Source organism: Sturnira hondurensis, unplaced genomic scaffold (genome assembly GCF_014824575.4).
Source record: "Sturnira hondurensis isolate 20B ecotype Veracruz unplaced genomic scaffold, ASM1482457v3 Scaffold0009125, whole genome shotgun sequence".
NCBI lineage: Eukaryota > Metazoa > Chordata > Mammalia > Chiroptera > Phyllostomidae > Sturnira > Sturnira hondurensis.
Window position 1 is genome coordinate 3,071,588 of NW_028081756.1, and position 72,089 is coordinate 3,143,676.

A 72,089-nucleotide genomic window follows, 5' to 3' on the forward strand; every position below is an offset into this window, starting at 1 on the left:
AAAGTTATAACAGGATACAAAGAAAGACATTTCATATGATAGCCAAGGTATGGAAGCAACTTAAATATCCACCAATTCACAATTAGAAAAAAAAGCTGTGAGAACTTGGAAGATGGTGGCGAAATAGGTGGGAGCAGACCACTTCTCCCTGAGCACAGGTGGAACACCTAGCTGATCTTCTGAGGAATACAGTGAATAGACAACAATATCCCAGCATATATGAAGACTGGAGGCTAAAACTGTAGAGGACATTGAAAGTTAGATGATAAGGAGATTGCTTTGGGACATTAAGGTCCCTGGGACTAGCGCAGGGACCAGGGCAGCTGCAGCCCCAGGCCCAGCACCACCAAGTGTGCCACAGGATTCTTGGGAGAGACCCAGGTCAACAGGCTCCCTCCCCTGCCAAACAGGGAAGTTTGAGCAGCACTTGGATGGACCTGGATGCTTGAAGTTGCTGGAAAATATGTATGAAGTGGCAAACACACAGGGGCAGTGTATGCCCCCCTGAGACTATGGACAATAGCTCGGAGGAGTTAGGCTAAAACAAACCATGACCCAGATAGTCTCCCATTTGTTTGGAGAGTTGGGCTGTGTGAGAGGCCAGGCACTGGTTTGGAGTGGCAGGGTTGAATAGGAGGAATTTTTTCAAAAAGAAAAAAAAGAGGCACTTGGTGGCTGTTGAAGGAATTCTCCCTCAACAGCCCCCTTCCTGCCCCTGCCCCCCACCAACGCCATGTGCCCAAAGCCTCTGCTGCCAAGACGGAGGCTGCACCCCTACCCTAACCCTGGCCACAGGGGCATAGGGCACCCAACCTCGCCCCTGACCCTAGTGGTGCACCACTAACCCAGCAGCCCCATACCCCCGTGGATACCCCCAAAACAGCAGAGGCCGGTGCCTGCCTGTCACTGCTGCCCTGCAACTGCACTCCTGCTGCACAAGCAGGGACTGAGTGCTTATGACTGCAGCTCCAGGACAGAGCATACCCAACCCCACAACCCAGAGGCACTGCACACCCAATCCCACCAGGCCTGCTGCACCAGCAGAGGAGATGCATGCCTGGGGTTTGGCACCCCCACCCAATGGGGCAACAGGCTCTAAGAGGAAGGTGGAGATACCCCCTGCAGAGGAGAGCAGCAGGGCTCAATGAGTCAGCAGTCCCCAAAGAGACTTAATTCAGTGGGGGAGCCAAAATACCCTGAAGAGACCTAGAGAGTCCCTAGCATCTAGGACAGCAAATAGAGAGGTGGTATGTGAGTTGCTCCTAATTGGTACACCTAAAAGGCAGCACAACTGGGTGCAGAAGGGCCCTAGGGGCCAGGAAGTGAACTGAGGAACTGGGCTAGAGGCTGGGCAACTGTGAAGAGTGTGGCTCACACCTGGCCCCCATCCCCAAAAAACCACAGGAAGGAAAAAGAGCGAAACCAATCTCCCATCAACCTGCTGCAGCCAAGAAGATGAGCAGAACTGGCTTGGCCAGTTTAAAGCCAAGAGGGGGCTTTTTTTTCTCCTCCCTTCCTCCCTCCCTTCCTCCCTCCCTTCTTTCCCTTCTTTCTTCCTTCCCCCCTTCCCCCTTCCCCCTTCCTTCCTTCCTTCCTTCCTTCCTTCCTCCCTCCCTTCCTCCCTCCCTTCTTTCCCTTCTTTCTTCCTTCCCCCCTTCCCCCCTTCCCCCTTCCTTCCTTCCTTCCTTCCTTCCTTCCTTCCTTCCTTCCTTCCTTCCTTCTTTCCTTTTTAATTTTCACAAGTGAGACAATAATACCTGGAGCTGTAAAAGGACCAGAGTTAGACCCATAGAGGGGTCATCCCAACAACTGAGACAATGACACAAATTTCACTTTGCTATTCCAGAGAACTTGCAAGTTATTGTATATTTGTATTATTATTTTTTATTATTTTTACATTTTTTATTTTATTAGTATTTTTTATTTCTCTTCTTGCTGTTTAGTCTTTTTTGCATGATTTCTTAAACTGCATTGTTTGACTGGTTTCCCTTGTCCTCTCTTTCATAGTGTACTTTTAATTTTCCTTCTTTCACTCCACTTGTGTTCCAAAGCACACTATTCTAGGTCAAGTACTTCTTATTGTTGTTATTCAGATAACATCGATTCTGTCATATGATTTTTGCTCCATTACTATTGTAAATAACTGCAATTCCATACAATTGTAAATACTACACAGCACCCCTCCCAAATCTAAGCCCACTTCACTGTTACTGGAACTTTATTATTGTTGTGGTTAACTCTATTCTCTCACATCCTACACATATTTTGTATCTTTTACTCTCACTTTACCTCATAATCTCACCTCCCACAAACTCACTACTTTCTAAATCCAACTTACAACCCTCCCTGCCCCCCAATTAACGAGAGTCTTATCTTTTTTCCACCCTTTCTAAAAAGTGGCTAGTTGGGTAAAATATCAGTTAACACTATACATATCCAAAGAATCTCCTACCCCTTCTCTACAGATTGGTACTTTAAATACCATAGAATACACTCCCGCTGACTTAATAAATTTTGCCTTCCCCCTCCAACTGATCACACACACACACACACACACACACACACAAAACAGTAGGTGGGAGCTGTGAACACAAAGATACCTGCTGGAAGAGGAAACCCACCAACAAAGGAACTACCAACAGATAACAACTGAAGAAGATGAAGGAGGGAGTGGAAGCCACACTACCCTCCACCATGAACAATCTGGAAATACAACTAAATGGTGGAGAAATTACTCAGAACAAACAACTGAACAAGAGTTAGAGAGAAGACAAAACCTCATACAGACAGAAGAACCAACTTCAACACAAAATGTCCACACGTGTGCAATAGAATACAAGACACAGTGGACGGAGTGACCCTCAGTTAACCAGCTGGAGGGAGGGGCCCACCAAACAAAGACCCAACAATGATCAAAACCCAAAGACATACACAGTGTCAACATAAACGACAACCCAAGCCTAGTGAGCTCAGAAGATCAAGGAAACTACACAACTGAATCTCACAGGTATTCTACCCTAGAAGTTCACACCATAAACCAAAAGAGTAAGAACAGATCAATTTAAGAAGCAGAGGATAACAAAAAGAGTCTCACAAACAATAAGAAGAAAAAGAAGCAATCCACAAATGAAAGGAGGAAGCCTCAGAAAGAATGCTAAATGAAATAGAGGCAAGTCAGCTATCAGATATTGAATTCAAGGCAATGGTTACCAGGAAGCTCAATGAACTCACAGAGAATTACCAAAAACTACAGGGAAACTATAAGAAACTCATTGCGAACTAATCAACATGAAAAAGGAAATAGAAACAGTCAACAAAGACCAAGAGGAAATGAAGGATACAATATCTGAATGGCAAGACACAATAGAAGGAATCAAAAGCAGGCTTGGTGAAGCAGAGGATCAAATCAGCAAGCTGGAGGACATGATAGGAAAAAAAATACAGAAAGAGCAAAAAAAGAAAAAGAGACTCAAAAAATGAAGACATGGTAAAGGAAATGCAAGACAACATGAAATGGGATAACATCCATATAATATGGATACCAGAAAGAGAAGATCATGGGGTAGAAAGCCTGTTTAAAAAGTAATGAAGAAAAACTTCCTTAATTTGATAAGAGAAAAGGTCACAAAAGTCATGGAAACACACATAGTCTCAATCAAGAGAAATCAAAAGAGGCCCACTTCAAGACACATCATAATTAAAATGCCAAAATTCCAAGACAAAGAGAGAATCTTCAGTGTAGCAAGGAATAAACAGGAAGTAACATACAAGGGAGCCCCCCAATAAGACTAGCAGCTGACTTCTCAATGGAAATGTTCCAAGTCAGAACAGGTTGGCAAGCAATACTACAAATAATGAAAGAAAAAAAAAGACCTGCAACCAAGATTACTCTACCCAGCAAGTCTCTCAATTACAATTGAAAGCCAAATAAGGAGTTCCCCAACAAAAGAAGCCTCAAAGAATATACTTCCCCCAAACCAGCTCTACTGATGATAAAGGGCCTGCTTTAAGTACAAGAAGAAAAACAATGAGAGAAAGGGGAACACAGGTTTAAAAAAATGACGATAGCCCTGGCTGGTATAGCTCAGTGGATTGCATGTGGGCCTGTGAACCAAAGGATCACAATTCAATTCCCAGTCAGGGCACATGCGTGGGTTGCAGGCCAGTTCCCAGCAGGGGATGCACGAGAGGCAACCATACATTGATATTTCTCTCCCTCTCTCCTTCCCTTCCCTTCTAAAGATAAATAAATAACAATAAAAAATATTTTAAAAAACTATTACTAAAAAAAACAATGAAAAAGTAGCTATCATTAATAACCTTAAATGTTAATAAATTAAATACTTCAATCAAAAAACATAGAATAGCTGAATGGAGAAGAAATCATGACGAACACATATGCTGCCTACAGAGACTCACCTCAGGACAAAAAGACCTACACAGACTGAGAGTGAAGGGTGGGAAACAAAAATTCCAAGCAAACAGACAGGGAAAAAAAAAAGCCGGGGTAGCAATAGTCATATCAGACAAAATAGACTTCAATAAATGATCCATAAAAACAGACTCAGAGGTCACTTCATAATACTCAAGGGAAAAATCTATCAGAAGACATAAACATTGCAAATATATATGCCCATCATAGGAATACCTAAATACATTTAAAAAATCTTGGAGAACTTCTAGAAAGATGTTGACAACAACACAATTATAGTAAGGGATTTCAACACCCCACTATCAAAAATGGACAGATCTTTCAAACAAAATAGCAACAATGATATTGTGGTATTGAACAATGCCCTAGATCAAATGCATTTAACTAATATATATAGAAACTTTCATCCCAAAGAAGCAAAATACACATTCTTTTCAAATGCACATGGACCATTTTCAAAAATACACTACATGATAGGACACAAAACAAGCCTCAACAAATTCAAGAAAACTGAAATGTTATCAAGCATTTTCTCTGACCACAAGGGACTGGCACTAGAAGCCAGTCTCAAGGGAAAAACTCAAAGACTCTCAAATTCATGCAGATTGATTAACATGCTATTAAACAATGAATGGGCCAAAAATGAGATTAAGGAAGAAATCAAAAGTTTCTGGAAACAAATGAAAATTAACTCACAATAACCCAAAATTTATGGGACACAGAGAAGGCAGTTCTGCGAAGGAAGTTCATAGTGATACAGGCCTTCCTGAAAAACATAGAAACATTTCAAATGAACAACCTATTCACCTGTAAGAACTGGAGGAACAACAACAAAGACAGCCCACAGCAAAGAGAAGGAAGGAAATAACCAAGATCAGAGAAGAATTAAACAACATAGAGACTAAAAGAACAATTATAAGGATCAATAAGGCCAGGAGCTGGTTCTTTGAAAAGGTAAACAAAATCAACAAGCCTTTAAGCAGACTCATGAAGAAAAAAAGAGAGAACCCAAATAAACAGAATCAAAAATAAGAGAGATTACAACTGATACCACAGAAATACAAAGAATTATAAGAAATTTCTATGAAGAACTATATGCCAAGAAATTTGAAAACCTAGGGGAAATGGACAAATTTCTAGAAAAATATAATCTTCCAAAACTCAATGAAGAAGAAGCAGAAAGTTTGAACAGACCAATAACAGCGGATGAAATTGAAGCAGTAATCTAAAAGTTTCACAAAAGCCCTGAACCAGCCGGTTTCACAGGGGAATTTTCAAAGCATTTAATTAGGGCTAACCCCAGTCTTTTAAGATTATTTCAAAAAATTCAAGAAGATGGAAGACTCCCAACCTGTTTTTATGAAGCCAGAATCATCCTAATTCAAAAACCAGATAAGAACATAACACAGAAAGAAAACTTCAGGCCAATATCACTGATGAACATAGATACTAAAATCCTCAATGAAATATTGGCAAACTGCATTCAGTAATATGTTAAAAACATCATACACCATAAATAAGTAGGATTCATCCCAGGTGTTCAAGGATGTTACAATATTCACAAATCAGTAAGTATAATACATCATATAAACAAAAGCAAAAACAAAAATCACATGATTATAGCAATAGATTCAGGAAAAACATTTGAAAAGATACAGTACCCACTTATGATAAAAACACTCAGCAACGTGGGAATAGAGGGAGCATTCCTTAACGTAATAAAGGCCATATACTATACACCTACAGCTAACATCATACTCAATGGACAAAAACTTAGAGCTTTCCCACTAAGATCAGGAACAAGACAAGGATGTTCACTTTCCCCACTCCTATTCAACATAGCATTGGAAGTCCTAGACACAGCAACCAGACAAGAAAAGGAAATAAAGGGCATCCAAATTGGAAAGGAGACAGCAAAACTCATTGTTTTCAGATGATATGATAGTATACATAGTAAATCCTGCAGACTACACCAAAAAACTACTCAACCTAGTAAGTGAGTTTGGCAAAACACTGGGTGGGATACAAAGTCAATATTCAGAAATCAAAGGCATTTTTGTACTGCAACAATGAAATATCAGAAACAGAAATCAGGAAAAATCCCATTCAATACAGGAAGAAGAAAAATAAAGTACCTAGGAATAAACCTAACCAAGGAGGTAAAAGACCTGTACTCAGAAAAACACACAACACTAAAGAAAGAAATTAAGGAAGACAGAAACACATGGAAGTATGTACCATGTTCATTGATTGGAAGAATTAACATAATCAAAATGTCCACACTACCCGAAGCAAGGTATAGATTCAATGCAATCCCTATTAAAATACCAATGACATAATTCACAGATATAGAACAAATATTTTAAAAATTTATATGGAATCATAAGTGACCCTGAATAGCTGCAGCAATTTTGAGAAGGAAGAAGAAAGTAGGAAGGATCACAATACTGGATGTCAAATGTACTACAGTGTATCAAAACAGCCTGGTAGTGGCATGAAAACAGACACATAGATCAATGGAACAGACTAGAGAGCCCAGAAATAAACCCATGGCTCTATGGTCAATTAATATTGACAAAGAGGACAGCAGCATAAAATGGAGTAAAAATAGCCTCTTCAACAAATGGTGTTGGGAGATCTGGGCAGCTACATGCAAGAAAATGAAACATGATCACCAACTTTCACAAGAATAAACTCAAGGTGGATAAAATACTTAAATATAAGTCGTGACACCATAAAAGTCCTTCAGGAGAACATAGGCAGGGAAGTCTCAGGCATTCCACGCACCAACATCTTCACTGATACATACTAAAGCAAAGGACATAAAGGAAAGAATAAACCAAAGGGATTTCATTGAATTAAAAAGCTTCTATGTGGATAAAGAAAAGAGCATTAAAATTAAAAGACAACCAACTATATGGGAAAATGTATCTACCAATGATACCTTAAACAAGGGTTTGATCTCCAAAATACATACGGAACTCACATGACTCCACTCCAGGAAGATAAGCAATCCAATTTTAAAATGGGGAAAAGACTTGAACAGACAATCCTCCAAGGAGGGCATACAGAGGGCCCAGAAAAATATGAAGATGGTCACCATAACTAGCTATCGGAGACATGAAAATTAAAACCACAATGACTTACCACGTCACACCTGTGAGAATGGCCATCATAAACAAATCAACAAACAAGTGTTGGAGAGGATATGGAGAAAAGGGAACCCTAGTGCATTGTTGGTGTGAATGCAGACTGATGCAGCCACTGTGGAAAACAGTATGGAATTTTTTCCATTTTTTAAAAATGGATCTGCCTTTTGATCCAGCAATTCCATTGCTAGGATTATATCCTAAGAACCCTGAAACACCAATGCAAAAGAACCTATGCACCCCAATGTTCATAGCAGCACAATTTACAATAGCCAAGTTCTGGAAGCAACCTAAGTACCCCTCAGTAAATGAGTGGATCAAAAACTGGTATATTTACACAACAGAATACTATGCAGCAGAATGAAAGAAGGAGCTCCTACCCTTTGCAAGAGCATAGATAGAACTGGAGAACATGATGCTAGATGAAATAAGCCAGGTGGTGAGGGACAAATACCATATGATCTCACCTTTAAGTGGAACATAATCAACAAAACAAAGAAGCAAGCAAAATATAGCCATAGACATTGAAATTAAGAACAATCTGACAGTAACCTGAGGGGAGTTGGGAGGTGATAATGGGGAGAATTGTTTTCAGGAACTACTATAAAAGACACATTGAGAAAATCAAAAGAGTTGGTAGCAACAGAGGTAGGTGGGTTTGGCTGGGGTGGTGGTGTGGTTCCAGGAAAGTACAGATAACTGTAATTGTACAACAATGAAATAATAATTTTAAAAAATAAGTATTTATTAAATCCTGTAAAAAAAAAACCTGTGTACATATATATTACAATGGAATATTACTTGGCCATGAAAAGGATGGATCTTACCATTTGCAACAACATGGATGAACATAAAGTGTATGCTAAGTGAAATAACTCAGATAGAGAACTACAAATACTATATGATTTCACTCATGCACAATCTAAAAAATGAAATAAGTGAATAAACCATATAGAAACAAACTTATAGAGAGAACCAACTGATGGTTGCCAAATGGAAGAGTGGTTGAAAGGATGGGTTAAAAATGTAAAGGGATTAAGAATTACAATTTGGCACTTATAAAAGTCACAGGGAAAACTTATAAAAGTACAGCACAGGGAATAGAGTCAATATTGTAATAACACTGCGGTAGGTTGGTAATAAACTTATATTGGGGGCTCGCTTTATCAGTTATAGAAATGTCTAACCACCAAAAACTAATGTAATATTTAATATCAATTATAACTAAAAAATAAAATATAATAAATATTTTTTAAATTATTTAGCTTTTTTCCAACTTGGGCCATGCATAATGGCTGATGCTAAGAAGAGTGATGAGAGGAAGGGCTATTGTGCCATCAATGAGGTAGTGACTGGAGAATACACCATCAACATTCACAAGCACATCCATGGAGTGTGTATTCAAAAAGTGTGACCTTCTGGCGTTCAAAGAGGTCCAGAAATTTGCCATGAAGGAAATGGAAACTCCAGACGCACCTGTTGACTCCAAGGTCAACAAAGCTATCTGGGCCAAAGAAGTAAGTAATGGTCCATACCATATCTGGGTGTGGTTGTCCAGAAAATGTAATGAAGATAAGGATTCACGAAACAAGTTCTATACATTTGTCACCTATGTACCAGTCACCACTTTTAAAAGTTTACAGTTAAAGTGGATGAGAACTAACTGCTAACTGTCAAAGTTATAGAACTACCTAAAAAATAGTTTAAGGGTGGATGCAAATCTGAAAAATGATAGCCAAGAAAATAAATAATTAAAACATGAATTTGAGCCAAGATGGAGGTGTAGGTAGACACATTGCACTTCCTCGCACAACCCAAATAAAGACAACAAAGATTTAGAAACAAACAAACAAAAAAAAAACAACCAGTACTCACAGAAAATTGAACTGTATGGAAGTGCAACACCCAAGGAGTTAAAGTAGACATATTCATCCAGACCAGTAGGAGGAACAAAATGGGGCAGCCAGACAGAGAGGGGTTGTGACAAAAAAAGCGGTGGCTGGCAGACCCTGGGCACACAAGGCAGCAGTAGGCAGACCCAGTGAGGTGGTGGATTGTGGAAGGGCATCAGTGTGCAAGGTGGCTGACAAACCAGTTGGTCCCACATTCGCACTCAGGTAAACCAGGTGAACCTGGGGAGCAAGACATACCTCACAATCCAGGGTTCCAGCATGGAGATATAAAGCCTCAAAACACCCATGGGGGTTGGCATGCTAGGAGAAACTCCAAGCCTCACAGAAGACTTTGTTGGAAAGACCCACAGGGTCCTAGAACATGCACAAATCCACCCACAAGGGATTCAGCACCAGAAGGGCCCAGTTTGCTTGGGAGAAGTGGCTGAAATCGAGCAGAGAGCAGAGCAAGTGGCACTTGGACCCCTGCCCCACTTACACTGTCACAATGCAGCAACTGGGTTGACCTGCCTGGGTCAGCACCTGAGACTCTGCCCCTCACTATGTAAGAGTCACGTGAAGATAAAAAAAATATGGTACAAACAAAAGATCAGACCAAAGCTCCAGAAAAAAATACTAAGTGACAAAGAGATAGCCAGCCTATCAGATGCACAGTTCAAAAGCACTAGTGATCAGCATGCTCACAGAATTGGTTGAATTTGGTCACAAATTCGATGAAAAAAAAATGAAGACTACACTAAGTGAAATAAAGGAAAATGTACAAGGATCCAATAGTGATGAAAAGGAAACTGGGATTCAAATCAATGGAGTGGACCAGAAGGAAGAAAGAAACAACCAAACAGAAAAGAATGAAGAAACAAGAATTTTAAAAAATGAGGAGAGGTTCAGGAACCTCCAGGACATCTTTAAACATGTTTACCTCTGAACCATAAAGGTGCCAGGAGGAGGAGATAAAGAGCAAGAAATGGAAAACGTATTTGAAAAAATACTAAAGGAGAACTTCCCCAATCTGGCAAAGGAAATAGACTTCCAGGAAGTCCAGGAAGCTCAAAGAGTCCCAAAGAAAGTGGACTCAAGGAGGAACACACCAAGGTACATCATCATTAAGATACCCAAGATTAAAATGAAGGAGAAAATCCTAGAAACAGCAAGAGATAAAGAGACAGTAATCTACAAAGAAGTTCCCATAAGACTGTCAGCTGATTTCTCAAAAGAGACCTTATAGGTGAGAAGGGGCTGGAAAGAAGTATTCCAAGTCATGAAATCCAAAGACCTACATACTAGATTGGTCTATCCAACAAAGCTTTCATTTAGAATGGAAGGGCAAATAATGTGCTTCTCAGATAAGGTCAAGTGAAAGGAGTTCACTATCACCCAGTTCTTATTATCTGAAATGTTAAAGAGACTTATCTAAGAAAAAGAAGATAAAAAACAATGCATAGTAAAATGACAGCAAACTCACAATTATTAACAACCACACCTAAAACAAAAACAAAAACAAACTAAACAAACAACTAGAACAGGAACAGAATCACAGAAATGGAGATCACATGAGGGTTAGCAACAGGGGAGTGATGGGTGGAGAGAGGGGGGAAAGGTACAGAGAATAAGTAGCATAGATGGTAGGTAGAAAATAGACAGGGGGAGGGCAAGAATAGTATGGGAAATGTAGAAGCTTAAGAACCTATAAGTATGACACATGGACATGAACTAAAATGGGGGAATGTGGGTGGGAGAGGGTGTGCAGGGTGGAGGGGAGTAAAGGGGGGGAATGGGACAACTGTAATAACATAACCAATAAAAATATTTTAAAAAACATAAATTCACTCTATAGAAAATTAAGTTTATAAAGCAGTCTGACAAAAAATTATAAGTTGCTCAAAAAATGTTTAAAATAGCATTTGTTAAAAATGAAAATTTTAGGCCCTGGCCGGTGTAGCTCAGTGGTTGAGTGCGGGCCTGCGAACCACATGATCGCCATTCGATTCCCAGTCAGGGCACATGCCTGGGTTGCAGGCCAGTTCCCAGCAGGGGACTCACGAGAGGCAGCCATACATTGATATTTCTATCCCTCTCTCCTTCCCTTCCCCTCTAAAGATAAATAAATAAATAAAATCTTTAAAAAATGAAAATTTTAAATAAGCAGAAATGAAGAATATGTACTAAAGTGAAATATCACATGGATATAAACAATTTAGAAACCTTGGAAAAGTACAGTCACTGAAATTTTTTAAACTCACTACAGCCACTTTGGAAGGTAGTTTGTAAGTTTTTTACAAAATTAAATATAATTTTGCCATATGATTCAGAAGTCATGCTCCTTGGTATATACCAAAAGGAGCTGAAAATTTACATTCACACAAAACCTGCACATGAATGTTTATTGCAACTTAATTCATATTTGGTAAAACTTAGAAGCAACTAAGATATCCTTCAGGGGCGAATGGGTATGTAAATGTTGGCATATTGAGACAATGGATTATTATTCAGTACTAAAAAGAAATGAGCTATCAAGCCATGAAAATACGTGAGGAACTGTAAATGCATATTACTAAGTGAAAGAAGTCTATTTGAAAATACTATATACTGCCCTGGCTGGCGTAGCTCAGTGGATTGAGCGCGGGCCTGCGAACCAGACGATTGCGGTTCGATTCCCAGTCAGGGCACATGCCTGGGTTGCAAACCAGTTCCTTGCAGGCCAACTACCAGCAGGGGATGCACAAAAGGCAACCATACATTGATGTTTCTCTCCCTCTCTCCTTCCACTCTAAAAATAAATAAATAAATAAAATCTTAAAAACAAAACAAAACAAAAAACAAAAAAACATGTTTAAAGAAAAAAGAAAATACTATATACTGTGTAACTCCAAAAATGAAATTTCACTACATGAAATCTGGAAAAGGTAAAACTACAGAGACAGCAAAAAAAAAAAATCAGTGATAGCTAGGGGTTATGGCAGAGGATGGTGGAGAGGGAAAAACAGGCAGAGCATGAAGAATTTTTAGAGAACTAAAAATATTCTGTATGCTACCATAATGATGGATCATGTCATTATACATTTGTCCAAACCCACAGAATGTGCTATACCAAAAGTGAACTGTGATGTAAACTATGGACTTTGGGTGATTATGTGCATCATATTGATTGCATTTATCAATTAGGAGAAATGTAGGTTTATCAATTGGAACAAATGTACTACTCTGGTGGGGGATGCTGATAAAGAGGCTATGCATGTGTGGGGGAAGGGGGAGTATGGGAAATCTCTATACTTTCTCTACAGTTTTGCTGTGAACTTAAACTGCTCTTTAAAAAAATACTTAATTTAAAACAAACTTCACTGGACAGAATAAATTTTAGATAGAAACTAGTTGAGAACATTAACACATTGGAAGATAATACTGACGAATTCACCTATTACATAGGACACAGATATAAATAATATATAATTAAAAGATATAGTTGAAAAAGCAGTTATAAGAACTGAAGGCTACTTTGAGATGTTCTAACAATTATCTAATAGTAGTTACAGAGCAGAGAATGAAGAAAATAGCAGAGAGTACATATTTAAAGATACATATAATACCTGAGATATTTCCAGAATTAAAGAAGAGGTTCTCAGAGGGCACTTAGAGTACCAGTCAACATAAACAGAGACAAATCTATACCTAAATAAATTGTAACAAAACTGTAGAACATCAAGGGCAAAAAGCTTGCAGAGAGAAAACAAAAATTGCTAATAGAACAATTAGACTGATGGTAGACTGTCCATCAGCAACAATGAGAGCCAAAGACAATGGAGTAATATCATCTAAAAGGCTAAGAATAATTAACTCAATTTAGAATTTTATGCTAAATTATAATTTATAAATGGTAATAAGAGTATCATACATATAAAGACTAATGATTTAGTATCTATAGACTTTCACTAAAGTATTAAAGGTCTGTTTTAAGGGTACAAGGATTTGTTTCACTCAGGTGTGGTTGAGACACAAAAACATGGAAATAAATGTCAAGAAAGTTTTTATACTCTAGATCCCTAGAAATGGGAGGCATGGAATGCCAAATGAGGGGCCAGATAGGGAAGTACCAAAGTCAGTCAGAAGACATAGAAAGTGGTGAAAACATGTGCAAGAGACTTTATCATGGTTTCTTCAGGAAGGAATGGGTAAGACAGATGAGCAGGCTTGGGACTACCTAGTTTGAATAATACTGGTGGGCTCTGAGGCAGAGGAGTTGTCCTTAGTTTTCTGGTACTTGGCCCTTGGGTGATTGGGAAAGATGGATAGTGGTCTAGAGCAGAATTCTCCAATGAAGGATACAGTGTAGGTATGGGTTCTAAAATGGTTGGTTTGCATATTCAAGTCGTGTTCTAGGGAGAGTCACTTAGTCCCTCTAGAAACTGGCTAGCTCTGGGGGAGGCAGTCCTTCCAGGGTAAGCAAGAATCCAGATGTCAAAACATGAGAAAACACAGAAAGTAAGACTTCCAGCCAAGATGGAGTCCTAGGTAGACACACCATGCCTCCTTGCACGGTGAAGAAAGGACAACAAATTTAGAAACAAAAACAACCAGAACTGACAGAAAATCAAACTGTATGGAGGTCTGACAACCAAGGAGTTAAAGAAGAAACATTCATCCAGACCAGTAGGAGGGATGAAATGGGCAGCCAGGTGAAAAGGACTTGCACCAAGGCAGTAGCTGGAGGACCTGGGAAGGCAAGTTGGCAGCTTGCAGAGTGGGCAGTCCCACATTCACATGCAGATAAGCCAGCAGGAACAACTTGGGTGCAGCCCAGGGTTACAGTACAGGAAAATAGAGACTCAAAGCCTCTGACTGAAAAATCCTATGGGGGTTAAGATGGCAGCAAGAGAAACTCCAAGTATCACAGGAGAGTTTGGTGAGGAACCCACAGAGTCCTCCTAGAATGTACACAAACCCACCCACCCAGGAATCAGCACCAGAAGGGCCCAATTTGATTGTGGATAGGTGGGGTATCGACTGAAAGATGGCAGAGAGTGGAGCATAGCACTGTTTCCTCTTGGACCCCTCCCCCACACACAGCATAACAATACAGCAATGTGGTTTGCCCTGCCCTGGTGAACACCTAAGGCTTCACCCCTAACTACATGACTGGCTCACCAGGACAAAAAAAAAAAAAATGACCCAAATGAAGGAACAGATCAAAGCTCCAAAAAAAAATGCAACTAAGCAATGAAGAAATAGCCAACCTATCAGATGCACAGTTCAAAACCCTGGTAATCAAGATGCTCACAGAAATGGCTGAGTATAGTCACAAAATAGAGGAAAAGTGAAGGCTATGCAAAGTGAAATAAAGGAAAATATACAGTGAACCAACATTGTTGGGAAGGAAACCAGGACTCAAATCAACAGTTTGGAGCAGAAGGAAGAAAGAAACATTCAACCAGAACAGAATGAAGAAACCAGAATTCAAAAAAAAAATGAGGAGAGGCTTAAGAACCTCCAGGACATCTTTAAATACTCCAATATTCAAATTATAGGGGTGCCAGAGGAGAAGAGTAAGAGTAAGAAATTGAAACTTATTTTAAAACATAATAAAGGAGAACTTCCCCAATCTGGCAAAGGAAATACACTTCCAGGGAGTCCCAAAGAAGTTGGACCCAAGAAGGAACACACCAAGGTACATCATAATTACATTACCTAAGATTAAAAATAAGAAGAGAATCTGAAAAGCAGCAAGGAAAAGGACACAGTTACCTACAAAGGAGTACCCATAAGACTGTCAGCTGACTTCTCAAAAGAAACCTTGCAGGCAAGAGGGGCTGGAAAGAAGTATTCCAAGTCATGAAAGGCAAGAACCTACATCCGTGATTACTCTATCCAGCAAAGCTATCATGTATAATAGAAGGGCAGATAAAGTACTTTCCAGACAAGGTCAAGTTAAAGGAGTTGATCATCACAAAGCCCTTATTATATGAAGTGTTAAAGGGACTTATCTAAGAAAGAGAAGATAAAAAATATGAACAGTAAAATAACATCAAATTCACAGCTATTAACAACCAAATCTAAACAAAAACAAACTAAGCAAACAACTAGAACAGGAACAGCACAGAAATGGAGATCATATGGAGGGTTATCAGTGGAAGGAAGAGAAGGGGAGAGAGGGGGAAAAGGTACAGAGAGTAAGTAGCATAAATGGTAGGTAGAAAATAGACAGGGGGAAGTTAAGAATAGTATAAGAAATATAGAAGCAAAAGAACTTATATGTATGACCCATGGACATGAACTCAAGAGGGGAATGTGGGTGGAAGGAGGTGTGCAGGGCAGAGGAAAATAAAGAGGGGGAAATGGGACAACTGTAGTAGCATAATCAATAAAATATATTTTTTAAAAATTAAAAATATATAGAAAGTAAAAACTATGATTAATGCAAGGTTGTACTTGGCCCAGAGTAAAATGAACCCGGAGAAAGGTTGTAGGGTAGAAAATACAGCACTGAATAAAAGGATGGATCCAACATCAAATTTAACTCATAAAAATGATAATATAGTTTGTAAAAATAATGGAATTTCTGTGTTTAATAATACTATTTTAATTTTATTTTTTTAAAGATTTTATTTACTTATCTTTTTAGAGGGGAAAGGAAGGAGAGAAGGAGAGAAATATCAATGTATGGTTGCTTCTCATGAGTCCCCTGCTGCGAACTGGCCTGTAACCCAGGCATGTGCTCTGACTGGGAATCGAACTGCCATAGTCTGGTTCGCAGGCTTGTGCTCAATCCACTGAGCTACACCAGCCAGGGCTAATAATATTATTTTTAGATAAAAAGACCAAAACGGTAGTTATTCAATGGACAATAAATTTTTTTAAAGTTCCTTTGTTGATGAGGTAAGAAATACTAAATAACTCAAGTTTCTTTTGTTTATATAAAAGCATATCCTGAAGAATGCATAGTAAAATGAATAAAAATATCTATGACTTCCAAATAAGAGAAAGATAAATTAGATTTAAAAAATTTTTAATATTTGTTCAACAAAAGATAGGATAAAAAGACAGAAAGGTAAGCTACAATTTGGAAAAGGATATTTATAATAGTCAAGATTGGATTCCATAATTTATAAGCTCCTAAAACTTAACAGCAAAACAACAGCGTTTCATTTGCACTGGTTAAGTTTTATTGTTTTAAAAATATATAAAACATTATTGTAAGACATTAGGATTTAATCAAGGTAAGTGGCTGATGGACACACTGATGTCTGTACTCATATTCTTTATTTTTCTGTGTATTTTAAATATTTCATAATTTTTAAGAATGACAAACAACCATAAACATTATAGCAGGATCAAATACATATCCATTTGATCTCCAAGTCTTTACTTTAACCACCATAGAAGAAAGCAAGAAAGCTGAGACCAGAAGGTGGGGTTAGTGAAAGAAGGGAGCTACATTACAGGACTCTGCCAAGCAGCAGAGATCTTTGCCTCCCTGAGAGTCCTTTTCTTCTGCTGTCCTGAAGAACTGAAGATTCTACATGGGTGGCAGATGTAGTTCTCCAGCTGGCCTTGCTCTGAAGAATCCAGTCTCTTTTAGTGTGGTTTCCCACTGAGCCTTCCCATTGGGTGTTTAGTAACAGGGAACCTTTGGCTGCTCCATATGGTTCACAGAGGGTGCAGCGACACTGCTATCATTTTTGCTGTAGGCTCCCCATTTCCATTGACTCTTAAGGACTACTCACTCCCAGCATTTCAGGACCTTTGGGATAGGGATTTCAATATAAGACAATCCAGTTTAGCAGTTAACTGGAGAAAGACAGGTAAACTTGAGTACCCTTCAGACCATGGGATGTTTCATCTGCCACACCCCACACATTTTCCAGAGAAGCTTTAAAGACACAAACTTTATATAAGTTGTTCCTTAAATAATAACTTCAGAGTCCCAGGTAAGGCAGAAACTCCAATTTAAAGCCAAAAAGCATGTCAATACAATCAGTTTTCAAACAATAGTTGCCCAACTTTCATTGATTACAAAGAATTTACCTCTTGGAGAGATCTCAAGGGTATTCTGCTGAATGAAAACAGCCAATCTTGAAAGGTGCCATACTGTGTGATTCCATTTATATAACTTTCTTTAAATGACAGAATTACAGAAATGTAAAAGAGGTTAACAGTTGCCAGGGATTGCTAGGAGACTAATGGTGGTGGAGGGAGTGGAAGTTGTACTATGAATTAATAGCATGAAAGATCTTTGTGATGGTAGAATACCTCTGTATCTTGAATGCAGTGGTAGTTACAGAAGTCTACACCTGTGATAAAATAGCATAAAACTATACACACACATTATACCAAGGTCAATTTCCTGGATTTAATATTGTAATAAAGTTATGTACAATGTAATCAATGCAGAAACTGGGTGAAATGTACACAAGATCTCTACTATCTCTGCAAATCTGCAAGTAATTTTAAAAGAAACTTACTTGTATATAAATGGTTAAATCTTAAAGATTTAAATGTTAAAGTCAGCAATCTATGAACCATAGGCCAAATTAGGCTTACCAACTATTTCTGTAGAAGAATCTATGTGCACAGGTAGGCATATCTCTAGGATAGGAAGTAAGAAATGGAGACATTTAACTTTTTAATAGATACTGCAAATTGTTCTGGGGAACAGCTCCTGGTAATGTGAAAAATTTATATCAGATTAACTGTTCTGCAGATATTTACAAATGCTGGACAAAATGTAAAAATAATACCGGAGATCAACTAAAAGCAGGCAGAAATTGATGGGTATGACTCTTATAAGAACAGAAATATATAAGTGAGAGATACATTCAAACAGCTTTTCCTCTGAGGGCACTCCCTTAGAGGACAATGGAGAATAGAGCCCAAGTAGACAGTATTTTATAGAGCTGAGGAGTCAGAAGGGTAAAAAGCAGAGATTTTAACAACTGCCAGGTATTGGGGAATTGGGAGTTTAAATTCTACAACTTAGAGAAATGTGGTAAAACCACCCTGGCTTGTATAGCTCAACAGGGTGAGCATCTGTCTGCAAACTGGAAGGCCACAGGTTTGCCTCCTAGTCAGGACACATGCCTGGATTGCGAGCCAGGTCCCCAGTAGGGGTGCATGAGAGGCAACACATTAAGTTATCTCTCCCTCTCTTTCTCCGTTTTTCTCCAACATTTGTTATTTTCTTTTTTTTTTATTTTTTTATAGTAGTCATTCTAATAAGTGTTAGATAGGATGTTACTTCCAATAAAATTTTATGCTACAATATTCAACAACTTGGCATAATGGACACATTCTTCAAAAGACTCTATTACTTTCCTGGGGCTGCTGTAACAAAGTACTGAATACTACAAACAAGGTAGCTTAATCAATAGAAATTTCTTTTTCTCACAATTCTGAAAGCCAGAATTCGAGATGAAGGCATCAACAGGGTTGGTTTCACAAGGCCTCTCTTCTTAGCCTGTAGACAAACATATTCTCCTTGCATCTTTATATGGTCATTCCTTCGTGCATGTCCATATCCTAATCTCCCTTTTAATGTGGACATTAGTCATACAGGACCCATCCTAATGTCCTCATTTTGACTTAGTTACCTGTTTAAAAGCCCTACCTCTGAACTCAGTCACATTATGTACAACTGAGGGTTAACCCTGAATGAGTAGCTCAGTTGGTTGGTGCACTGTGCCATACACCACAGAGTTGTGGGTTTGATCCCCATTCAGGGAACATTTATATTTAAGCCAGGGAGTGTACATGAGGCAACCAATCAATGTTTCTTTCTCACATTGATGTCTCTCTCTCTCTCTCTCTTTCTCCCTCTCCCTCTCTCTAAAATTAATAAACATACCCTCAGGTGAGGACTAAAAATAAAAGTTTGCTCTGCCTTTCCCACTTTCTAAAAAAAAGAACTGAGACTGAGACAAAAGGACTTCAACATTAGAATGTAGGGGGACAGTATTCAGTCCATAACAAATACAAACTACCAAAGCTCACCCAAGAGAAAGTAATATGACTAGCCCTAAATTTATTACAGAAATTGAATTTACAGTTTAAAATCTTTTGATTAAGAAAACTCCAAACCCAGGCATCTTCACTGGTTAACTCTATCAAACATTTTTTAAAGATTTTGTTTATTTTATTTTATTTTTAGAGAGAAGGGAAGGGAAGGGAAAGAGAAAGAGAGGGAGAGAAACATCAATGTGTGGTTGCCCCTCACGTGCCCCCTACTGGGGATCTGGCCTGAAACCCAGGTATGTGCCCTGACTGGGAATCGAACTGGTGACCCTTTGGTTCCCAGCCCACGCTCAATCCACTGAGCCACACCAGCCAGGGCTAAGTCTATCAAACATTTAAAGAATTAATATTCTTTGAGACAGCATGGATGGAACTGGAGAGCATTACGCTAAGTGAAATAAGCCAAGCAGTGAAAGAGAAACACCATATAATCTCACGTATAAGTGGAAGCTAACCAACAAAACAAACAAGCACGCAAAATATCACCAGACATGGGAATAAAGAGCAAACTGACAATAACCAGAGGTGGGGGAAGAGATAATAGGAGAAGGGCCATCAAAAAATATGTATAAAGGACACACAGACAAAGCCAAAGGTGGTAGGTTCGAGGGTGGGAGGTGGGGATGGGTGGGGTGGAGGGCATGGTGGGGTGGAAATGGAGACAACTGTACTTGAACAACAATAAACAAATAAATAAATGAAATAAAAATGATACTACATATTTTTCCATGTATAATGTGCATATTTTTGCCAAAAATTTTTAGAGTAAAATAAGGATGTGCATTATACGTGGCTAGTACTTGAAATACTATGTATCTGTTCTTGTATTTTATAATTATTTGTTACATAAAATTTATTGTTATTTAATATGTTCAAAAATAAATGCTAAAAATCCTTTATAATACAAAAAACAAGTATCTAAATAAAAAAGTAAAAGTTGAATTAAAACAGAAAAAAAGAAGAATTAATACCACATCTACTCAAACTCTCCAGAAAATAAAAGATGAAGAAATACTTCTCAACTGATATCAAAACCTGACAAAGACATTATAAGAAAAAAAACTACAGAACAATATCCCTCACACACAAATACAAAAATCTGAACCAAAATTTTAACAAATCAAGTCCATCAATATATAAATTGATAACACATCATGACCAAGTGGGTTTATCCCAGGAATGCAAAGTTGGCTTAGTATTCAAAAGTCAAGCAATATAATCTACCATATTAATAAACTAACAAAGAAAACTACATGATCATATTAACAGATGGAGCAAATATTGTGAAAATCCTATCAAAACACTCTTAAAAACTCTCAGAAAATAGGAATAAAAAAATATTTGCTCAACTTGATAAATAACACCCAAGAAAAAACTTTGGTTAACACCATGTTTAATGATGAAAGACTAAATTCCTTCTCCCTAAGAACAAAAACAAGACAACTTGCTTCAACTTCTATTCAACATATTATAGGAGGTTCTAGCCAGTATGATAATGCAAGAATAAATAAAATGTATAAATAGCATAAAAGAAGGTATAAAAACTATTTGGAGATATGAGTATTTTGTAAAAAATTCAAGGGGATCTACTCTTTAACAGTCATTAGAACTAGTAAACCTGGTCATAGGATGTAAAAATAAATCACATTCTGCCCTGGTCAAGTGGCTCAGTTAGTTGAACCATCAACCCACACACCAAAAGGCTGCGGATTTGATCCCCAGTCAGAACCCATTACTAGGTTGTGGTTTTGATTCCCAGTAAAGGAAAATATGGGGAGCAACTAATTGATGTATCTGTCTTACATCGAGTTGGCCTCTCTCTCTAAAATGTTAAAAAATATATATACTCGGGTGAGGATTAAATATAAATAAGTAAATAACATTCCAATATATCTAATAAAATAGAAATTAAAAATTTTAAAATAAATCAGACAAGAAAAATAAATAAAAGGCATCCAAATCAGAAAGGAGGAAGTAACACTGTCCTTGTTTGCAGATGATATGATAGCGTACATAGAAAATCCTATAGACTCCACCAAAAAACTAGTCAACCTAAAAATGAATTTGGCAAAATAGCAAGACACAAAGTAAATATTCAGAAATCAAAGGCATTTTTGTATACCAACAATGAAATATCAGAATCAGAAATCAGGACAGAAATCCCATTTGATATAGCAACAAGAAAAATAAAGTACCTAGAAATAAACCCAACCAAGTAGGTAAAAGAACTGTACTCAGAAAACTACACAATACTGAAGAAAGAAATTAAGGAAGACACAAACAAATGGAAGCATGTACCATGCTCATGGATTGGAAGAATTAACATCATCAAAATGTCCATACTACCCAACGCAATTTCTAGATACAATGCAATCCTTATTAAAGTACCAATGATATAATTCACAAATATAGAAAAAATATTTCAAAAATTTATATGGAACCATAAATGACCCCAAATAGCTGCAGCAATTTTGAGAAAGAACAACAAAGTAGGAGGGATCACAATACCTGATATCAAACTGTATTACAAGGCCACTGTAATCAAAACAGCCTGGTACTGACATAAAAAGGGATACAGAGACCAATGGAACAGAATAGAAAGCTCAAAAATAAACCCAAGTCTCTTTAGTCAATTAATATTTGACAAGGGGGGAAGAAGCATAAAATGGAGTAAAAATAGCCTCTTCAACAAATGGTGTTGGAAGATCTGGACAGCTACATGCAAAAAAATGAAATTTGACCACCAACTTACACCATGCACAAAAATAAACTCGAGGTGGATAAAAGACTTAAATATAAGTCATGACACCATAAAAGTCCTAGAGGAAAACACTGGGAGGAAAATCTCATACATTCCACACAGCAACATCTTCACTGATATGTCCCCTAAAGCCAGCGGCATAAAGGAATGAATAAACAAATGGACTTCATTAAATTAAAAAGCTTCTGTGTGGCTAAAGAAAACAGCATTAAAATGAAAAGACAACCAACTATATGGGAAAACATATCTGCCAATGATACCTCAAACAAGGGTTTGATCTCCAAAATACATACAGAACTCACATGATTCCACTCCAGGAAGACAACAATCCAATTAAAAAATGGGCAAAAGACTTGAACAGAAACTTCTCCAAGGAGGACATACAGAAGGCCCAGAAGAATATGAAAAGATGCTCACCATCACTAGCTGTCAGAGACATGCAAATTAAAACCACAATGAGAGACCACCTCACACCCGTGAGAATGGCCATCATAAACAAATCAACAAACAAGTGTTGGAGAGGATGTGGAGAAAAGGGAACCCTAGCTCACTGTTGGTGGGATTACAGACTGGTACAAGCACTATGGAAAACAATATGGAATTTTCCCAGAAAACTAAAAATGGATCTGTCTTTTGATCTAGCAATTCCACTGCTAGAATTAAATCCTAAGAACCCTGAAACACCAATTCAAAAGAACCTATGCACTCCAATGTTCATAGCAGCACAATTTACAATAGCCAAGTTCTGGAAGCAACCTAAGTACCCCTCAGTAAATGAGTGGATCAAAAAACTATGGTACATTTACACAATAGAATTCTATACAGATGAGAGAAAGAAGGAGCCCCTACCCTTTGCAACAGTATGGATGGAACTGGAGGGCATTATGCTAAGTGAAATAAGCCAGATGGTGAGGGACAATTACCACATGATCTCACCTTTAAGTGGAATATAATCAACAAACAAGCAAGGAGAATATAACTAGAGACATTAAAATTAAGAACAATCTAACAATAGCCAAAGGGGAGTGAGGAAGGGTCAGTGGGGAGAAGGGTTTTCAGGAACTACTATAAAGGACACATGACAAAACCAAGGGGGAGGGTGAAGCAAGGGAGGGAGGTGGGTTTGGCCGGGCTTGGGGGTAGTGGGGAGAAAATGCAGACAACTGTAACTGAACAACAATAAAGTAATTTTAAAAAATAAATAAAATAGATTCCCTGACCTGCAGGGAAGGTAGAAGGGCTAAAGATTCAGCTAATCAATCACACCTATGTAATAAAGGCCTCCATAAGAATCTAAAAGGATGGATTTCAGATGATGGATTATGGAAATCAGAATGCATCCAAGTGCCATCCAATAGGGCCCCAAACTCCTTGGGGAAGATGCTCCTTTGCAGAGGACTTCACCCTATGCACTTCTTCATCTGGCTATTGATTCATATCCTCTAATATCCCATAAAACAAACCAGGAACCTATAATAACCTACACCACTCAATGGGGAAAGAAGAGTCTTTTCAATAAATCTCAAAAGAGACTGAGGAGTAGTCAGTGAGAACAGAGGACAGGGAGACAGTGTTATTAAGAAAACCAAGGTGAAGACTGGGGAAGATGGCGGTGGAGTAGGACAAAGAGGATTCTGCTTTCCCCCACGCATGGGAGAAAAACCTGGCAGGTCTTCAAAGGAACCCAGCAAAAGCCAACAGTGCCCCAGCATATTGGAAAATAGGAGACCAGAAATTGAGGTGGACACTGAAAGACCAGATGGTGAGGATATGGCTGCAGGTCAATAAGGTCCGAGGGACCAGCGCAGAGGCTGCAGGCCACGGCTGCCACCTCCACCAGGCCGGGTGCCAGGGGCCTGGGCCAGGTCTGTTGTGGACTCTGGAAGCCCAGGGCTGGCAGCAAGGTCCTTGTGAGAGAGCTGGGTCATCAGCTCCCTCCCTACCTGCCCAGGAACAGTTTGAAAAATACCAGGAGAGACCTGTTTCCTTGAAGTGTCAGAGAGAGGAATAGGCACAAGGAAGCAAACAAGGGGGCCTTGATCACCCCTGGAGTCTGTGGTCGCCAGCTTTGGAGAATTGAGAGTCGCCCTTGTGTTCCCCTGTAGCACTGGGAAAGGTTTTCGCCCAAGCCTGAGGGAACAGGGAAGCCTGGTCAGGCACAGGCCCGCACCCCATCCCCCAGCGCTGACTTCCAGGGGTGGGGGTGGGGGTGGGGGGGATGGAGGACATACTTTAAAAAAGGACCTGAATTCCCTCAGTGGGACACTGAGGAGAGGTGCCAGTCTGGATCTTGGGAGAGTGCTTGTGAGACAGGCTGAGTACACCGAGAAGGGAGAAAGACCACATCAATTGAGCCTCAGTCTGCTGCAGCCAGTGAGACCAGAAAAACCAGTTACACCAGCTGGAAACCAACAAGAGGTGTTTTGTTTTTTTTTAAGTAATCTTTTATTTTTTTAACTTTATTATTCTTTTATGTTTCTAGTCCATCGCCTTAACCACTTGGCCACAACTACAGACTATTCTTTTATGTTTCAATACTTTTCTCCTCTTTCCTTCTTTCTTGTTTTATTCCTTCTTCCTTTCTTTCCAAACTTACCACTTTTTCCTTTCTGCTGCTAACTTGTTTTTGTTTTTTTCTTCCCCTCACAAGTGAGACAAAAAACTTGGAACTTCAAAAAGACCAGAGTTGGACCCAAAAAGGGAGCATTCCAAAACTAAAAACAGAGGGACAAATTTCACTTTGCTATAGCAGAAAAACTAAAAGTTACTGCATATTTGTATTTTTTTCATTATTTTTTCATTATTCTTACATCTTTTATTTTAACAGTATCTTTCTTTTCCTCCTCTTTCTCTACAGTCTTCTTTGCCTTGGCTGGATATATTGTATCATTTGACAGGTTTTCCCTGTCCCCTCATTCATAGTCTATTGCTAATTTACTGTCCTTTACTTCACCTGAGCTCCAGCAACACACTACTGAAGGTCCAATACTCCCTATTCTTGGCATCTCATAGATTCTGTCATATGATTGTTGCTCTAATATTATTGTAAATAATAGCTATACCATACTATTGTAAATACTACACAAAACCCCTCCCAGATCTTAGCCCACTTCATTGTTTCCTAAACTATAATACTGTAGTGGTTAACTCTATTCTCTTTCACACTACACCTATTTATCATCCTTTATTCTCACCTTACCTCAGAATCTGACCTCCCACAACCTCACTGCTTTCTTGATCCAACTCACAAGCTTTCCCTCCCCAAGAAGAGCCTTATCTTCTTTCCTTTCTAAAAAGTGGCTAGTTGGGTTGAACATTACAGTTGTCACTATACATAGTCAGGGGATAACCTATCTCTTCTCTACTGGCTGCTACTGTAAATATCATAAAATACTCTCCTGCTGTCATAAACCAGTTTGCCTTCCCCTTCAACTGATCACACACATACACACACACACACACAAAGAGTAGGTGGAAGCGGTGAACACCAGGATACCCACTGGAAGAGGAAACCCAACAACAAAGGAATCACCAACAGATAACAGAATAAGGTAAAGGAGAAAGTGGAAACCACACAAACCTCAATCCAAGACCTATCTGTATTTTCTATCTGGAAATACAACTAAACAGTGGAGAAACTACCTAGTGCAAACAACTGAACAAGAGCAAAAGAGAATCCTCAAAACCCTGTACACACAGAAGAACTAGCTTCAACACAACTCACCCTCACCAGCACAACAAATTAAAAAGGGTGGTGGACAGAGGGGCCATCAGTTCACCAGCTGGTGGGAAGGACCCACAAAAGAAAGAACCCCAAACAACCAAAACCCAAAGACAAACTCAGAGCCAACATAAAGGACAGCCCAAGACCAGTGAGCTGGGAAATCAAGTGGACTACACCACTGAATACCACAGGTATTATACCACTGAACTTCACACCATAAACCCAGGAAGCCAGAACAAATCAAGTTAAGAAGCTGAAGCTAACAAGAAGAGTCCCACAAACAATGGAAAGACAAAGAAACAATCCCCAAATGAAAGGAAAGGAGGAAGCCTCAGAAAGAATGCTAGATGAAACAGGCAAGTCAGCTATCAGATATTGAATTCAAAGCACTGGTTATCAGGAATGAGCTCACAATGAGCTACCAAAAACTACAGGGGAGCTACAGTGAACTCACTGAAAACTATATCAACATGAAAAAGAAAATAGAAATTATCTACAAGGGCCAAAAGGAAATGTAGGAGACAATTTCTGAACTGAAGAACACAGTACAAGGAATCAAAAGCAGGATCAATGAAGCAGAAGATCAGATCAGCGAATTGGAGGACAAAGTGGAAAAAAACAGCCAGAAAGAGCAAGAAAAGGAGAAGAGGCTCAGAAAGAATGAAGAGGTATTAAGAGAAATGCAAGACAACATGAAACATATTAATATCCAGATAACAGAGATATCAAAAGGAGAAGAAAAAGAGCAAGGGATTGAAAATCTATTTGAAAAAATAATGGTGGAAAACTTCCATAATTTGATGAGAGAAAAAGTCACATGAATCCAGAAAACACAGAGTCCCAATCAAGAGGAACCCAAAGAGACCCACTTCAAGACATATCATTATTAAAATGGCAAAATTCCAAGACAAAGAGAGAATCCTAAAGGCAGTAAGGGAGAAAAAAGGAAGTAACATACAAGGGAGCCCCAATAAGGTTAGCTGCTGACTTCTCAGTGAAAACCATCCACGCAAGAAGAGAATGGTAAGAAATATTCCAAGTAATGAGAACCTACAACCAAGACTACTTTACCCGGCAAGGCTCCTATCAAGATAGAAGACCAAATAAAGAGCTTCCAAGACAAAAGAGATCTAAAAGAATATGCTTCCACCAAACCAGCTCTGCAAAACATGCTAAAAGGACTGCTTTAAGAAAAGGAAGGAAAAGAGATAAAGAGGAACACAGGTACAAAAATGGCAATGAATAAGTACCTATCAATAATAACCTTAAACGTAAATGGATTAAATGCTCCAATCAAAAGACATAGAATAGCGGAATGGATAAGAAAGCATGACCCAGACATATGCTGACTACAAGAGACTCGCCTCAGGACAAAAGACCTACACAGACAAACAGTGAAGGACTGGAAACAAATTTTCCAAGCAAACGGCCAGGGGAAAATGCCGAGATAGCAATACTCATATCAGACAAAATATACTTCAAAAAAGGGCCATACAAAGAGACCCAGAAGGTCACTTCATAATACTCAAGGGAAGAATCCATCAAGAAGACATTAACATTGTAAATATATATGGGCCCAACATAGGAGCACCCAAATACATAAAGAAAATCTTAGAGGACTTCAAGAAAGATATTGACAGCAACACAATTATAGTACGGGATTTTAACAGCCCACTGTGAAAAATGGACAGATCTTCCAAACAAAATATCAACAAAGATATTATGCCATTGATGAAATAAATGCCCAAGATGAAACAAACTTAACTGATATATATAGAGCCCTTCATCCCAAAGAAGCTGAATACACATTCTTTTTAATGTGCATGTAACATTTTCAAAGATAGACCACATGATAGGACACAAAGCAAGCCTCAACAAATTTAAGAAAATTGAAATCATACCAAGCATTTTCTCTGACCACAAGACACTGATATTAGAAACCAGCCCCAAGGGAAAAGACCCAAAACACTCAAAATCATGGAGATTGAATAGCATGTATTAAACAATAAATGGGTCAAGTATGAAATTAGGGAAGAAATCAAAAAGTTTCTGGAAACAAATGAAAATGAACTCACAACAACCCAAAACTTATGTGACACAGCAAAGGCAGTCCTAAGAGGAAAGTTCATAGTAATACAGACCTATCTAAAAAAGATAGAAACATTTCAAACAAACAACCAAACCCTATGCCTAAAACTTGAAGAACAACAACAAAGACAGCCCAGAACAAGTAGAAGGAAGGAAATAACCAAGATCAGAGAAGAATTAAATGACATAGAGACTAAAAGCACAATTCTAAGGATCAATGAATCCAGGAGCTGTTTTTTTTAAAAGATAAACAAAATAGACAAGCCTTTAAGCAGGCTCATCAAGAAAAGAAGAGAGAGGACTCAACTAAACACAACCAGAAATGAAAGAGGAGAGATTACAACTGACACCACAGAAATACAAATGATTCTAAGAAATTACTATGAAAAACTGTATGCCAAGAAACTTGAAAACTTAGGTGAAATGGACAAATTTCTAGAAAAATAGGATCTTCCAAAACTCAATGAATGAGAAGCAGAAAGCCCGAATAGACCAATAACAGCTAATGAAACTGAAGCAGTAATCAAAAAACTCCCGTCACACAAAAGCCTTGGACCAGATGGTTTCACAGGAGAACTCTACAAAGCATTTAACAAAGAGCTAACCCCTATTCGTCACAGACTATTCCAAAAAATCCAAAATTCTGGAAGGCTCCCAAACTCCTTTTTTGAAGCCAGCATCATCCTAATCCTAAAACCAGATAAAGACACAACAAAAAAAGAAAACTTCAGGCCAATATTGCTCATCAACATAAACACTAAAATCCTCAACAAAATATTGGCAAACCACACCCAACAATACATTAAAAAGATCATACACCATGATCAAGTGGGATTCATCCCAGGGTCGCAAGAATGGTTCAATATTCACAAATGAGTCAATGTAATACATCACATAAACAAAAGCAAAGACAAAAATCACATGGTCACATCAATAGATGTGGAAAAAGCTTTTGATGAGGTACAGCACCCATTCATGAAAAAAAAACACTCAGCAAAGTGGGAATAGAGGGAGTATTCCTCAACATAATAAAGGCCATATATGAGAGACCTACAGCCAACATCATACTCAATGGGCAAAAACTAAAATCTTTTCCACTAAGATCAGAAACAAGACAAGGTTGTCCACTTTCACCACTTCTATTCAACATAGTATTGGAAGTTCTAGCCACAGCAATCAGACAAGAAAAGGAAATAAAAGGCATCCAAATTGAAAAGGAGGAAAAAACTGTCACTGTTTGCAGATGACATGATAGTGTACATAGAAAATCTTATAAACTCTACCCAAAAAGTGCTCAACCTAATAAATGAATTTGACAAAGAAGCAGGATACAAAGTCAATATCCAGAAGTCAAAGGCATTTTTGTACACCAACAATGAAACAGCAGAAGCAGAAATCAAGGGAAAAAACCATTCAATACAGCAAAAAAAGGGAAAAAAACCTAGGAATAAACCTAATCAAGGAGGTAAAAGGCCTGTATACAGAAAACTACACAACACTGATGAAAGAAATCAAGGAAGACACAAACAAATGGAAACATATACCATGTTTATGGATAGGAAGAATTAACATCATCAAAATGTCCATACTACCCAAAACAATTTACAGATTTAATGGAATACTTATTAAAGTACCAATGACATACTTCACAGACATAGAACAAACACTTCAAAAATTTATATGGATCCATAAACAACCCTGAATAGCAGCTGCAATTTTGAGAAAGAAGAACAAAGTAGAAGGAATCACAATACCTGATACCAAACTGTATTGCAAGGCCACTCTAATCAAAACAGCCTGGTACTAGCAAAAAGAAAAAAAAAGCAGGTATATAGACCAATGGAATAGAACAGAGAGCCCAGAAATAAACCCAAGTCTCTAAAGTCTCTACACTCAATTACTATTGACAAGGTAGGCAGCAATATAAAATGGACTAAAAATAGCTTCTTCAACAAATGGTGTTGGGAGAACTGGACAGCTATGTGCAAAAAAATGAAACTTGAGCACCAACTTACATCATATACATAAATAAATTCAAGGTGGATAAAAGACTTAAATATAAGCCATGACACCATTAAAGTCCTAGAGGAGAACATTGGCAAGAAAATTTCAGATATTTCACACAGCAACATTTTTACTGATATGTCCCCTAGAGCAAGGGACATAAAGGAAAGAATAAACAAATGGGATCTCAACAAAATTAAAAGCTTTTGCATGGCTAAAGAAAATAGTATTAAAATAAAATAGAACCAAGTGTGTGAGAAAACATATTTGCCAATGATACCTCAGATAAGGGTTTAATCTCCAAAATATACAAAGAACTCACTCAACTCCACTCAAAGAAGACAAGCAACCCAATTAAAAATTGGGCAAAGGACTTGAACAGACATTTCTCCAAGGAGGACATACAGAAGGTCCAGAGACACATGAAAAGATGCTCAGTATCACTAGCTATCAGAGAGATGCAAATTAAAACCACAATGAGATACCACCTTACACTGGTCAGAATGGCCATCATAAACAAATTGACAAACAAATGTTGGAGAGGTGATGGAGAAAAGGGGACTCTGCCTTAGCTGGCGTAGCTCAGTGGATTGAGCATGAGCCTGTGAAGCAAAGGGTCGCTGGTTCGATTCCCAGTCAGGGCACATGCCTCAGTTGCAGGCCAGGTCCCCAATAGAGGACACATGAGAGGCAACCACACATTGATGTTTTTTTCCCACTCTTTCTCCTTCCCTTCCCCTCTCTCTAAAAATAAATAAATAAAATATTTTTAAAAAGGAAAGAAAAGGGGACCCTAATCCATTGTTGGGGGGATTGCAGACTGGTACAACCACTATAAAAAACAGTATGGAATTTTCTCAGAAAACTAAAAATGGACCTGCCTTTTGACCCAGCAATTCCACTGCTATGATCATATCCTAAGAACCTTGAGATACCAGTGCAAAAGAACCTATGCACCCCAATGTTCATAGCAGCACAATTTACAATAGCCAAGAGTTGGAAGCAACCTAGATGCCCATCAGTAAATTAATGGATCCAAAAACTATGGTACATTTACACAATGGCATTCTATGCAGCAGAAAGAAGGAGCTCCTACCGTTTGCCACAGCATGGATGGAACTGGAAAGAATTATGCTGAGTGAAATAAGCCAGGCATTGAAAGACAAATATCATATGATCTCACCTTTAACAGGAACCTAAACAACAAAACAAACAAGCAAGCAAAATATAACCAAAGACACTGAAATAGAGAACAGGTGTACAGTGACGGGGGGGAGGGGAGGGAATTTCAGGAGAAAAGGGGAACGATTTACAGGAATTAGTATAAAGGTCACATGGACAACAAGTAAGGGGGGAGGGAAATGGGAGGGAGGTGGGGAGCACAGGGGGGTGGGCTGGGATGGGATTAAAAGACAGAAAACTGTACTTGAACAGCAACTAAATTTAAATAAATAAATAAATAAATAATTTAAAATATCATTTATAATGGCTAAAAAAGTACAGATCAATTTAAGTAATTATGTTATAATTATACTCCAAAAAACTATAAAACATTGTGCAGTGCAATTTAAAAGATATGTCAATAAAGATATAGAACATATTCATGGATTGAAAAGTATTTCTCTTGACATTGATAATATAGATTCAACACAATCCCAATAAAATCCCTTTATTGTGGTTTTATAATAAATTTTGAAATTGGGTTGTGTACATCCTTTAAATTATTCCTTTTCAAAGTTGTTTTGGCTATCTAAATATTTACCTATAAATCTTAGAATCAAGTTGTCAATTTCTACAAAACAGTTCAATATAATTTGGACAGGGATTGTGTAGACTATAGATCAATCTGTGGAGAACTGATTCTTAACATTAAGCCTTCTAATCTATGACTCTCCATTTTTTAGACTTATTTATTACAGTAATATTTTATACTTTAAGTGTATAGGTCTTATATATCTGTTCATATTTTTGATGCTATATAATTTACTATGCATACAAAAGGTGCCAAGTTAATTCAATGAATTAAGGACACTGTTTTTAACAAATGGAATGGAATCAATCTGGTATCATATAGAGAATACTAGGTTTTCACCCTCACCTCATTCCACACACAAAATAACTAAAAATGTACTTAACAGTCATAACCTCAAGAGTTAGAACTATAAACTTATACAGGAGAAAGTCTTTGTGACATCAGGTTAAGCTTGTCACAATACTTTTACTTAGGATACAAAAAATGCAAACTTATAAAAATAAAATCTTTTAATCTTGAACAATAAAAAGTAAAAAAAATTAAAAGTTTTAATTGCAAAATAAATACAAATAATTAAATTCTTAATTTTTAAAAAATCCTTTAATTTTAGAAAAAATTAAAATACAAGCAACAAACAATATTTATAAGACATATACCTGATAAAAGATTTGTATCCAGATTATACAAGGAGCTCTTACAACTCAGTGACAGTTCATTTTTAATTAAACTTCTGTATTTGACTTAATGGTATATTTACATGCAATTGTAAGAAATATATCTTTGTAGCCTTTATCCAGTTTTCCCAATGAAAACATCTTGCAAAACTATAGTACAATGTCACAATCAGAATATTGACATGATATAGTCAAAACACAAAACATTTCCATCACTATAAGAATCCCTCATCTTCTCTCCTCTTGGGACTCCTGTTAAGATGCATGACAGGAACTGCAGGAACTATATGCACTCCAAGTAAGTCTCTTTTAAAAAATTTTTAAATGCTTCTTTGTTCTTTGTTCTATTTTCTTAGGAGAATCCCTAAGCCTTGTGTCCAAAATTATTATTTTATATTTCAGCTATGTCCATTCTGCTATTCAGCCCATTTTTGAGGATTTATTTTGGCAATATTTTGTTATTTTCTAAATGTGATTTTAACTTTGTTATTGTTTCATAGTAGTAGTTTCCTCCTTGCCCTCTTAAAGTTTTTAGTTTCAAGTCTTTGTTGCATGAGCTCCATTTTACTTCCAGTGTTAGCTCTTAGATTATGAGTTTGCAGCTCTCTTTTCGTGCAATTGGTTTTCCTCGGTTTAGTGACTTTGGCCTCCCCCAGCGTGTCTACAGCCGTCCTCCATAAGAGTGAGGAAAAGGCAGTGTGTGCTACAGACAGGATGTACCCACCACTCAACTGCAGAGCATGAGGGTGCCCGTGCAGCCCAGGCACCTGTGTTCCACTCACTGCTGCAGCCCAATATAGGGAGAGCCCAGAAGTCTAGATCTCTACAAGGCCAGGGATACATGATACAGGAAACGTTTATTTCCCAAGGGAAGCAGTGTGATCTAGGGACAGAGGCCACCTCCAGTTGGCAAGTGACCCTAGACAAATAACTTCGTGTGAACCTCGATTTCCTCATCTAAAAAGTGGGTATATTTCAAGCATGCAAAGGCACAGTGAATGTTAAATAGTATTTAGTAATACATGCAATACCCTCAGCAGTAGACCCAGACACAATGGACACACTATAAAGGCAACTGTAATTATTTTTCTTTTATGTCACGGAGAATGTTCCTGTAGTATGACTCAAAGCGAACTCTAAAAAGCTGTATGTAAGACTGATGGAACTTGTTTTCTCCAACTTTAGGCTGATTTTTTTCTTTAGGTTGCCCCACCTCAACCCCAGGGCCAGTATTTCTGGCCTGCTCCATGGAAAGCTCACATCTCCCACCCTGGCTGGTGTAGCTCAGTGGATTGAGCTCGGGCCTGCAAACCAAAGGATCATGGTTCGATTCCCAGTCAGGGCACATGGCTGGGTTGCAGGCCAGTCCCCAGCAGGGGACCCACAAGAGTTGGCAACCATACATTGATATTTCTCTCCTTCTCTCCTTCCCTTCCCCTCTAAAGATAAAAAAATAAAATATTTTTTTAAAAAGCTCACATCTCCCATATTCTCCTGTAAGACTTCTTTCTTCAGACACTACCCCCTCCAGGGCGCCTTCCCATACTCCCACACAACCCTCTGCACTTACCTCCAACACAACTCTAACTCAGTGAATGAAACTATTTATGTGTCTCCCCAGCTGGACAACTGAATTGGAAGAGACAGAGCACGGACTGATGCCTCTTTCTCCCCAGGCCCCAGCATCTAACAGAGTTAGTGCTCGGAGAAGGTGATAAATGAACAAATGATTTGCAGAAAACAAAACATCCCCCCTGTGCCATAGCTTCCCCAACATCTTTGCAAGGAAGCAAAACCAACAAAAGGCTGAAGAGTGGAGATACCAACAGATTTGCAAACACTGCCTGGTGCTCAAAGGAAAACATGTTCAATGGAGGCAGATATTTTATCCCTTACATGTTTAGTTTTTTCTTCTTCCCATTTCACACCCTCTCTAAACCATCTGCCTTTTCCCCCAACAGGAAATGAAAACAGAAAATCTCTTACGCATTTTTTATTTCTCTGTTATTTGGTTTTCTAGTTTGGTGCACATGAGCTGTGGCTATATTTCACACTCATTATGACATACCCCATAAACCAGAGCATACATAAATCACCTGGCAGGGTTTTGTTTCACCTAGTTGTTATTGCTGACATCTCTATTTCTAAGAGCATAAAAGGTAACATTCCTTGAATCTACAGATGAACAAGGACAGGGTGAGTAGCAGCCAGATCTGCAAGGAGAGAGAGACCAAAGACACAGGCTCCTGGATAGCTGTCTGCAGAAACATAGATGGGAAAAGCCACACGAGAATTCCAGAAAGATCAGGACAGGTAGGAAAACACTCCAGAACTACATCTCATCTATCTCCTCCTCTGGCTTTTTCAGTCCTAACAGATTCTGAAATAAACACAAAAGCCCAAAGTGACATAACACCAAAGCCAGTGGTGCCTACTCTAGGGCCTCAATTGCTAAGTGAGGCCCTAGATGGCTAAGAGGACAGATGAGTATGTTTTACCCTGGGGCCTTTGACAGATGTCTCTGGTGCACAAGCACTGCCCCTCCTCTCACCAGCCCTCTATAGCCCCAGCTAACTCCATGGAAGACCCAGGCAAGCCCTGCCCAGCTCTAAAATGTCTTGCCCTGAAAGGCCTGGAGATTGAAGGCAGTGTCCAGAAACTTCTTCAGAGACACCAAGTGCATGTTCCTGTTTCCTGTTGCTGGTGCAGCCGCTGGGTCACGGCCAACATACCTAGGGGAGGAAAGACAAGATAAGGGGAGGGCTGGGCCTGGCCTAGCCACACCCTGCACCAAGTCTAATGCATATTATTGCCCTGCTGTAGAAAAGTGCCTGAGGCACCATGAGGCAAGGTAACTGGCCTAAGATCAGAGGTAGGAGATTTGAGACATGCAGGGGGTTCCCTAGTTCTGGCTACAGAACAAAAGCAAAGGTTGTTTCTCTATAAAATGGTACTCAGAGGGGTCCCTGATGAGGGAGCTGTCACAGATCGAGTAGATACTATGGTTTCCAATGTGGCTCAGAAAAGGGCAGTGGCCAGTTCCAGATTACACCACAAACTGGGCAGGCAAAGCCAGGACAGGGCCTCAAGCCCTCAGCGCCCCTCAGGCCCCACAAAGGGGAAGAAAAGTGGAAGTGGCTGAATCCCCCAGAAACCAGCCTTGTACCATATGGGCCGTGCCCAGTTCACAATGGTCATGAAGCGTGGACTGATGTAGTCATAGTAGCCCATGTTCTTGTGCTCCTCCTGGCACCACACCAGCTCTGCACCTGGGTACTTCTCCACCTCTCGCTTGATCAGGTCAAAGGGGAACGGAGAGATCTGGGGCAGAGAGGGTGAAAGGGCAGCACAGCCTGTGAGGGAAGGTAGGAATGCAGCTTCTTCACAGGCCCCGGATTTGACCCTGCCAGGCATAATGCCCAGAGCCAGGGGCTGGCTATTTAACCTTGTCCATCACTCTGAGCAGGCATACCTGCTCCAGGCGCGTAATGGCCACTTGCTCCTCCAGGCCCTGGCTGCTCCGCTCCTTCACCAGGTCATAGTACACTTTTCCTGTGCAGAAGATGAGCCGCCGCACCTGCTCAGGAGCCTGAGCTGAGGCTCCATCCTCAGGAATCACCCTCTGGAAGCTGGTCCCTGGAGGACCAACAGGGTATGGTAGAGGCACCCACTCTAGAGGAGCTGGAGTAGCTTGGGAACCAGGCCCACATCCCTGGCACCTGTGGGCTCTCCCTGGCCACTAAGACTAGTCCCAGGTTTAGATATGAGGCTGCAATGGATACCTCTTGAGCCAAACAATGGAAAAGGGGACAGATGAAAACTGAGATGTCATGGGGAAAGAAGTGGAGACAGGGGCTGGAGCCAAGGGCAGAGCACTGGGAACATCGATGTTCAAGGTGATAGGGGCTATGATGGGAAGGAACATCCCCTGGCAGCGACAGAGAGGGTGATGTCATGTCTATATCTGAGAGCTCATTATCTGGACCAGAGCTGCCTTGGCCATGTGCTGTGTGCATTCTACCCACCTAGTCACCAAGCTTCAAAGTGAGTGGCTGTCTCCAGAGACCACTGCACGTTTCCCTTCCCTTAGTCCCACAATAAAACCTCCATCTCTTAAGTCCTGTCCATTTTTCCTTCCTGAGCTTACATCATATGCCAGGCACTAGGCCAACATGCTACAAAAACCTCTGAGAAAGCTACTATAGTGTCCCTGCATTTCAGGTGAGGACAGTGAGCAGAGAGGGTAACAGGTTGCCAGGCCCCACCAGAGAAAAGCCAGCGCCAGGTATCCAGCCCCAGTGCCAGAGCTCTGAACTGCTGGCTCAGCCACCTACCCACACCAGAAGGACACCCAAACACACACAGGTAATAAAACACCTGTCTACATTGCTGAGTCCTTCCTGGCCAGACCTGCCTCTCCTCTTATTACCCAGGACCATTTTCTAAGACAGCCCTATTCTGTCAAGCCTCAGGGCCCCATTCCTGCCACTCCCTGTTCCTTAGCTAGCTCACATCTCGGTTCCAATACCTAGAGCTTAAGGTGCTTTATTTGACTGAGCACTAGGGAAATGAGGCTGAGAGCCCCTAGGGGGAGGCACTCTGGCCCCAGGGACAGTAAAGTCTGTTTGGCTCATGAGCGGGAAAAAAAAATGTGTGAACGAATACATGATATTCAGTTTCCTACAAATGAAGCAGACCTCCCCCAGGCCTCCCACCTCTATGCTCCCCTCGCACAGCCAGACCATCTCCGCCTGGTAGCCCTGTCTGTGCTCAACCCAAGTGACCCAACCAGGCCCCATCCGGCTGACTGCCTTACCAACCTCCCCATCCAACCACTGGTGGGGACCAAGTGGGAGCTGCTACAGAGCCCATAGAGCCACAGGCAGAGGTGCGAATGGAAGAGTTCTGGGAGAAGAAGCCACGCCATGGGTCACCAGGCCTCACATCCACTGCCTCCCCAACATGCCCAGACACATACCAGAAAACATTTGGTCGAAGCTGGACTTGGCCTCTGGGTGCCTCAGCAGAGATTTGGGTGTGAAGATGATCAGCTGGAAGGAAAACATGTGCCCAGCTGCCAGCTGCCCACTGGACCAGAGCTCTCCGCATTTGGCCCCTGCACTACTATGGTGACAGCTAGGGTGGGAAGCTCACCGGCTTACGGAAGGGCAGCAGGACCTGCCGGCGTAGAACATGGAAGTAGCTGGCTGGTGTGGAGCAATTGACCACGATCCAGTTGCAGTCATGGAGCTGCCTCACCTCAAAGTCCTCAGAGAATGCCTATGAGGACAGGGTGTGGCTGAAGGTGGCCCACCTGTGGCACCCAGGCCCTGGCTTTGCCTAACAAAGCATATGGGTCACTGTCCTAGAAGAGGGCGGGCAGCACTCACAGGATAGGCATCTGAGTCATCATTGCTCATCTGCAGGAATCTCTCAGGCCTCGCTGAAGAGTGCTCTGGTCCCTAAAAGCAAATGCCACATGGTCCAGGTGGGCTGAAGCAAAGTGGGGTATTGCACAGGACAGATACCTGGCCTACAGGGACCCAGGGCTCAGGAAAAAGTGTGATAGCTTCTCAGAGAAGCTGCCTTCACTCTAAAGCCTAGACCATAGGCAAGAACCAGGAATGTGGGAGGAGGGCAGGGAAGGCATCCTCCAGGGGGTTTGACCAGAGCCAGCACATGTGAAGATGTTTGGTGGGAGGAAAAGGCAAAAAGGCTCAGCAGAGAGGCTCCTTCTCCAAACGGTTCTGACCTTCAGCAGCTGCTGTTCACTGAGTACCTGTGTGACTAGGCACAGGTCTAGAACCCCACACACATCATCCTTGAAGCAGTCTTGAAAGCAGCCTGGAGATGTAGATACTTGTTTCCTCACTTTATAGGTAAAGAAGGTGAGGATCAAAGCGATTAAGAAATAGCTCCAAGGTCAGTCAGCCAGAAAGAGCAGACTGAAAGCCAGAACTGCCTCCTCCTTCCACCCTGCTAACCTGCAAACTTGCTCACTGTGCAACAGGGGTGACCTGTCCCACCCCCACCTGACCCTCCCTTACTGGGGACTCACCAAGAACTCAGTGCCACAATCACCAACCCAGCCACCCTAACCCTCCCCGCCCCCCAGCCTGGCTCAGGCTCCACCAGTGAAAAGCCTTTATAGTTCATGACCCTGGACAGGTCACACCCCTTTTCTCCTCAGGTGTGAAATGGGAACAGGACTAACACCTGGTCCTGTTGTGAGGATTCCACATGGTTTTACAGGCATGTAAAGTGCTCAGTACACAAGTCCTGGTTCTAGACAGCTATGTGGTGATGACAGTAGTGAGAAGTCTCCTACTAGGTGACTGGCCGAAGCTGAGGGGGCCCTCAGGAACATCCACTGGAGCTCAGCTCAATCACCCAGTGTGGGGAAAGCCCTGGCCACATGGCTGATCCCACCCTGATCAGAGCTGCCCCTGCAGCTGGAACAGCCCTGTCCACCTGGTAAGGCTGCATGAGCACTGGGGTGGCATCTCACAGTGTTCTGTTTCTCCCCTGCCCTTCCCTGTTGGCCTGCACATCTCCCCTCTTCCCCCAGGTGAGGACCAGAAGATAGGCTTACTGCCAAGATCAAGTTCAAATCCAAGCTACTAGCTGAATGACCTTGGATAAGCCAGTCCACATCTTTGTGTCTCAGTTTCAACTGGAAAATGGAAATAGGACTGACTTCATTAAGTTGTTGTAAGGACTGGAGGAGTTAACACATAGAAAGGGTGCAAACAGGCGCTGGCACGAAATAACCTCTCAGACATCTCTGCTACTTCTGCTAGGAATGAGTAGTATCATCATCATCATCCTCAGCAGCAGCCAACACAGACCTGGGTAGGCCCCACCCTAAGCAAACCCATGTGTTCCAGGGGCCCAGGAAGTACACATGCTCCAACCCTGCATGGGGCCAAGGGTCCACCCACCCTCTTCCAGGCCTGCCAGAGCCCCAGGCCCCAGCCACCAGTCCTCACCATGCCTTCCATGCCATGGGGCAGCAGCAGCACGATGCCGTTGTGTCGAACCCACTTAGCCTGGCCAGTGCTGATGAACTGGTCAATGATGCACTGGGCCGTGTTGTGAAAGTCACCAAACTGAGCCTCCCAGAGGACAAGGGCGTTGGGGCTAGCCATGGCATAGCCCAGCTCAAAGCCTAAACAGAAGAAACTGAGAAAGAGCCTGCCACACACTGTTACCAAGTGCCAGTGAATCTTGTCAAAGCAGCCCTTCCTCATGCACCGTCCCTACCCTACCCGTCCTTCCCAACAGGCCAGGAGGAGCCTGGGGACTCCTTGGGGCCCAAAAGCCAGGATCTCCCTTCCTAGGGACTCACAACATGCCGGAGAAGCCACCCTCAGCCCTAACTGCATGTATGGCCAGATTTTGCCTCATCTAGACCAGGAGCCAAGTTCAAAGATACCCTAGGGAGGCAGCAGGGGCCTTCTACTAAAAGGATCTCCCAAAATATGTACAGGACTGCTGTGAGGAAGGGGCAAGAACAGGTCTCTGGAGGGCCCTGCCTCTAGAAGGAGGCAGGGAGGGAGGGAGAATGCAGGCCAATTAAAGTTCAAGTCAAGGGAGAGAGAATAAAGGGTGCAGAGTCTGGGAAGCCCTGCATCTAGGGAGGGGGCCTTGACACAGAGCTGCTGAGTACAGTGCAGGGGGAGGGTGAGACAATGGTCAGAAAAGTAGCTCAGGCCAGTCCGGGCTCAGGGCCAGTTGGTGGCTGTCCACATCAGACTCTATTTGGTTTTCTGGGCCCACTGTGGCTGATGCCCAGGAACAGGGCTGTGGTATCCAAAGCAGGATGCTCCAACTTGTTTCTCTGAGGGACCACACAGGACAGGGCTTCATCTCTCATGTGGCCTCAGGAAGGGAAAGCCCAAGCATCACCCCTTTGGGCTGTCCTAGGACCCAGGTCCACCCCAGGGGCTTCTGACTCTTTCAGCCTCTCCTAAGCCCTGACCCTGCCTGACCCACTCCAAGTCCCAGGCCCAGTCCGTGGTCAAAATGACAAAGGCAGGACACCTTAGGATGCAAGCCCCTCTTTGGTTTCAAGGCATCCCAGGGCCCACGTGACCTGCCTGCAGGGTCTGACCCACCCAAGACTCCGTATTCCGAGAGGGAGCTGTTGCACACAGTGTATGGGGCCTGATCAGGCCAAAGGTGGTTCATGGGGATGCATGTCCTCCGGTCAACTTCCTGGTCATGGAGAACGTGATGCCGATGGCTGGAGAGAAACAAACCAGGGAGGGATGGGGGCAGGTGGACTAGCACTTGTTCACCCACAGCAGGTGGGCTACGCAGCAGGAAGCAGGAGAAGCCTCAGCACTGCACCAGAAAACCATGACTGAGTTCCTCAGGATGGGGACAAGAAGGCCCTGGAGAGCCAGAGCAAACTGTTCCCTTCTCCAGGCAGCCTCCTTCCCAGCAGTGCCCGAACACCGCACAGATGTGAGAGTCTTGGTGTCTCGCCTCACAAGGGTGGAGCCTGAGACCTTGAGAGTCCACACCACTGGGGTACTGCCCACCCCTGCTCAACCTGCTACCACCTCCACCATCTTGCCTATTCTGCCAGGTTCACAGGAGGTAGGAACTACACAATAAGGGGAACCACCTGGCTGAACCCCACGTTCAATGTGGACTGACATGCAGCTCACAGTGCAAGGGAGGAACCCTTGTGCCCCTAGCTGGAAAGAGGCCAGCAGTGATGAGCAACTGAGACCCAAGGAAAACAGCTTGTCGAATCCTGAATGCCTCAGCAACATGACTAACAGGGCAGTAACCAAATCAGGACCCAAAAACATCTAGAGCCACAAAGAGGAAATATGATGGGGAGAAATTATAAGTGTAAAGTTCTTTACCTGAACTCAACAAAAAAATCAATGAAAACAAGCAAATTGGGGAGGCAGGCTTGAAAGAACTTTACACACACACACACACACACACACACACACACACACACACCCTCAGGTGATCACAGGGCTTGATATCAAGCAACTGCTTCAGCCAAGCAGTCAGTGCTGTGTGCTTGCCCCACGGGGGTCAGAGAGGTGGGGCAGTGTCCCTCTGATAACTTGGCCCAAGGGCATAGGCTGGGGAGTGCTGACTGGGTTACCTGTGATCGCCTCAGCCAGATAAGGGCCCTCCTTGGGCTCCTCAGGAAAGGTCTAGGAAGAGGAAGAAGGGCTAGCTCCAATGCAGAGTGCCTGGGATGACTCTGGGACACTCCAAGCATAGCTGATCCTTCAGCTCCCCCATGGGCTCAATGGTGACAATGTGAATGTGCATGGGGCCTAGGACCCAGAGCTCCCCCCCCCTCACCTGAATGTGCCTCTCTCCACATCCTGCCCACTGAGCCGCACATGGATGCCCTCCTTGAGCAAGGAGCCAAAGGCCATGTACTCTGCCAGCGCCCAGTCTACCATCCGCTTCTTGGTCATGTCTGCACGGCCCCGCAAGATTCGAGAAAGGCCTATGGGAGAGAAGGGCCAGCCTGAGGGACCCAAATTCTTGGCCACCCTACCAAGGACAGCAGTAGGCCCAAAGACCAGAATCAGGTGTGTATGAATTCAGTGTACATCCCTCCACTGAGCAGAGCCCTGACAAGGCACCCCTCCTCCACCACCGCCACTCCAGCCTATACAATGGGCTGGTCTGAGCCCACAATCCCCCCAGGCCTTACTCCTTGTAAGAAGGAGCAGTTACCACATGCATGCACTAAGTTGGGTACATTCCTCACAACTCTATGAAGTGGACTGTCCTACCTGTCTAAATGAGGAGACTGAGCCTCAGTAGAAGGAAATCATTTACTCACAATCACATAGCTATTAAGATGCTTGAATTTGAGCCCAGGCAACTGGGCCATGCTGGGCTCCTATCAACCCTACACCCACACAGACCCCATGATGTGTTCACAGAGCAAGTGCCTCAAGATATCTGGGCCCCCATGCACACTGTGGAATTGCCTCAGGATACCCACAGGCCAGTCAGAAAGGGTGCAGGTGCCCCATTGACACTGTGGGGTCCCTCCAGGGTACCTAAGCAGAGGCCACCACCAAGATTTGCAGCCAGTGACCACTTACTAGCACAGGCTCACCCAGGAACGGCAGGATCACCTCTGTCATCCATTCAGGCTGCTGGCAAGCCAAGCATTCCTGCCACCATATTCTAGGCCCACTACCCTTCCAAGAAGCCCTTGCTTCCTTGCCTTCCTTTTGCCTGAGCAGGGATGCAACGTAAGCCTGGTCCTCAGAGCCCAACTAGCAGGGAGGCATCCACACCAACCTCCTCTGACAGAAGCTACTATCAAGGGCAACTCATAGGGCACAAACAAGGCTCTAAGAGTTCAGCCGACCCACCAATACCCAGTTGGGGATGCAGACCAGGCCTGCCAGACCCCTGATGCCACCTCTCTTGGGGCATAATGTCAGGTCTGGGGAAAGTGGCCCATGCGGGAGCCTGCATGGCAACCTCACCCAAGTGGATTTTAAAGTCCTCCAGGGGCACGGAGCTCGCCACGTTGCCAATATGGGTAAGCACGTCCTCAGGAACGCCCGTAGTTGGGCATGTCATGCTCTTAGGCTCCCCATCCACATCGAAGAAGTCTGAGAAGGCAGAAACTCTGTGCACTTTTGGGTGGTGATGGAGCCTCAGACGTCCTGTCAACCTGCCTCCACAGCCCTCCTCTCCCTTGACCCCATCTGGCACTTGAAGTCAAAGGAGCCTATCCTCAGGACCATGAGAGCTGACAGTCACAGCTCCAGCTCCTACACCTACTTAATGTCCTCCTTTGGGACCTTGGGAGAGCCACTCCCTGAGCCAGGGTCACAGCCATCTAGCTTTACCTCTGGGAGACCCTTTGAGCAACCCCCATCTCCCAGGGAAGCCCTCTGAGCATCCCTCCCCACCCCTAGCTCTCTCCATTTTGGTGTCCGCTGGCCCTGGCTCAGCCCTTTCTTCCCAGACATCAGCTTGTCACAAGTATTTTGAGGGTGACACCAGACCCAACTTTCAGGGATCAGCCTCATACAGCCTCAGGGGTGTCAGAGACAGAACTGTGGCCTCTGGCAGAGCTGCTCCAGTCCTGGGCCCAGTGCACCCAAGACCCAGGGAAACCACTTTCAGCTATACAACGCTCACTTACCAGGCCAGGGGGAGTCCAGCCAGTGCTTTATATGCAGGATCTTTTTATCTTTGGACCTGCCATACGCCTCTTCACAGATCCGGTCATATTTGGCGATTTCTTCCTGAAATAAGGGTGAAGGCATGGATGGAGGCAACAAAACTCTCAGCAGCCAGAGGCTGGGCCAACATGGACTCACAAGTCTGGTCCCCATCACCATGTTGTAGAGCTCTCTGTCTGCTGGCCTACAGGGACCTTGCAGCCAGAGGCCAAAGTCTCAGAGTTCAGGGAGATCCCATTCCGCAAGGGACTTGGAAACTCAGGAAAGACTCTCAGTCCTTGCTCTCAGAGCTCTATCAAGGAAGGAGAACCTACATATTCACATATAACGAAGGGAACAAACCTGGTCTCAGGGCAAACTCCTACAGGAAGCCTTCCCAAACTCCTGCCTGAGGCTAGGCTTCCCCATTGCAGCATTTGCTGCAGCCCATCAAGCTGTATATGTCTTTGTTCTTCTGTCCCCCTTGATAATTGAAGGGCCATACTGACTACTTGTTTAAATCACCAGTACCAGGGCCATACTGACTACGTTTTAAAATCACTGGGCTGGCAACATTGGCAACTACCCGAGGCTCATGGCTCTGTGGAGGCTTATCCCAGGCTTATCCTCATGAACATGAGGCCCACCCCCCCCACACACACACACACCTCGAACTCCTGCAGGGTGACTGTGCCCTCAGCAATGAGCTTGTCTGCATACTTCTTCAGCACTGGCACCTGTCTGTGGATCTGCTTGTACATGAGCGGCTGTGTGAACATGGGCTCATCCATCTCATTGTGGCCACGCCGGCGGTAACAGACCTTCAGGGACATCAGGAGAGGGGCTCAGTCCCTGTCCCCAGACAATGCAGGCATAGTCACTGCACAACTGGGCACATCTGGCAGGACATACTCTCGAGGAATCTGAAAGCCCTTGCCACCACCTCTCACTGAATGTCCCACCCTCAAGCCTTTGCACATTTTGTTCTTGGTAGCACTAAACCTTCTGTCTCCCAGAACTCCCAGCCCCAACTGTCACAAGTGCAGCAGACCTGGGGCACTCAGCACAGCCAGGACAGGCTGCACACCCCCTGCCCTGGCCTCAGCCCGAGACCCACCAGGTCCACAACAACATCTTTATTGAAGGTGTTCCTCCACTGGGCCGCCACACTGCACACGTATATCACAGCCTCAGGGTCATCTGCATTCACGTGGAAGATGGGTGCGTTGACTACACGGGCCACATCAGTGGGGTATGGTGAGGAGCGGGCCATTCGGGGGTCTGTGGTGAAGCCAATCTGCAGAAGCAGGAGGAACTGAAAGTGCCTGGTTATTTAGAGCTTGACTGTGGGTCAAGGAGCTGGGGAGGTCTTTGCCTGAAGGTCCATCAGGTGTGCCCAGGAGGTACATGGGACATGAAGAGATAATGGGTGAGTGGCCCCAAATCAGACTTAGCAGCAGGTCCCATGGGGATATCTGNCCATTCGGGGGTCTGTGGTGAAGCCAATCTGCAGAAGCAGGAGGAACTGAAAGTGCCTGGTTATTTAGAACTTGACTGTGGGTCAAGGAGCTGGGGAGGTCTTTGCCTGAAGGTCCATCAGGTGTGCCCAGGAGGTACATGGGACATGAAGAGATAATGGGTGAGTGGCCCCCAAATCAGACTTAGCAGCAGGTCCCATGGGGATATCTGGGGAAGTGTACCTGCTCTTTTTTCTGCAATCACATTACACAGTCGTAGGGAGGAATGCAGGCCTAGTAAACCCCAGTTACTAACTGTACAATCTTGGGCAAGACACTTAAATTCCCAAAGCCTCAGTTTTCTCACTATTGAAAGATTTCATTAAATTCCTATTTCACAGGGTTATTCTGTGAAGATGTGATGACTTAATGCAAATGAGGCAGTTAACCCAGGGCTCCACAGGCACAAAAGAACTTTTATTAACCACAGGTGCCTGAAATGCAATGGCCTGTGAAAGCTGTGTTCTAAGACTAGCTAATTTTCACAAAGCTAAAGGCAGCATCTAGCCATGTGTCCAGCCACGGTACTAGTTACACCTGTGCTCCTTTGTCCTTATACTTTTCATCATGATGACTGATAGGTAGGTAGACAGACAGACAGATATATATATCTCCCAACTTCACAGACCAGGAAACCGAGGCGGGGGAGGGTAGGCATCCTGCCTGAGGTCACACACAGGGACACAACAGAGCAGTGGGATTAGAAACAGATGGTCTTACTCTTCCCCTCAAAGTGCTACCTGGATTTAGGGATGGGCAACACCAACGAAGCCTGGTATGCAGCCAGGCCCCCTTACCTGGTTGTTGACAACAACATGCACGGTGCCATTGGTGGTGTAAGAGGGTAGGTCACTCAGGTGGAAGGTCTCATAGACCACACCCTGACCAGCGAAGGCAGCATCCCCATGAACCAGGATGGACATGACCTACAGAGCAGAGTGTGAGCCAGGAGGAGCCCCCCTGCCCCAGCCTGTGTACCACAGCCCTGCCCCCTATACTGCAGAGACCCAGGGCCCACCCCTCAGGGCGAGGTGCGCCTACCTTCTTGCCCTGGGCATCCCCACGGTAGAACTGCTCTGCCTTAGTTTTCCCCTGCACCACAGGGTCCACGGCTTCCAGGTGGGAGGGGTTGGCGACAAGTGACAGAGTAATGTTTCTGTTCGTGACCCGGTTTATCCTTTCATGGTACATGCCAAGGTGATATTTGACGTCTCCAGAGCCCTGGGGTTGAGGTGGACCATGATGAACTTGGCCCTCCCACCTCAGACAGGGAGACAGATGACCAGAGAGAGGGACATGCACAGTGTGACTGAAACAGCCCCTGGATTCTGCTCCCAGGAAAGGCTTGTGCTGACCCTGAGGCACACCCTCTTCCAGCCACCTCCCACCCCTGCACAGTGTCTCTCCTTTCCCTCCAGGTTGGCCTGAGAAAGGCTGAGGCCAGACAGGCCACAACTTCATGAGGGCCCCTCTGCATTTCAACTACCATTTTCTTTTCATAAATGACTGAAGAGTGGGAAGGGGGTAAAGCATCAGTCAGAAGTGGCCAGGCAGCCAGCAGCAGTGAAGGATGGCTCCTAAATGGTGTGGAAACCACTGGCCAAGCCTCTGGGCAAACACTAGAGCTGAGCCCCTCCTAACTCCTTATAGCATGTAACAGATGAAGCCATAGTACCAGAGGGAAACATGACATATTTTATAATCCTGGAGTAGGGAAAGCCTTTCTAAACAATGTGAAAACCTCAGAAGCCATAAAGGATAAGACAGCTAAAATCTAATAAATTTGTCATGGAGGAAGCAAATCCATGCACAGTGTTAGGGGAAGAATCAAGCTGAAAAATTATTTACAAGACAAATGCAGGCAAAGGGCTAACTCCCTCAATATATATAAAGCACTTTCACAAATCAGTAAGATATAGTCCAAAACCCCATAGAAAAATGTGCAAAAGCAATTAAGAGGAATTTACAGAAAAAGAAATATGCATGGCTTAAAAACATGAGAAGATACAAAAACTCGTTAACAGAAAGACATATTAAAATGCAATTATCTGTGCCCCAATCATAATGGCAAAAATAATTGGGGCACATATTGGAATGATTCAACACAGTAAGGGAGGACTGGGGCACTCCCACACACAACGGTGGACTCGCTAATGTCTGTGAGTCCTCCAGCACCAGCATCTCTCAGACACTACCTAACAATATGACCACACACGTGTGCAAGGACAGTCATTCCAGCAACCTAATGCCCATGCAGAGGAGATGGCATGAGCCAATGGGACACTAGAAGCTCAAGGAGTTCCCTGTGCTGCTACGAAAGCAACCACTTGTTAAGTGAAAACAACAAGGCATAGGAGCTACTCCCCTGGTCTTTTACAAATGAGGCTGTACTGGACAAACATGTGTGTTTGTATCTGCATGGGAGATTTATATAAGTACACACCTTAACACAACAAACACTGGCCACAGTGGAGCCTCTGGGAGCAGGAAAGGGGCCTCACCAGGGAGACATATTCTCATTGTATAAGCTTTAAAAAAAGCTCATATTTTTTAGTTAAAAAAAAACAGTATATATACTTTCTTTTTAAAATCTTTTTTTAAAGATTTTATTTATTTATCTTTAGAGGGGAAGGGAAGGAGAGAAGGAGAGAAATATCAATGTATGGTTGCCTCTAGTGAGTCCCCTGCTGGGAACTGGCCTGCAACCCAGGCATGTGCCCTGAGTGGGAATCGAACCACGATCGTGTGGTTCACAGGCCCACGCTCAGTCCACTGAGCTACACCAGCCAGGGCAAAAAACCACTATATACTTTCTTAAAGTATTCTTCGACCAGGATTCACCCACATCATCTCTGATTCCTCACAACCATCCTGAGGCAGGTACTGCTACCCCCACTGCACAGAAGAACAAGCTGAGACTCAGAGAGATGACGGTGCCTGAGCTAAACAGACAGGACAGTGAGAAGATTCTGGGCTGGGAGGAAGCAGATGTGGGTTCCAGTCCTGCCCTTAATCACATTAGAACAGTCATATAATGTGATTCACTTTAACAAACCAAGCACCTGTGCTGGCTGCTCGAGCTTTGGGGATGAATGAGATCCCTGTCCTTATTCTGCTAGCAGCCTGGAGTGGAAAACTGATACACATACACACATGCACATGCATGCACAGGCTGGATAAGGCTAGAATAGAGATGGTATGAGGGCAAAGGGGGCACAGTGGAGGGAGTGACAGACTCACTGCCTGGAGGACCATCAGAGCCATCCAAGAGGAGGCAGGCAACACTGTACTAGAGGCAGAAAGCAGAGGAGAAAGGATGGGTGTCGGGACTGAGACCCAGCATGGCAAAGGCATGGGCTGTGAGGCATGTACAACATGTATGCATATCAGGAATGGGGAATGAACAGAAAAATGTTTCCTCTGCTCATCAATGGGCACAGGTAATTGTCCTGATCTCCCAAGGCTTTCCTGGGCAAACAAATGACTAAGGCCATCCGAACTGGTGGATAAGACTTTAGGTAGAAAGGCGTAGCCCCAGACAAAGTGAATGCCTCAGGACTTCCCTGCACCTCTCTGGGCCCATTTCCATAGCTGGATATAGGGAGGCTAGCTCAGCTTATCCAAGGGCTCTTCTAGCTATCAGACATCAGAGCACTTGCTCCAAAAACAGTTTAGCGGACTCATACAAATTTCCCCAGCCTCTTTCCCACTCTTCCATGTGTCTGTCCATCTCAAGGTCTGTCCAAGCCTGAAAACTCCTGGCCCAGTTCCTCACCAGTCCACCTCCCAAATACCCAACTCTCCAGGGGCTCTGAAACCTGGGCTTGGCACCCACCTCATCTGCTGCCTCCAGCTTGGGGTCAAACTGGCAGAAGATCTGCTCCAGGTCCTTTCGGATGACATTAGCCAGCACGTTCAGCCTGCCCCTGGAGCCAGAGGGAGCTGGGCTCTCACCTGGCACAGAGGCCACCTTCCCTGACAGGGCCCAGCACCACTGTGCTCCCTGCCCACCTCAGACCCATCAGAATCATCACAGAGTATGGGGGCCCCATCCCTCACATGGAACCCGAGGGAGGCCCAGGCCACTCAACCTGACTCAACCTACAAAGTATGTGAGTGATCCTGGCTGGCCAGTTCCCCCAAACACCCTCCCTATACACCTCGGACTCAGGAGCCCTCATGAGCAGGGAACCACCAGGCTCATGGTGGAGTGCCCACCCTCCCCACCCAGTACTTTGGCCCCAATCTGCTATTGCATCACTGTGGTTCACACATGATCTCCAGCCCAGCCCAGCAGTGTTTTGGAGCAGTAGACGGAAGAAGGAACTAAACGAACCCTAAGATCAGGAGTTATCAGAGGAGCAGAGGTCTCAGGGGTGGGAGCATTGGAAAGGAGCCAGGGATCAGGGATTCTCCAGTCCAACCTGAACTTCCCATCTGGGGGCAGTTAATTCGGGGTGGGCACCAGCCAATGGATGCACAGTGCATGACTTAGAACTAATCTCCCAAAGCCCCCCAACAGATGCCAGCCCCAAACACACACCATAGCTCAGTCCAACCTCCAGCCTCACATGGCCCTGTGACAAAAAGTGGGCTTCTCTCCTGGTCATGGGAGCCATGGGGCCATGGGCAAAGCCCTTCAATCTCAAAGGCCCCCTTGCGACTATGGAGGCCTGACCCAGAACACCTCTCAGCTCCCAGATCCCTCCTCAGGCCAAGAGCCTGGCCAACACCACCATATAGTCTCAGGGCTGACCCTGACCACCTAGTGCCACCCTCTTCCACAGGCCCACTGAAGCCACAGGGCCCATGCCACCTCAGACCATTGGGCTAGCTCTGCCTGACCCTCTGACAAGACACGGAGAATTCCAGGTCCCTCAGAGCAGGAAGCCTGTGATAGGCAAACTCTTAGCTCCTGGCAGAACAGCTCACAGGATGGAGACCCTCTCACACTGCATCAAGACACGTGAACACCCCTCATGCTGATGTGTTCTGGGGCTGGCCCAACCATGAGCAACTGGAAATGCGACAGGAAACACAGGGGCTTTATTCCCAGACTGTTCAGCATGTTCTCTTACAGCCCATTCAGCATGAACCCTGGCCACCTTTACTTCTTCCCAGGCTATATTCCTCATTAGACCATAGGCACCAGCTCAGAAGTAATTGCTCAGTTGCCAAGTCAGGCTTCCAAGTTTTTTATCAAGGTCACAAGGAAACATGTTGTCAGCTTGCAGCAGGGGAAGAGACCTCCAGAGAAACTCCTCCAGGGTATGGAGGAGAGTCAGTCAGGGGCCAGTCAGGGGCCACCTGCCCAGGCTCTGCCTGCACTTCCCTAGGACAGACCCTTCCACATCTCCTTGTCCACAGGAACCTCAAGAAGTACAATATAATCCTTTTCCGAATTATTTACCCTCCTGGGGACAGCGGTAACAGGATGAGAGGGAAACCAAGTCTGAGAGAACCTGGTTAGTTCCTGGCTTTGTGGCTTTAGCCAAGTGCTTGGCTCTTTCGGTGATAAGCAGGGACTCAGAACTTTCTAGGTCATTCTGTTCTCATGTCCCACTAAAACCCCCACTCTGACTTTCATCTCCTCCCTTCCACCTCAGTCTACTAGGCCTGGAGGAGAATAAATAAGGCTGTGGAAGGGATGGAGGGGCCCACCTGTGTGGCATCCCCAAGATGACATTCTCAATTCCCATCTCACTGGATTTGTCAATGATGGTCTTGAGGGCAGGAATCATGACCTCACAGCCCTCCAGGCCAAACCGCTTCTCTGAGGACCACTTCCTGGCCAGGAAGTCTTCAAACCTGTTTGAGGAGAGGAGGGAAAGAATAGAGAAGCTGAGGCTCATGGGGTTATTCATAATGGTTTGGAGCCAGGTAATCAGAACTAAGGAAGTTGCAAAATCACCTGCCTCCACATACTCCAGGACCTGCCACAGACACCATAATGTCCTTACCAGCAAGGAGCATAAGTCTGAGGGAAGCTATGGTCCTCCCAGCTTAACCAAAACCTCTGCCTACACCCATTCCCAGCTACCATCCTCTCTACCCCTTCCAGTCAAACTGCTCCAATGAGCCACCTCCCCTGCTCCCAGCCCACTGCCTCCTGCATGCACATGCACTGCAACCTGACTCTCTCACGACAACCCAAAGACCTCCTCTTGGCTCAAGTCAAATTCCAGCCCAACCTCACTGCTCAGGGATTCACTCTGTATCCAGCAGCTGAGCCAGGTGCTCCTCCAGGCCCCTGCAGCCCTTGGCAGACCCAGCTTCAGAGAAGTCAGTAGGCAGAGCCAGGTGGTACCCCACCAGGGGGGCCCAACTGTACTCACTGCACACAGAAACATCTTTCTGCCCAAACATTACCAAAGTCACTTACTGCCACTTTCTGCCACTTTGGCCCTTCTTGGTGTGCCTCTGCTGCCATATTCTCCTGGAGCCCCATCCCTGCACACATGACTAGCTCAGCCTGAACACCTGGCCTCAGTGCTCCTCCTAAGGGCCTCTTCCAAGCCAGGGGGTGAGGCACATCCAGTCCTGCCTTCCCTTGCAAGGCTTCCTCTTAGTTTCTTAGCCAGGGCCTGGGACACCTTGTGCAGCTGGGAGCAGGCCCTCCAGCCACTCAGACCATCTGGGGTAGTGCTGAGGGCCTGACCTCATGGAGCGCACCAGCCGGGCCAGCAGGGTACGTTTCTCCTCACTGGAGAACTGCATCACGCCAGGGGTCTCAAACTTCTGCCGAATCCACTGGCACTGTTCCACATCATTGATGAACATGAACTCCAGGCCAATGTGCTGGCAGTACGTGCTCTGGGAGAACAGGGGTATACTCCACAAGAGCCAGGAAGAGGGACAAATGACCAGGCATCTGAAACAGATAAAGCAGCACCCTCCCTCCCTCCAGCAGGCTACAGAGAGCTCCATCAGGTGTGCCCAACACACATGCCTTTGCTTACCTCCAGGCGCCGAATAATCTCCCGCAGAGAAAGGGTATGTTCAGAGCCTCCGATGAAGGTGGTTGTGGGCAACTGGAACTCCTTATCTAGGTCAGCCTCCTGCAGGTCATAGAAGGCTGAGGAGGCACACAGGGCAAAGCCCAGGAGTCAGGGAGGATGAAAGAGGGATCAGGCCCAGGTGGAGCCCAGCAGTATCCCCAGACCTCCCCTAATTACACCCAGCACCCTCCCACCAGGTCCAGCCTAAGCTCAGGGAACCTTTGTCTGCAGGAACCTTTGTCTGGAGTGAGAGTCAGAGCCCAGCTTGCTGCCATGAGGGTTAGCCTGGACAATTCTCAAGCTTGCTGAGCCTGGTGCACCAGCTAGGGAACACAGGGAGACATCCCTTGCAGGGACACTGTGCAGTAGATGGACAAGGGTCAGAAAAAAAGCCTCCTGGACTTCTTGCTGGGCCCCAGTACCCAGAGGCACTGGGGTCCCAGAGTCCCTCATTGGGAATAGGCACCAGCTGGCTCTGGTGTCACCAGGCAAGAGTACCAACTCTCACCCAATTTATCGATGGTTGTGATTAAGTCTGAAGGCACAAAGGAGTCCAGGTCTGCATCCAGAATTCCCAGGGGGTCCAGCTGGGCCACATGGTGGCCCCGGATCTGGAAGAAGAAAAAAAGGTCAGGGCAGAAATAGGGTCAAGTCAGCTGGACAGATCCTCACCAAGAGCAAGGTTCTGGGCCCCAGCCACTCACTTCCCACTTCAGATTTCAAATTTCCACATGCCTCCAGCATCCAACCACTGCACAGGTGCTATAAGGCTCCACTACAGCCACTGAGGTGAAAGGAGCTCAATGCTGTTTAAAAGTACAAGAACAAACTGACAGTAACGAGAGGGGAGGTGGGAGGGAATAATAGCGGGGAAGGGGGAAGGGTTTTTAGGGACACATATAAAGGACACATGGATAAAACCAAGGGGGGTGGGATCAGGGGTAGAGGTAGGGATGGCTGGGGTTGGGGGGAGTAGAGGGGGAAAATGGAAACAACTGTACTTGAACAGTAAAAAAAGAGTACAACATCCAGCTTTCAAAAGCAGGAAAGGATACATATAATAAAGTGGTCACTTCAGTAATATTAGGACTTGCAAAATCCTAGAAACGTCCCAAATGTCCATCAACAGGAGACTGTCACATAGATATGGGAAAGCCACACAGGGGAGTACTAGAGTGCTGCTAAAAGGACTGAAGAAACTCCCTATCAGCTGCTGTGAGGGGATCTCCACAAACAAACCATAGGAAAGTGTGTGCAGTAAACTATCATTATCTATGAAAGGGAAGCTACACAAATATATGCATTTGCATATATTTCTATTATACAAGTAAATGTCTGCATCAGAAGAATAAATTGTAAAATAAGAAAACTATAAAATATAAAAACTATTATCTATGGAAAAATGATGAAATAGGGTAGAGTAGCAAGGCTAGAAGTTAGACTTTTAAAGATATCTTGCTTTGAAGAGGTCTGACTTTGGAAACTTGTGAATATTTTATATCACTATAAAACAAAACAAAGTTTTAAAATTGAAAGGAAAACAAAATAAATGAATTAATACATCCATTTTGAGGTATAACTCATAGAAAAGAGCTATTCCCATTGACTAATAGAAAATCCCCTAAAGACAAGGAGAACAGCAGGGGAAGGTTCATAAATTCATTTCTATTACCAATCAGTAGCGTGGTGTTAGAATTATATTCTAAGACTGTTGTGTGTGGGTTGGAAGAAAATAAAGTAAGTAACTGTATTGCTGTCTTGAAGAGACTCTATTTTTGATATCTTTAAAAGGAAATGGCAACATAAGATTGATGAGATCAAGGATAAACCATAAGTCCCACACTTAACATATACAGAAGCATCACTATACACCCAGAAAGTATGTTATCTTTTAAAAAAAACAGCATAATTCCTGGCTGTAACCACTGACAGTGCCCAGAAGTCATGGCCAAAGCCATAGCAGAGAGCGCTCCCACCCTTGCTGGGGAGGCAGGTGTTGGGCCAAGCAGTGCTGAGCCCCTTGTCGTAATGGACAGCAAAGGGACACTCAAACACAGCCAGGGCTGACAGTAGCAGACATTTTGAGATATGATAAGGATAACATCTATAACAGATTGAAACTCAAGAAATATGTTAAATTCATGCATTCATATCATACTAAAAAATACAAAATATCTTCACTGGCCATCTTTGAAGGATGCTAGGGAACTACCTTATAATTTTGAAAATTTATGAAGAAAAATTTTTTTTGAAATTTTTCAAAATTTTCTTTTGAAAAAGAAAAATCAAGCATTAATCCTGTCTTTCTATAGAAATTGTACCTCAGGGATAAATGGAGTTGACAAAGGGCAGTTTATCTTGATAGTTCAGGTAATAAACAAAGAAAGATTGAATGAGAATATCATCATTTTTACTACCCTTAACAAATTAATGTGTTCAGGAAGTAATTGCCATACCTGCTAACTGATAAAGTACCATCACCATCAGGAACCTGATTTTGAAACAAAAAAATCAAATCTATATTTGATAAAGCTTCTAGATCTAACTACCGATTTATAGAAGTTATATTGGACAAAGGGACAGACGAAGCAACACCATGGGGATGCAATCAGCAAAATCCAGACTCGGGAAAATTCTACAGGACAAACAGCTTGGTTTCTTCAAAAAAAAAAAAAGAAAGAAAAGAAAAAAGAGCAGGTACACAAACAGGCAAATATCAATACCAACTGAATATTGGTGACATTAAGAATTATTGTTATTATTTTTAGGTGTGATAATGCTATAATGGTATATTCTTAAAGAGCCTTTATCTCTAGAAATATATGCTGAAATGTTCAATGAATAAAACATGATGTTTAGGGTTTGCTTCAAAATAATCAGTGGCCACTGGGTGGAACCTGAGGTGGGTAACAGATAAATCAAAACTGGCCCTGTGGCCCTGACCTGATAGCTCAGTTGGTTAGAGCATTGACCCTGATCTGCCAAGGTTGTGGGTTTGATCCCCAGTCAGGGCACATACAAGAAGCAAACAATGAATGCATTAACAAGTGGAACAACAAGTCAATGTTTCTCTCTCTGTCTCTCTCTCCCTCCTTCCCTCTCTCATTCTAAAAACCAATACAAAAATTTTCTTAACTGGCCCTGTGTTCTATGGGGTTCGCTGCACAATTCCTCTGCTTTTTATGTTTGAAAATGCCCATAATAATATTGTGGGGTTTTTTTCAGTACTGTGTATAGGTAAGTCAAATCAGAATTCTGCCTCCTAGTTGCCTGGGCGGGTGGAGGGTACTAACCATCAGATATAACCTTGGGCAGACACAGAGTAACTTGATGAATCCAGAGACTACTCTGGTTTATGTAGGGCTCAGTCTTGGCTAAGGAACAAGGGCCAGCTGAAAAGCTGGAAAGTTCTTAGAAGATAAGGTTCTTAGAAACTCTCTGAATATTGCTTCCTGTATAATATAGTTTTACGTTCATTGCCCTTTGTTTTCTAAATCAATGGTTAAGGCCATTTTCTGCTTTTTTCATCCAGCCAAGAAACACATAATTACAAATACTGCTGTTTGCTCCCAGGTAGCCCACAATCCACGTGTCCTCAGGCCAGTGAAGGAAGCTGTCCTGCTTAACTTTCCCCTTCCATACACAAGGAGTTCAGCCACCACCCCACACAGAGGCTCCATTCAGAGGCAAGGCACTATTCCCATTCACTAAGTTCTCCTCACACCCCAGCAGCAGCTTGATGCTCCCTCCCATGGAGTATCTGCCAAGAACCCCAGGATATCTTTGTGCTTCCTTCTGCCTGCTATAAGATAACTTTCTTATTAAATACCTTCGGCCACCAATTCCCAGAGAAATCCCAAACAATAACACTTATTTTGTAGTGAACGTCCAGGGCTGCCCTCCAATTAGTACTGTTGGGTCAAGACCAAGACCATTATCAGGACTCTTCAGCAGGGCCAGAGCCCAACCTGGGAACCCACTGGTGAGAGCCTAAGTCTCCAAAACAGAGTAGCCAGTAGTGGGAAAGCCATTTCCTGAACTGTTCACTCATTCCATGAACACTAGCACCTGCTTTATACACTCCCTGTCCTCTTGCATGCTCAGTCAAGAGAAGAAAACAGACATCAACTACAGCGAATCTACTCAACTTTCAATCAATGTTTACTGATACTGTTTTCCACTAAGTCCTCACCTAGTACTTGGAGCATAGTGGTGTTTGAGACACATACATTCTTTCAGAAAGACCACAAACAAATCAGTAGGCAGAGAAAAGGCCAGGGGGTGGTAAGTGACAGGGTAATGTGACAAAGTAGCAGGAGGAGAGCCACCTGACAGAGAGAGGGCTTAGAGAAGGGTTCTCTGAAGAGATGACTTTGGAGTTGAGCAAGTTTCTTTCCTGTCAGCACCCTGCCACACTTCCCAGTAGGTACCCTACCAGCCACTTACCTGGTATGCCCGGATCAGGGACTGCACAGCCAGGTGGTCCTCCACCAATTTGCTGGTCTTGGTCCAGCTTGAGACTGATGGCCTTCTCTCAGGGACAACAGAGCAGGGCTGTGGCTGAGGAGGACCACAAGATGCTTCCTCACTGGCATTCCGGAAGAAGCTGTCCCAGGACTGGGCAGGGGTACAAGCAAGAAAACAGCCAGGTCTGAGCCTGGGAGGAGTTTAGGGCAGCACTGGTTTGGGCTCTGAGGAATTTTGGGTGTTCCTTCACCACCATAGCTCTCAGAGCCTTCCCAGGACCGTGCCAAGAAGACCCCTCAAAACCAGTCCCCCACCAGGAGCCAAGACCTCTCTAGGACCCAGGAAGGTGGTGGGGAGGGTGGCTATAACTTGTGACCCAGGGACTTCAGGTGTGAAAGGGGCTCCTACCCCTAGAGGAAATATGGTCTCACACATAGTGTGTGGGAGGAGACCTTTGCAGAGAGCAACTGGGCAGGCAGGCCCTAAACATTTTCAATATATCTTTCTTTTGAATTAGCCATTCCACTGTTCATAATTTATTCTATAGATGTAGTTGTACAGGTGTGCCTAAATGTATGTACATGGATGATCCTTCCCTACAATGCTATTCATAAAAATGATAATGTAAAAGCAATCTAAGTGGTGGTCAATAGGAACCTGGTTAAATAAATCACAATTCATTTAGATTCTAGAAGATTATGCTATCTTTACAAAAAATAAGGTGCATTTATTATTGTGGATGTGTTGTAAAGTAAACACAGCAGAAGAGGCTGTATGGTTTGCTACTATTTGTGTAGAAGCAAAAAGCAGATGTGCATGTGCACAAGCATGTCCATGCTCTAGCACACCAAATTCTCAACCTTTTTCACCTTCTGGCACACATAAACTAATTAAAATTCTATGCACACCAAAAAGCAAGTATAATTTTGACTCATTCACATCAGATGGCTATTGTTGTATTGGCTGTTGTCACTTTTTATTTGACAGTCTATGGGAAAAGAGGTCAGTACTCTGACTAAATAGTCAGGTATTGCATGTTTTAAAAATTCTTGTGAAAGCCTTGGCTGGTGTAGCTCAGTGGATTGAGTGCAGGCCTGCAAACCAGAGGATCATGGTTCAATTCCCAGTCAGGGCACATGCCTGGGTTGCAGGCCAGTTCACAGCAGGGGACTCACGAGAGGCAACCATACACTGATATTTCTGTTCCTCTTTCCTTCCCTTCCCCTCTAAAGATAAAAAAAATAAAAATTAAAAATTTTAAATTAAATCTAATTTAATTTAATCTCGCAAGTGTGAGACTGTGACACCCAGATGAAAAGTCACTGTTCTAGCAGAATATATAAAAAGGCTTTCCAAGTCTCACACAGTACTGGTGGGAGAACAAGGTAATATGAGCCCCATGGAAAGCAATTTGGTAAAACCCATTAATATCATGTACAGAGATAATCTTTGACCCAACAATTCCCCTTTGGGATATTTTTTCTACAGAGAGTTGCACACATGCAAGATCAGGAATATACAAGATTATGCACTGTGGCACTGATCGTGACAACCAGAGGATGGAAATGAGCCAGATATCTGTCCATGGGGATTTGTGTGGCACATCCACACAACGGAATATTACAAAGCTGGGAAAATAACAATGAGCCTCTGATGTACTGACCAGGAAAGAGCTTGGAGATGAACGTTAAGTGAAAAAAGCCTGGAGCAAAACAGTGTATGTTACACATTACTTTGTATAAAGAGGAAATCTAAAATTATGTATGCAGTAAGTGTACCTGAAGAAATTTTCTGAAAGGACACAAAAACAGCTGAGAATAAATTGAGACAGACTAGTGGGAGTTGACCAGATATACGGATTGAGAGGGACCCTTTTTACTGTCTAACCTCAGACTTCTTGTTTTTGGATTATGTGAGTGTGAGTAAAGAGGAGGGAGAGCAGCTTCACTTTTTACTTTCACCCTGTCATCTGATTTTTTTTACCATCAGCAGGTATTTATTTTGTCAGCTCAATACATACCTAAACACTATGCACCTAACTACATAACAAGGTGCCACTTGAAGAAAGCACAGCATGACAAAAGGGCAGGGGCTGGTCTTAGACCAGGTGTGGCTGAGCACAGCATTGCCAATACTTCTCAGGCCAACCCACTGCCCACTAGCTGGTTCAGCAACAGGAAAGCAACAGACTTTCCTGATCCAACATGAGGACAGGGCTTTTTCACACATAGGGATGATGGATTGAAAAACAAAGAAACCGGCCCAAGATCCCACGGCTGACAAATTGCTTCTCCCCTCTCCTGCCCCAGGAGCTTCCCTCCCACACAGTAGGCAGGATGGGGGTGCCAACCTTGTGGACACTCTGGGGATTTTCCAACCAGGCGGAGTACATCTCCTCCATGTAGCTGGAGCTGCCTCCAACTCTGCTGCTTGGAAAGGTGGCCTGGGGCCCAGACGACCTGTTGCACCAGATGAACATCTGGATGTCATGTGGGGCCAGAAGCCTCGAGGCCTGTGCCCCCAACCGGGATGGCAGCAACCTCAGCTGATTCATTCTGGAGAGAGGGAGAGGAATAAACCAAAGGACCAGGATGAAAGGAGGCTCTGGCAGCTACTCCTTCACTCATTTGTTAGTGAGTCCTAGTCAGTCCTACTAGGCAGGTGGCAGAGGAGAAGGAGACAGTCTGCCAGCCCTCCTGGGTTCACTGCCTAGTGGGAGATCCCAGCAAAATAAACTCCACCAACAGCTTTCAGCTTCCACGAGTTCCAGTCCATCTGTGCCCCACCCATGCCAGCCTGTGCTCCTGCCCTGCTGTACCCCAAGAGCCTGGTGCAGAGAGAAGTATGACCCAGGCCCTGGAAGCACCCAGCCCAGGTCCTAGAGACTGTCAGAGGGTTACAGGGCACGTGCATGCAGAATCCCCAATAAGGAGTAGGCCACTTAGCTAGCCAGTCTGGAATTTGAGCAGGGAGTCTTCTAGGAGCTGGGGGTACCATGTCTGGTCAGAAAAAAGCCAGAAGGGGTCTGGCTGAGCTGCACTATCTCAAAAGGCCCATGGCACATCTGGGTCTCTGGTCATTATGACCAAAAGTGACTGGTGACTTCTTTTAACTACAGTTCTGACCCACAGTTCTGATCCACAGCACCTTCCCAGGCCAGAAGACTAATGACATGGCCTGAACTACTGCACTTCACAGCAGGGAGGACTCAGACTCAGAGAAGGGAAGGGTACTAGGGACCAGTACCGGGTAGATTAGAAGGCAGGCCCCGTGCCCATCTCTTGGCTAGAACCACTCTTTGGCTCCCATACCCTTCCCAGAGCTTACTCTCAGCATCAATGCCTCTCAACACAGCTAACAGCTCAGGGGGTATAAATAGGCTGAAAGCCCATCCAGGTTGGAAGGAACAAGAACCTGGAGCTCATCTCAACCCCAGTATGTCAGCTGCCCTTTTCCAGGGAAGATTCCTGAGTAACAGTGAGGAGCTTCTTCTACCTTCCAGAGGACAGGAGTTCTAAGTACCTCCTCTAATCCTAAAGAGCCTCCAGGGATCCCTATCAAGGCAAGTTGAGGGTTGACAGGGCTCCTGCTTCGCAGATCTTGCCACCTCATCCTACACAGGACCTCTGTTCCCCCACCTCCACAACTATGAGCACAGCCTCCTCTTCTGCCCGAGCCCAGCACTGTCTGGACATAGAACAGCTCCCCCTGAATACTTGCTCATGTTCTTTTGGCCAAAGAATCCTAGCCTGTGAGTGAGGTCCAGCACCACAGCCACTCCACCAGAAACAATCCCAGCAGGAGGGGTCTGGTTCCCTTTGTACAACTCAGTGCCAGAACATGTACCTTTTGGGGTGTAACTGACTCCTAGGTCCTGCCTGGGCCTGGCCCTGAGCCAAGAGGTCTTCAGCCTGGTGTGCTCAACCAACAGGGCCCCTCTCCTACTGATGAATCAGCTCAATCAAGTCACCAGAACCATCTGGCAGGGTCTTTGTACAAGAAGTCAGGCCCCAAGGCAGAACAGGGTACAGTCCTCCAAGGATGTCCTCCATCTCTCCCTCCAAACTCACATGAGCCAAAGAGAAGGGGAGATGATCTCCTCAAGCAAAGGAAAGTGGGCTCTTCAGGCATCCAGCAGCAAGTCTAAACAGGAAAATTAAAAAGCAAAACTACATTTCAGTGCAGAAAGGAAGGAGGTCGGGTCAGCTGGAACCTGAGCCCCAAGTACCCTAAACTTCCTTCCCACCTGCTGCCCCTTGAAGCTTCCAACCACATGGCCAGCCCCACCAGCCAGTGATGTCAGGGCCTACAGTGAAAGCCGCTAGGAGCTGGCTCTCCCTGGAGAAGCACCTTTCCAAGTGCTGAGTGGGGATTCGAGACATGGGGTCCCAACCCCTGATCTACTTCTGACTATCCCTGAGGCGTGAGCAAATACAGGGCTACCCTAGCCCAGACAGCCACTGGCGTAGGAGCTACTGGCCTGGGTTATCAGAAGAATCTAAACACACAAAGCTCTACCATCTGAAACCAGACAGCAATACCATCCATCATGGGGATAAAAATAAGAGCACACAATGAGCACTGATTCTGGGGCAGGTACTGTGTTCATTTAACCCTCTCAACAATCTCAAGAGATAGGCACTAGGATTAGCTCCACTATATAAACAGGAAAACTGAAGCACAGAGAGGCTAAGCTGGTCAGTGATAGGGCTCTGTGTGGTTCCAGAGTCTGCGTGCGCCACCCCCCTCACTGAGGAGTCAAGATACAAACCCAGATTTTGTTTGAACTTTGCATTTTCCAAAGGCTGCATCCAGATTTCCTCTCTCTGCCAGCACTGATCCCTACCCACACAGGGGAATGGAATAGTTCAAGAGGACAGTGACAAAGTCTGGCTATACCCAACCTGGCTTGGTGCAGGAAAACTGTGTTTTACAATGTACTGTCTGGGCAAGACACTGCTGTGGCCTGGCAGGAGGGCAGTCAGAGAGTCACCTGGCCTGGCAGGAGGGCAGTCAGAGAGTCACCCCTGCCCCGTCCCAACAGGGCTTGAGGACCCAGGAGCCCTGGAGAGCTGGAGACAAAGCCAACCTCAGTACCTAGAGCCAGAGCCCCTAACAGCCCTGTCAGGGCCTACCTGCAAAGCAAAGGCAGTAGCAAAGGGTCAGGCACCCTGCCCATCCCCTACCCAGCCAAGGTCCCAGTACATTACCAGGCTGGTTGCTCTGGGCAGCTTCTGGGGTGGAAGGGGTCTCTTCTCTAGGGAAAAGGTCAGTACTATCCCTACCCCTATCTTTAGAACAATCATAACTATAGACATCCCAGCTCACTAATCCTCCCTCACACATGGCCTGGTCTGCATTGCCCTGGTAAGAACTGCTCTTCAACCCGCTCACTGTAGAAGTGAGTTCAGAGATCCCAAGAGGGGAAGGGCCCTCCTCAAGACCTTGAAGCTGGGCAGCAGCAGAGCCTGGACTCACATTCTAACTGGGTGAGCTTTACTCAGGCATAAACTCCAACTCTAGTTTTTTGAACCCAAGAGAAAGCCCCAGAAGCAGACTCCAAGGTTGGAAGCAGGATAAGGAGGGTGTGCTTATGTACTTGGCAAAGGTGAAGGGCCTAAGCTAAAGCCCAGAGAAGGGCAAAGTACAAAAGTAGATGGGGCCTGTTCCAAGGCACGCGTGTGGAGGAGCTGCGAGGGTGGTCATGAGGGAGGGGTAACAGAGTGGGGCACTTGGGGACCTGTTAATGCCCACTGCACCCTGCTAGGATCTGTTGAGTAAACCTACCCCACCTCCTCCCACATCTCTCTCTGGAGGTGGTTGAAACACTCCCCAGGCTGGCTATGATGTCAGGCCAGTCTTGCCTCTCTCATGGTCTCAGTTTCCCCATTTGCAAGAGCATAGAGTGATAAAACCCCGACTGTAAGGGCTCTGCCCGAATGAGGTCCTGAGACTTTGAAGCCAACTGCGGGTCTGACCAGGCACAAAACTAGGGGCCCTCCCAATCCTTCACAGCTCCAGCCCCTTGAAGGGGCAAAGAGCAGCAAGCCCTACCGTGGCCACAAAAGGTAGAGTGGGCAGTCTGTAGTCTTTCGAGCTGGCGATCCCCTGCTATTGCAGAAAAACCTGCATTACGTCACTCCCTTACGCAAAATCACTGCATTCGAAGGGTCGCACCTGCGTGAAGGGCTGCAGGTCCTAAGGGAGGTTGTGATGAGCCGAGGGCACAGCCAGTGTCACACTCATCCCCTCTTCTCCGCCCCCCGCCCCTTCCCCCACACACTCCCTTCCTTACATGGGCCCCCATCTCAAGACTGCAGGTAGCAGCACGCCAGAACCCGGGAAGGGGAACACAGGAGTCGCCCCCAGGACGCCTGGGAAAGATGGGACAGAAGGACTCGGAGGAAAGGGGCCACAGCGCTCACCCGGCCAGCGGGTTCCGCGGCAGAGTGGTCCGGAAGATACAGGTCTAGAATGTGAACGCAGGGGTGAGCAGAGCACTTCGCCAATTACCTGGGTCGTGAAGAGGCTGCGCAGTGGGACGCCAAGCGCATGCCCTAGAGACTCCCACGCACGCTGACGTCTCGTGGATGCCACGCCCTTCTCCCTGCCCACTGGCGCTGTTCATGGTGCTGACAGTCCAGGCCCTACGCCTCCCCCAAACCGCCGGGTGGGGCGACCGCAAATCACGCTGACTGACTACTGAGCCCTGAAAACACATTGTCCTTTTCCAAACACTAAGAAGCACATGACAGAAAACAAAGCAGACCTTTGTATGTAAGGGAGAATAGTTTGTATTTTAGCTTCTGCAGATGAGATGCTGTTAAAAGTCCCATTGTCTAGAGGCTATCTTGAAGAAAAGATGAGATAATGCATACATCGTTTTTATCACAAAGCTAACACACATTTTACCCATCCATTGTCCCAGGGATGGAAATATATGATGCTTTCATTTCCCTGTTGCCACAAACAATGCTACAATCAACACCTTCCTACCATTCCTCCATGAATGTATGTGAAAGTTTCTCTGCAATATATAACCAGGAGCTGGATTGCTAGGTCATCGGTGTGTGTTTACAGTACTTAACTTGACTCAGCAGTGTCACACTGCTACTCAACTCTACACTCCCATAAACAGGGCAATAAGATATTTCAGTCCACATAACCCAGCCAGGGTTGACAGTGTTCAGCTTTCTAATATTTGCCAGAATAACAGATGCAATATTGTGGTTTTTTTAATCTACATTTCTTTGATTATCAACTATTTACATCTCACATTCTTTTTATTCTTGGGGTTTTCTTTTTGTATTTCTCTTGGGGTTTTGTTCCCATAAAGATGCAGGAGTTCCTCATGTAGGAACATATATGTCTGTGGTTCAAACCACCGTCAACCCTCCGTGGATTATTGTAACAGCCCACTAACTGGCCTCCTTGTTTCCACACTTAGATCCCTGAATTTTAATCTCAATACAGCAGGCAAACTTTTCCTTGTGAAACGCTGATTCAAATCATGTTGTCCCTCAAATGACTTTCTATTTCATCCAAAGTAAAAGCCAAAATCTTTATATTTGCTTCTAAGGCCTTTTATATCATCTCAAATACTTCAGGCATGCAACCATGTTTAACAAAGAAAATTAAGGAACTAAAAGAAACATACAATGTAATACTCCACATGTAAATTAAAAACACATGCTACAATATACCTTTCATAAGAAAACATTCAAAATATATCAAACACATTAATATGGTTATCTATGGTGGGAAAAGGTTGGGGGATGCAGAGGTAATTAATAAATTACCCATCCCAGTACTGATAGTGTGCCATGAACAGAGAAATACAATTAACTCTACTCCCTGCACCTAAAGTCTTCCACTAAATGTTGTTCATTTGAAGATATCTTAAAGTCCATATGACCAAGAACCACACTCATTTAATTTACAATTATACCCCCAGAACTTTTCATAGTATCCAACTCACAGTATGTTTTCAGTAAATATTTGTTGAATGAATAATTGAATGAGTAAATGGACACCTAACTTGGATCCCAAAGGATAAATACAAATAAGAGTTTGTCTGATACAGAAGCATGGGGTTCATTGGGAGTTCTTTGATTAAAAGCACACAAGAAAACTTTTTGGCCTGCTTAAGCCAAACGGTTTGTAGAAAGGTTGTCTATAGCACAACTTACAGAATCAGAGGAAAACTGAAGAATTACTCTTAGGAAGCAGGCCTAAGATTACTCTCAGAATCAAAAGTTTCTGAGTCAGAAATGGACTGTCTCTTAAAGACTTTTATGATGTTCAAAATTCAAGTTCCAGGAATAAAGAGAAGCTAAATGATCTGGCTTTGGGTGAAGTTGGGGGGAAGAGGCCTGAAGCCACACACCTGAAACACATGAATTCAGAAGCAAGGCAGATGGTCCATGTGATGCTAGTACCATGAGAAATAGGAATGAATGCTAGGGAGGAAAAATTAACACATGTGCACTGACAACCTCAAGATGAAAAGCACCATACACAAAGGCAGAGTTGTATAAAGGGCTAGGGAATGGAAACTGCCTGGATGTGTACAGGGGACAGGTAGCCTAGTCCAGGTGGTACCCAGTTTTGTATACCATGTAAAGGGGTTTAGACTCTATTCAGTAGAAAAGGACACCAGCAACATTTTAATCTCTGAAGAACATAATCAGGTTTGCATTTTAGAAAGCTTTCTCTCACAACTGGAGAGAGGACAGAGTGCTAAAAGGTGAGAATAAAAATACATACAGATGACAGGCAATAAAACATTGGCAGTAGAGATAGAGAAAGGGAGACAGATCTGAGAAACATTTAGGAATATTAGCACTACAGGGTTTAGTGGTTGATGAGGCAGAGTGGTGAAGCAATGATAACTCACTGGTTTTAATGACTTTGGGGGACAGTGGAACAACTCAGTGAGCTGGGAAAAGGGAGGAGATTCAGGTTAGGCAAACTGACAGAGGAGTTTACTATTTAAAGGCCCGAATGAGCCATTTAAGAAAGACAAAGGGTGTGACATGGAACAGCAAGCAGGAACAAAGTCCTAGCAAATCAAAAGTTTCTGGAGACTCCTGTTTGCCCACAGTGGTCTTCAGAGTCATGAGAGGAAACACAGGGTCATGCATGGAGAAATAGCCACACAGAATGGAGGGGAGCTGAGTCACTGATGGAGCAGGGTACAAAGCCCATACTGTGGGAGCCTGCAGGGCTGTCAGGCCTTACAGCCTAATTGATGCTCTGCTAATTACACTGATTAAAGCAAACACTTCAGGTAACCAAGGCTCCCATGAAGGTAGCTTCCAGAAGACTGAGATGAGCCATGACTGTGAAGATCTATAATCTTCAGAAGGAGAATCTTTCTTTTCTTCTGTGTGGATATCAGATCATGCAAGTTTACATTTATTCTGGTTGTACAGAACTTAAAATATATAGAATACAGAGCAAAAGGTGAAAAATCCCCCTTCCATCTACCCCAACTCCACCTTTATCCCCTTCTAGAGATAGATAACTATTAGACATTTTGGTGACATTTTCACAAAACTGTCTGTGTATTTTCCAATGTCCACTTCATAAAGATACACTTATAAAGACACAAAGTGGGGACTTCTGGCTAAGATGGAGGCATAGGTAGATACACTTTGCCTCCTCATACAACCAAAGAAGGACAACAACAAACTTAAAAACAAAAAATAACAAGAACTGCCAGAAAATTGAACTGTATGGAAGTCCAACAACCAAGAAGTTAAAGAAGAAATATTCATCCAGATTGGTAGGAGGGGCAGAGATAGGCAGCCAGGGTGAAGAGGACTTGCAGCAAAACAGCAGCTGGTAGAGCAGGCAGTCCCACACTTGCATGCAGGTAAACAGGGAGGAACAACTGGTGAGCAAGACAGACTGAGGAATCCAGGGTTCCAGGGCAGGGAAATAAAGCTGCAAAACCTCTAACTGAAAAAACTTGTGGGGGTTGAGTCAGCAGGAGAAACTCCCAGGCTCACAGGAGAGTTCATTGGAGAGACCCACAAGGCCCTAGAATGTACATAAACCCGCACACCTGGGCATCAGTACCAGATGGTCCCACTTTGCTTGTGGGTAGTGGAGGAAATGATTAAAAGCTGGCAGAGAGCTGCGCGAGCAACATTGTTCCCTCTCGGACCCTTCCCACATGTACAGTGCCACAGCACAGCAAAGTGGGTTATCCCACCTTAGTGAATACCTAAGGCTCCACCCCTTACTATGTAACAGGCTCAAGGAGACAAAAGAAATGACCCAAATGAAAGAATAGATCAAAGCTCCAGGAAAAATACAACTAAGCAATGAAGAGATAGTCAACCTATCGGACGCAGAGTTCAAAACACTGATAATCGGGATGCTCACAGAAATGGTTGGGTATGGTCACAAAATAGAGAAAATAATGAAGGCTATGAAAAGTGAAGTAAAGGAAAATGTACAGGGAATCAACAGTGAAAGGAAGGAAACTGGGACTTCAATCACCATTTGGAGCAGAAGGAGAAGGAAAAATTCAACCAGAGAAGAAAGAAGAAAGGAGAATTACAAAAAAAAAAATGGAAGAGACTTAGGAACCTCTGAGAAAACTTTAAATGTTCCAACAGCTGAATCATAGGGGTGCCAGAAGGAGAAGAGGAAGACCAAGAAATTGAAAACTTATTTAAAAACATAATGAAGGAGAACTTCCCTAACCTGGCAAAGAAAACAGACTTCCAGGAAGTCCAGAAAGGTCAAAGAGTACCAAAGCAGTTGGACCCAAGGAAGCACACACCAAGGCACATCATACTTACATTACCCAAGAGTAAAGATAAGGAGAGGATCTTAAAAGCAGCAAGAGACAAGGAGACGGTTACCTACAAAGGAGTGCCCATTAGACTATCAGCTGATTTCTGAAAAGAAACCTTACAGGCAAGAATAGGCTGGAAAGAAGTATTCAAAGTCATGAAAGGAAGAGACCTACATTCAAGATGACTCTATCCAGCAAAGCCATCGTTTAGAATGAAAGGGCAGACAAAGTGCTTCTCAGATAAGGTCAAGTTACAGGAATTCATCATCACCAAGCCTTTATTATATGAAATGTTAAAGGAATACCTAAGAAAAAGAAGAAGACCAAACTGGGAACAGTAAAATGACAAGAAACTCACAACTATCAACAACTGAACCTAAAAAAAAAAGACAAAAACAAACTAAGCAAACAACTAGAGCAGGAATAGATCCACAGAAATCGAGATCACATAGAGGATTATTAGGAGGGAAGGTGAGGGGGCAGAATGAGGAGAAAGGTACAGGGAAAAAGAAGCATAAATGGCAGGTGGAGTTTAAGAATAGTATGGGAAATGAAGAAGCCAAATAACTTATATGTATGACCCATGGATATGAACTAAGGTGGAAGAATGATGGCAGGAGGGCAGGTACAGGGTAGTGGGAAATAAAGGGTAGAAAAAATGGAACAACTATAATAGCATCATCAATAAAATATGTTTTAAAAAATATTAAATGGGCCCACAAGAATATTGTTCCACAATTTGCTTCTCCCTCCCGCCTTGTCTTAAAGATTTTTACTTTAATCTCAATATGTGTAGGACCATTTTATTCTGTTTAATGTGTATATTGCATTCACTTTATGTACATAATAATTGTTTTTACCTTCACTCCCATTGAATGGACATTTACATTATTTCTTACATTTACATGAAGAAAAAAGTCTTCCTATATATAAATCCTTTAGCATATGTGCAACTATTTTGGTAACATTGATTCTTAGTAGTTTAACACTAGTTTAAAGGATATGAATGTTTTATAAGTTCTATTTTCAGTGCAACTGTAACAATTTATGCTTCCTTGTTAACATTTAAGAGTTCCCACTTCCCTACATCCTTGCCAAAATTTGTTATTATAGGTCTTTTTAACTTGTGTCAGTCTGATAGATGAAAACAAGCCCTTAATTCGTTTGTGCAAAACTGGTAAGTGGAGTTGAATCTTATTTGTTGATTCTTTTATATTCCTTTTCAGTGAATTTCCTATTTTTGTTCTTTGCCCATATTTCTATTGAGCTGTTTACATTTATCTTATTGATTATATAAACTCCATATATATTGTGGAAAAATGATGTATATAAGTGTTGAAAATACTTATTTCTCCATGCCCGTCACTTATGTCTTTTGACTTTATTTATGGATAATTTATCCATATGGTAATTTATGTTCTTCATGGGCTAAATTATGTCCCCCTCAAATTCATGTGCTGAGATGTTAACACCCATACATCATAATGTAACCACATTTAGAAATAAGGACTTTAAAGAGGTAATTAAGTTAAAATAAGGTCTATAGGGTGGGCCCTAGTCCAAAATTTCTAGAATACCTATAAGAAGAGAACAATTGAACATAGACATACACACACCCAGAGGGAAGACTGTATGGAAGCATGGAGAAAAGGCAGCCACCTACACCCAAGGAGAGGACCTGATGACACTCTGATCTTGGCCTTTGGGCCTTGAGACCTGTGAGGAAATAAATGTCTTCTGTTTAAGCCTTCAAGCTTACAGTACTTTATATGACACCTGATAAATAAACACAGTGCTCTTTTTGTAGTCTTCCTTAATTGATTTGAAGATGACTCAGGACTCCAGTGTCTTTCCTCAATTGCAGCTTCTCTTGGGCTCCTATCCTCATGCAGTGTAGAGACGGCCCTATTTCACGCTCTCAGACAGCTCCAGACTTAAATCTGCTTAGTTTACAGGTACATTTCTTTTCTCCTTTTCCTCTTCATTATCACTGTATTATTACTTTTAAGAGAGATATCAAAGGAACAGGTCATCCCCCAGAGGCAAATACTTAAAGCTTTTGGACATATTATATCTTCACTTTTTAAAATGAATATTTGACATCAGTCAAGAGCACACTTTGTCCCAGGATCACTTTCAAAATTACAACCAAATTATAGAACAATCAAACTGGAGAACTATCTGAAGACTAGTGGAACAGAAGTCCTATAACTAAAGATATACAGAAGCCAAATCAAGATGGTAGGAGGGTTGAAGATGTAAAATGGGCTGGCCCCATGCCCACATGTGGCAGTAGAAAATCAGGAGGGATAACTCAGCTGCAGAGGTTCCCTTCAAGGAGTGAAGGGTTTCAGCCCTGCACTGGTCTTCCCGGCCTGAGGCACAAGTGCCTGGAAAATGAGCCCCCACAACATCAGGCTGGGAAAGTCAGTGGGGATTCTGTCAATCCAAGTAAGATGAAAGGCTGCTGGAAAGCAAGGCATCCTCTTAAAGGTTCCACAGAGGCTCGCTTGTTCATGTCCAACTTGGGCTCTAATGGAGGAACAGTGGCTTGGGAGGCACCAGAGACATACATTGTATGGCGTCAGGTCAAGGGCTAGAGGAATAGGAGCCATTGTCCCTCTTCTAGCACAACACATGGTGAGCACCATCTTTCCTATATTAAGCCCCACCTACCCCTGCAAGGCCAAGTCTGAATTTGCATTGGCCTGATGAATTTCATTCTCTCCATTCTGATGACTCTTTGAGACCTTATCCTACCCAACTCCTGCACTTCTAGAAGCTATTTTTACAGCAAGGAGCTGCGTGGACCAGTGATTCACTATTTCTTAAAAAAAAAAAAAACTCTCAAAGGTCTGTAGGCCCCAGGCAGGCAGCTGCTGGCTTCCATGTGCCCTGTGCTTTTTGCTGAATGAAACCAAGTTCATCACTGGCACCAAATTTGAACCTGTGTTAACCTGGTACACACCACTCACACCATTCTGGTGATTTCCTGAGAACCTGTCTCACTCAACTTGCATATCGCCTGGGGCTCTTTCAGCAGCTGAGCATACTAGGCAGCCAGCAAGAAACTGCAGGCCTCAGGGTGCCTTGTGAATTTTGCTAAGCTGCCCCAGGTCTGTTACTGGTGGAAGTTGGCCTAGGTTCACAGCATGGCCTCTCCCACCTGCCTCCTGGTCTAGCACAGGGAGTGCCAACTGTGGATTGCTTTGTAGCTCCTATCAGCTAACTCTGGGATGGTCTGCACCAGAGTCCCTCCCAAGAGGCCCCAAAGCCAGCCCAACTGTTTGTTTGTTGGCATTGAACCACAATGAAGCACCATTCAGCTACCCCCACAAGTGGACATTCAAATGGTGGTCTTGGCAGGGACCACATCTTGCAGGACAAATCACGCACTATAAGGTTAGGCCTCCCTCACACAGCAGCTCCTATGCTTCGGTCATGGCAATCCTCACAGCTAGTTAGCCTGAGGTTCAGTCCAACCCACTGAGATACCAATGGCAATAAAAATTCAACTAAAACAGGACACACCCAACCACACAAGAAAAATTCCTGGACCCCACAGGGCACATACTACATAAGGCCACCCTGCCAAGAGTAGGGGACACAACAAATCTACCTAATACATAGAATTAAACACAGAGAGACAGCCAAGATGAGAAGACAAAGAAACATGTCCTAAATGAAAGAACAGAGAAAACTCAACAAAAAGATTTTTTTGAGTTGGAAGCAAGCAATTTATCAAATACAGAATTCAAAACACTGGTTATAAGGATGCTCAAGCAATTTAGTGAGAACTTCAACAAAGAGATAGCAAGCATAGAAAAGTACATAGAAATAATTTTAAAAACAGTCAGAAATAAAGAACACAAAAATTGAAATTAAAATACACTAGAATAAATAAAAGAGCAGATTAGATGAAGCGCAGTATCGAATCAGTGATTTGGAAGATAAGGTAGCAAAAAAACTCCAACTGAACAGCAAAAAAAAAAAAATCACAATAGTGAGGAAAGTTTAAAGGGACTTTGGGACAATACCAAATGTAATGATATTTGTGTTATAGGAGAACTAGAAAAAGAGAGCACAAGATTGAAAATGCATTTGAGAAAATAATTACTAAGAACTTTCCTAACCTCGCAAAGAAAATAAACACACAAGTTCAAGAAGGACAGAGAGTCACACACAGATGATTTCAAAACAAATCATAAGTAAAAATGCCGAAGGTTAAAGACAAAGAGTGAAACTTAAAACCAGCAAGAAAAAAATAGTTACCTACTAGGGAGCTGCCATGAGACTGTCAGCTGATTTCTCAACAGAAACTTTTCAGAACAGTAGGGATTAGCATAAAATATTCAAAGTAATGAAAAGCAAGGATATACAACCAAAATTACTAAACTCAATAAGGGTAACACTTAAAATTGAAGAAGAGATAAAGAGATTCTCAGACAAGAAAAACTGAAGGAGTTCCTCACCAACAAGTCAGTATTTAAAGGACTTCTTTAGGAAAAAGAAGGGAAAAGGGAACATAAACATAAATAATAAAGTGGCAATAACTACATACCTATCAAAAATCACTTTAATGTCAATGAATTAAATACTCCAATCAAATGATATATGGTT

At 43.5% G+C, this 72,089-nt stretch overlaps 1 protein-coding gene and 1 pseudogene across 1 annotated transcript; one reads left to right on the plus strand and one right to left on the minus strand.

The window, feature by feature from the left end:
* The first annotated feature begins 1,592 nt into the window (after window positions 1–1,592).
* LOC118994109 (60S ribosomal protein L31-like) lies at window positions 1,593–24,388 on the plus strand (annotated as a pseudogene).
* A 10,087-nt stretch (window positions 24,389–34,475) lies between these two features.
* OGDHL (oxoglutarate dehydrogenase L) lies at window positions 34,476–59,216 on the minus strand. Its single transcript, XM_037056686.1, has 22 exons — window positions 59,010–59,216; window positions 56,639–56,809; window positions 52,701–52,803; window positions 52,154–52,269; window positions 51,853–52,007; window positions 50,856–51,002; window positions 49,030–49,120; window positions 46,236–46,415; window positions 45,992–46,120; window positions 44,795–44,974; window positions 44,346–44,498; window positions 43,659–43,761; window positions 42,991–43,119; window positions 41,837–41,987; window positions 40,615–40,742; window positions 39,487–39,665; window positions 37,888–37,959; window positions 37,652–37,777; window positions 37,476–37,548; window positions 35,970–36,133; window positions 35,664–35,818; window positions 34,476–35,229 (listed from the first exon to the last, which is right to left on the minus strand). Exons 1-22 carry the CDS (start codon window positions 59,211–59,213, stop codon window positions 35,106–35,108), a joined length of 3,033 nt encoding a protein of 1,010 aa, XP_036912581.1. The 5' UTR covers window positions 59,214–59,216; the 3' UTR covers window positions 34,476–35,105.
* Between the last annotated feature and the right edge of the window lie 12,873 nt (window positions 59,217–72,089).

Coding starts and splice junctions, on each gene's coding strand:
- OGDHL (XM_037056686.1), bottom strand. CDS start 59,213: ATGAATCAGCTGAGGTTGCTGCCATCCCGGTTGGGGGCACAGGCCTCG. Junction 46,416..49,029: donor AGCTGGAGGCAGCAGATGAG/GTGGGTGCCAAG, acceptor CCTCAACCCCAG/GGCTCTGGAGACGTCAAATA. Junction 46,121..46,235: donor GGGATGCCCAGGGCAAGAAG/GTAGGCGCACCT, acceptor TCTGCTCTGTAG/GTCATGTCCATCCTGGTTCA.